The following is a 72,089-nucleotide window of genomic DNA, read 5'->3' as shown; positions in this document are numbered from 1 at the left end:
CTCCCGATGATCTGACTCCTTTTTTATTAGGAAATGTCCCTTGTCATATTCTGCTCTGAAATCCACCTCATCTGATATTAGTAGAGTTAGTGAAGTTTTCTTTTGTGTGGTGTTTGTACGGTGTTTCTTTTCTCGTCCCAGCAGTAAACTGTGGCAATCCTATGGTTTCCCTTGTGGTTTTCCTTCTCTCTGGGACCACTGTGCTCCACTGCCTGATGTCTCACTTCTTGAAGACAATCGTTTCATACATTTTGTCCGACTTTTTAATTGTTTCAGGCATAAGAAGAGATCGAATCCTTATCATTACCTTCTAACCAGGAGTTGACACTTTGTAGCCTCTTTAGGTAAGAGTTTGACGGTTTCTTTTATTTATTTTTTATTTTTTATTAAAAAAATTTTTTTTAACCTTTATTTATTTTTGAGACAGAGAGAGACAGAGCATGAACGGGGGAGGGTCAGAGAGAGGGAGACACAGAATCTGAAACAGGCTCCAGGCTCTGAGCTGTCAGCACAGAGCCTGACGCGGGGCTCGAACTCAGGGCTCGAACTCACAGATTGCGAGATCACGACCTGAGCCGAAGTCAGACGCTTAACCGACTGAGCCACCCAGGCGCCCCAACGGTTTCTTTTAAAGATAAACCTACAATTATCAAATGACTCATCACTCCTGCTCCTGGACATTTAATGGAAATAAAAACCTGTGTTCACGGATAGACCGATATGCAAATATTCGTAACAGCTTCTTCGTTAACTTCAACATTTGGAAATGACCTAATTTTTTTTTTAACCAGGGGACTGATAATAAATAAACTAAGGTACATTAGTGCAACAACCTACTATTCAGTAGTAAGGGAACAACATGAGTGAATCTTGCATGCATTACACTAAGGAAAAGAAGCCAGAATCGTGCAAAAGTTTGCATTCTGTATGATTTTCTTTATATAGCATTCTGGAAAAGGAAAAACTAGGAATGAAAAGTGTATCTCTTGTCTAGGGGTAAAGAAAGAGGTTCACCATAGAAGGGCACTGGGTAATTTTTTTGGTGCACTAAAACAAATCTGTATTCAGATTATGATGGTTATGTTACTATATTCATTTGTTGAAATTCACGGAACAATATGCTAAACATCACGGCATGATTTAAAAGAATGGAAAAATAGCATTACAATACATATATTACAAAATAGAATATAAATAGTGAAATTCTAGGCAAGACAAATTAAAAAACCCAACCTGCATTGTATTAGAGGTCAAGAAGTAAGCGAGCCAGCCCCCAAAAGAATTTGAAGTATTATCAGATATATGTGACCTTAAATGTCTGGCTCCCAAATGAAAAAGTACCTATGAGTTTACCCACACTTATTGGTGATTTATTTCACACTTGCGTGAAACAGTTATTCAAATTATATTTTTGATGTTAGAGAATAATAATTAACATGTTTGTAGCATTAAAGTGGTATATATTCCAAGTATCCCAGGTACTGTCATGTGCTTTACGCTTGGACTATAGAATAATCCTATTAGGTAGGGATTCAGAAATTATAATTATAAACGTCTTGCGGATGAAGAGACGGTAAACTAAGATACCCTAACTGGGTTACTCCATCTAATAAACGGGTAGAAAAAAAATCGGAAAATAACTCCATTTCTTCCAGAAAGAAAACAAATAGATGGCCCTGAGAGCACGTAAGAAGAAAAACATGGCACAAAAAGGAAATAAGAGACAAATTTCACTTATGAATATAAATCAATATTAAAACATCACCAAATACGATTCAAGAGTACACTCACAGATGCAGTCACTAAGGCCATCAATAAGTCGAATAAGAACAGTTGAACGCTCGTTTCAAAACATATTGAAAAGAATTTCCACAAAGTTTAAAACTCACCGTCTATCATCTTAGTAAAAGAAAATGCGCTTCTTTAGTGTAATAAAATATATCGACCTCTAACTGTAGTGTCCATTCTACGTAACTGCAGTGCAACCTAGACCCGGCTGGCAAGAATGGACTCAAAATCAGGGTGTTTATTACCACCATGTTTTAATTCATGTCGATCTGGAGATGCTGACCAATTTGTTAAACAAAAAAAAACAACAACAAACTTAAAAAATTGTCTCACCCATTGGTTTACTCACGACACTTCCAGAAGGAACTTTATTCAAAGGAAATTATCTCAAACTTAGAAACAAAGCTTAGCAAGCAAAAGATATTGGGGTCTGGGGCCCCTTTGATCCAAGGTCATTTGGCCCATTGTATTCAAATGACTCGTCTGAGTATTTGTCTCCCGAGGGCGGGCTCGGTGAGGATAACTGCGTGTGTATTACAAGTGGTGAGCGCTCATATATCACACCTTCCAGCTCTATGTGTTGAGTAAAATTATAAATCCTAAATAATGCAATTTTATTTACCATTGTGAAAAACCGCACGGTGCATGTCCTTCTTGAGATACGGAGGCCCCATTAAGATTACGCTGAAGACGAAATGCTCATCGATAACATATCGTCCTAAGCAGGCGGGCCATAAACTGGAAGAACAAGCACTGAAATGTGAAAAGTGGTCGTAATTAGTCGTTTTCATACAGGCAGCTTGTTTTTTCTGATTCCCTATGCTTTCCAGCTATACTTTGATGAGTACGTTTGCACTGTTTAGATAGGGAAAGAATAGGCATTTAAAAAGAAAAACAGCTATTTCTGTCTTTTTCCTATTTACTCTGTAAATACTGCATATGACAAACAGATTAAAGAAATGGCCTCTGTAATTAAAACACAACATTGTTGGTAGATGTGAACGTCTAAGACGTGGGTAATTTGCTACACTAAGAGGAATTTAACTTGTGTAATTTTGTGCCAGTCACAAAAATAAAATGTGAAATTTTTGTGCATTGTAATGAAGGGACTGGTTATATGCATATAAGAAAGTCAGTGGCCACACAAATGTCAATTTACAAAATGAACGTGAGCTTCCTGTGAAGCTTTAAGAATTGAGTATGTAGGTGGGAAACAGTGAGGTCTAGGTTGTAGTTTTATTTTGATATAATCTAAACTCTCATGGAGTCTTGGGAAAATCCAGAGGATTTATTTATAAGTTATGCTCTTAAAATGCAGGACATGTAAATTTTGTGGAATCATTTTCTGCAGAGTTTCTGTAAAGCAGATTTCTAGTTTTGAAATCCCGAGGTCACGTGCGGCTTTCATAAGAATTTGAAATATGCTCGTCTAGAAAGAATTTTGACCCTAAGACATTATGATATTTTAAAATCAACTTCCAAAATGATCTTCTTGGAAGAACAAAATAGGATTTTCTTCATGTTACCAACTCCAAATACTCTCACAAGATACAAGGTTATTTAATATTTAATATAGTAGCTTTTGAGCATCGAAAGCCCCCAAATCTAACAATTTAAGTGGATCTCGAGCTATTAAAGGGGCTTAAAAGAAATCCAGCTCCTATCTCCTTGGCTCAGAACCCTCTGCGCTGTGCACACAACTTTTCACTTCCTAAATATAGGCACGTGCCTGACATCAATCTTAGCTGATCTCAGGGTGCTTCGAAATGTCTAGAATAGGGAAAAGTGTTTCATTTTCCCTAGCTGTAATGGCACCAGATATCCGCCGTATCCGTGAGCGTGTTGAATCTTGGCTGGATTGGAATCACCTTGTTTTGTCTGATCACTGACTGTGTTAGATGTTTTAACAGAATACAGCATGCACAAAGGCTGTGTCTTTTTATGAGCTTATATTGTTTTGGAAAGAACACAAACCTAGCTCATTAACTCCTAATGGCTGCTTTAACACACAGCTCTCCTCCTAATTGTCCAGTAATAGGTAGTTGGTTACATGAATTATGTATATTTTACAATATGTAGCCATTAAAAAGGACATTTCACGAGAATATTCACTAACATTAAAATTCGCGTATGATCATTTGTAAGATGAAACAATGAAGTCGTTACAAATAGGTATATCATTTTTCTCTTTTTATTTAAAAACATGTATATAAACATGTAGATGGATAAGCAAAAGAAAGAGGCGATCTCTCAGGATGGTAAGATTTATGTGATTTCTAATTTTTCTTCCCTGAGCTTGCTTCATTTTCTAATTTCTACTAAGAATATATGTTCCCAGTGAGAAAAATGTTATTTATTTTATGATTGCTTTTTGTTTTGGAAACGTAATATGTGCTCTTTGAAAAATGTAAAATAAGAAAATATGAGGAAAGGAAAAAACATCTAAAATCACAAAATCATCTAGAGAAAACTTCTGTAACATTCCGATGACCAAACCTTGAACTGCTTCCCTGCGCATTCTCACTAACGTTTTATAAGCGGGTCGTGTAATGATTGCTTTTCCATAACTCTTACTTTTCACCTGACAACAAGCTGTGGAACTCTGCATTTGTCGGTAAAATAATCACCAATTTTATTAGAACCTAGGGCATATTATATGAAGGTATCTCAGTTTTCTATGCTAATTCCTTATTAATGGAAATTCATTTTTCCCTGTTTTTCTCACTTTTTTTAGAGAGAGAGAGAGAGAAAGAGAGAGAGAGGGAGGGAGGGAGAGACCATGCAAGTAGGGGAGGGGCAGAGAGAGAATCTTAAGCAGCCTATGCACTCAGCACAAAGCCTGACACAGGGCTCGATCCTATCGTGAGATCATGACCTGAGCTGAAATCCAGATTTGGATGCTCAATTGACTGAGCGCCCTTGTGTATACATTTAAAACATTGTATCGCACGCTTTACATTTAGAATTGTAAAATTGTGGGGGCGGCTGGGGGGCTGGGTCAGTTAAGCGTCTGACTCCGGCTCAGGTCAGGATCTCACCGCTTGTGAGTTCGAGCACCGCGTCGGGCTCTGTGCTGACAGCTCAGAGCCTGGACCTGCTTCGGATGCTGTGTCTCCCTGTCTCCGTCCCTCCCCTGCTCTCTCTCTCTCTCTCTCTCTCTCTCAAAATAAATAAATGTTTTTTTTAAAAAAAGAGGTAACTCATTCTCATGCTCTCTCCTTCCGCCGTGGCTGTGTTGCAGCTGTGAGCCTGGTGAAATGTTCTATGTGACCGCGCACCTGAGATGGAAAATGAGAACGATTCCCCAAACGGGCTTCAGAGCTGCTCCAAATCTCTTCTGGCCCAGAGCCTGCCCTCTACCTGTGTGCGGAAACGGGGACTCCCCGTGAGGGCAAATTGAAAACTCGGTGTCCCTGACCCGCGGGCTGTCTCTTGGGTCTGGGCTGTCACAGAGATGAAATGGAATGCTTACGTGAATATGTGTTTTTTTTTTTTTTTTTTTTTTTTTTTTTTTACCTAACTTGCTATTTGGATAAATAAGGCGAAATTCGGACGTTAAGTTTTCTTCGCATTCCTTGGTGTCCGCATTGGTCTATCGTTGTTTCGTGTCTGAAATTCACACGGCCAGAGCTGCTTTCTCCGTCCGGTTACCCTAAATCTGTGTGTGTCTCTGTATTTAAAGTGGGTTTCTTGTAGGCAACATATGCTGGTTCTTGTTTTCTATCCACCCTGACCATCTTCGTCTTTTAATCGGGGCGTTTAGACCACTGACATTCAAGGTGGTTATTGACATAGTCAGATTAATAATTACCGTATTTGTCACCATTTTCTCTTCATTTCCCTTGTTCTTTGTTCCTATTTTTTTTTCGTCTTCTACTCTTTTGCTATCTTTTGTGGTTTTGAACTGAGCATTTCATATGATTCTGTTTCTTTCTCGCTTAGTGTACCAACTAACTGGTTTTTTAACCTTTTTTAACTGGCCGCCCTAGAATTTGCAATGTCTATTTCCATCTAATCCAAGTTCACTGTTAAATAGCTCTGACCGCTTCATGGGTGGTGTGAATATCTAATAATGACAAAACAATCCTGATCCTCCTGTCCCTGTGTCATTGCTGCCATTTCTCTCATGTACATGTAAGCCTGCATCCGCACATATATGTACTTATCTATCACACACCTAAGATATATATATGTAAGCATTTGTAATCAAATACATTGTAGTCCTTATTGTTTTGAACAAACTGTTATATGCTAGGTCAAGTAAGAATAAAAAAGTAAAACTTTATTTATCTTACTTGCTCCTTCTTTGGTGCTCTTCCTTCCTTTCTTTCTTTTTTTTTGTAATGTTTATGTATTTTGAGAGAGAATGAGAGAGAGAGAGAGAGAGAGAGAGAGAGGGAATCCCAAGCAGTCTCCATGCTGTCAGCGCAGAGCCAGCCCGATGTGGGGCTCCAACGCATGAACTGTGAGATATGACCTGAGCCAAAATCAAGAGTCAGATGCTCAACCCACTGAGCCACCCAGGTGCCCCGGGCTGATCTTCCTTTCTTTATGTAGATCTAAGTTTCAGACATATTTTCCTTCTCTTCAGAGAACTTCTCTTAACATTTTTTTGCAAGGCAGGGCTACTGGAACAGATTCCCTCAGGACTGTTTGAGAAAGTCTTCTCTTTCACTTTTGAACGATAATTGAGAAGAATTCTAGGTTGGTGATTTTTTTTCCCCCTCACACTGGAAATATTTCAGTCCATTGTCTTCCGGCTTGTGTGGTTTCCGAGGAGAAGTTGAATACGATTCTTACCTTTGTTCCTCCATAAGTAAAGCGTTTTTTTCCCCTCCTGTCTTCTTTTAGGATTTTGTTATTTTTTTCCCCCCTGTACTTTGAAAATGATATATCGAGGTGCAGTTTTGTTTCGTTTGCATTGAACCTGTTTGATGTTCTCCTTGCTTTTTGGATATGTGGTTTGGTGTCTGACGTTAATTTGGGGGACGTTCTCAGTCCTTGTTTCAAATATTCCTTCTGCTGCTTTCTCTCTTCCTTCTCCTTTCCCATTCCCATTCCACACATGTCTACGTATAGCTGTCCCACAGGCCTTGGATCTCCTTTTCTATTTTATTTGGCCTTTGTTCTCTTTGCTTGTCAGCAATGAGGGTTTCTAACGAGACGTTCTCAGAGATTCCTGAGCTCTGTCCAGCCTACTGATGACTGATGCTTCTGTCAAGGGCGTTCTCCATTTCTGTTACCGTGTGTCTGCCGTTGTCTTTTCTCAGAACTTCCAGTCTCTGCTCACGTTGCCCATCTGCTCTCGCGTGCTGTCCACCTCGTCGATTACAGTCCTCAGCTTGCTCATCATGGTTGTTCTAAATTCCTGGTCTGGCGGTTCCAGCATCCCTGCCGTGTCTGGGTCTGATGCTCTGTCTTTCCAAATTGCATTTTTTGTCTGCTAGTATACCTTGTAGTTTTTTTCTTGACAGCCAAACAGGATGTTCCGGTAGAGGACGTGCTGTAAACAGGCCTTTGATGATGTGGTGGTGAGACATGGGGATGGGACAGTGTTCTACGGTCCTGAGGTCAGGCCTCAGTCCTCCAGGGAGGCTGTGCCTCTGGCCTGTGGGCTTCACAAGTGCTTCTCTGGTTTTTCTTTCCCCCGTAGGTGCAACAAGATGGCTGGCTGGAGGGGCTGGAGTTGGGTGTTTCCCTCCTTCAGGCCAGTTGGGCTTTGATCATCACCTCACTCTGTCAGGGGAGGTTCTGCTTAGGTGGATTCCCCCGAGGGCAGGCTTTGCTAAGGACAGAGCGCTGGGGGTGGGGGGTATTTTGGAATGGTTTCTCTCCCCCTTCCCCTGCCAGAAGCACAAGAGGTTTTTCTTCAGTATGTACCGTGAGCACCTGGGGAGCTCCTAGGGGTGAATTTTACAGTGTTATGGAACCACCGTGACTGGGTCCTCTCGGAGTTTTCAACTCTCAGAGTCGTCCACACTGACACTCCAGGAATTCTGCAACTTCACTTTCCCTCCCTGGCACTGGCCGTGGTGCCTGCTGGCAGGTCAGCTCTGGGAAGCCACAGGTCTCTGTATTGACATGTGTCTCTCCAGTCTTGGGGGCAGGAGGACCCGTCTCCTATGGGTCTGACCGGAGTTGTTGATTTTTGGTCTGTTCAGCGTTGTGCTTCGATGTGAGGACAGAGTGGTGATTCCCAAGCTCCCGACACGTGGAAACAGACGTTTTGTAAGAAACGAAGCAAAACACTGGTGCAGCGGCTGCTGGACTAAATCACGACAGGCGGAGCAGGGACTTTCGTATGGACACTGAGTGAAACACGTCTCGCGTTGACGCAGATGTGGAGAGATGTGCAGTGCCCCTTTGTAGAATCGGCCCAACACAGAAGTGGACTCGTGTGGTACAACGTGATTTCAACCCACATTTGTTAGTTTGATTTGTCTCTGTTCAAGAAGAAAAAGTTCTCCACACTGGAGTTCACTTTTTGAGTTTGTGAGAATTGAGGCAGAGTGTTGTGATTCGTGGGTATCGCAGAGCTAATGAAGTGAGGACTACATTTTCTGCCTTTTAACTGAATTACGCTATTTTTTATGTCTCCCGGTGTCTTTGATTTTAGGAGCCGTGATGGTGTAGACCCTGTTTCTGTAGATTTTTTTGTGTCTTCCACATCATTTAGCACAGTCCAAAACATACGGAGTGTATTTGATAAATGCTTGTTGAATTAATGAGTGAATGAGAATCACATTTCCTTTGGTTTGGGAACCTCAAATAGCAAGCTTTAGTAGGGATAACTAAAGGGACTCTGAGTGTGATTAATGAAGATTTCTTATTTCAGAAAGGTACATTTGTATGTGAAAACAACTTTCGTACGAAGTTTAAAAATATTCCTGGGAACATGTTAAGGAACGCGTAGGGGTAATGGATCAGCCTGAAACACTCTGAATGATTCTATTATCTCTGTACAATTCTATAAATTTTGCTTTGATGCTCAAGAATGATACCAAAGGCTGTATGATTCTGAAGGAAGTGGTCACTGATTGTGGGACAAAGCCAGAGTTCATATCAATTCCAAAAAGCGCGTATGGCTTCGGATGTACCTTGAGTCTTTCCTCAGTAAAAAGATTGTGGTCTACTTCATTTCACTGAAGAAAAGGATGAGAACGGATTGATCATAAACTTCTAGAGACAAACTGATTTTTCAAACTAAGGGGAATTGACCTTTACATTGGCAGAGATGGAGGGTGTGTCCACGGTCTCAGGTTGTTTCTGTGGCACATTGGCTTGACAGGCACGATTTCTTTCTTTCATTTAGTAGAAATTTTTGTCTCCTTTTGTCTGGTTCATGACTCTGAAACCACGCACCTGTGAGTGTGCATGAAAATGTGTTTCCACAGTATTTTACGTACCTGCGTCCCTGTCTGCGGCTCTGTACTCTTGGGGTCGAGACCAACGTCCCAAGAGTGCCGTATCTGCACGCCTCCACGTTCCCTTCTGGCCACCAGCCTCACGCCTCTCCTGACGTTCCCTAGCACCCCTTTGCAAAGGGAAGAATCTTATCCTCGGTCCTGCAGAAACCGCAGACGGAAAGAGCAGGGACTGGGAAATTGCACTGGAGGCCATCTAAGAGTCCTACCTGCGGTTGGCTCCTGCTCTGTTCTGGTCCTGTCCTGTCCTGAGACTGTGAGGTGCTGCACAACGGGACCTCAGTTCCGAGAATTACTATAGGTTCCTTTGTGTCTCCACCGCAGCTGCTATAAACAGAATAGCATGGACTGACAGCTTAAATAGCAAAACGCTAATTTCTCAGTTTCTGGAGGCTATAGGTCTGAGACGAAGGTGCCATTTTGGGGAGGTTCTGGGGAAGGCCCTTTTCCTGGTTTCTTCAAAGGGCAGAAAGCAGAGAAAGCAAGCTCTCTCATGTCTCGTAAGAAGACCACTGAGCTCCAGCCTCGGGACCTAATCCCCTCCCGGACACCCCAGCTCCAAATCACCATGACATTGGGGGTTAGGGTTTCAACGCAGGAATTTGGTACACAAACATTCAGTCCACGGCAGCTTATACTCCTTAATCCACGATGAAGCCAATCCACTGAAACAAAGAGTCACAAAGATTGAGTACCTGATACGTTTCAGGCACCACAGTAGGTGCCTTACATACATTATTTAAATGTCAAAAAAGCTGTATAAATTATTATTGCCATCACATGAGAGAAAAGGAAAGTGAATTTTTAGCAAAGAAACGGACTCAGCTTTAAGCTTATTCTAGTCGACAAAATATCTAGCGAAGTCCACACAGACACTATCTATGGTATGCACGGGCTTTTTATGGACCAGGGACCAGAGACGTAATTAAATGTTTTGGAAGATTTACTCTTCAGAAACTGCACTGAATCTCATCCCAGGACTTCCGCGTATGTATGCAGAGCAGCATCCAGGACAGGGTTCACTCTCAGCCTTCGCAGGAAACAGAGCTAATTCGTTGTAGGTCTAGTTTCTTGTGTCGGGTCCTCAGTTTGATCCTAAAATTTCCACCTGTCAGAGGTGATTCCTTACAGAGGCGTCTGTGGACGTTTTTTCGGAGCCGGAACGTACCCCACAGAGCCTCTCTCACTGGGGGTAGCAGATGAGGAAACCGCTCATTGCTGCTGACGATCGGTCTTAGTCATTTTCTGGCAGAACCACAACCACGGTGGCCACAGCCAGGGCAGCAATGCGGTCCTGGCTTTTCTTTCTTTAAGAATAAGGACGCAACCTCACAGTTGCTTTCACGTGTCCTTGAAGAAAACGCAAAGCCCTGATGGCGGTTTTACCTTATACATGAATGACCCTCCGCGTCAAGCCAGCCTCCAACGTCACCTAGAAACGCTCGCGGACTCCTGAGTCCATTCGACCTGTCACTCTCCTGATTCAGAAGGCCGTTTCAACCTCTCTTGTCTCTCCAGAAACCTCTCCCTCCTCTGCTTCTACCCTCAGTCTCAGCAGACGATTTGCTCCCCGACTCACAGAGAAGATGGAAGCAATAGAAAAAAGGTGCACACTTTCCCCCCGGGGTTGCTGCTTCCCAGCGGCCACCTCCCTTCCAGTTGCAGAGCCGCCCCCCCTTCCCTGGCCCAGCCCCTCCCTTCGTGCGTGGAATCCACCTTTTCTACCCTCCTTGAGAACGGTGCACCTGTAAAGGAGTGTTCTGTCTTCTCTGCTTCTCTTCCCCCCTCCTTCCTGCATGACTCCCGTTATCAGCACGGCTGTAACCTTCCGGCTTGAACAAAACAGCAACCATAACAAAGCCAAACCCTCTTCCCATCGGCTTCTGGTGACTGTCCATTTCTCTGTTCTCCTTCCCGACAATCCAAGGGGACAACCGTCTCTATAAATGACTTCTCCCCTGCTAAATTCAACGGTTGATTACCCTTATCTGACTTGGTCCACGAGCAGCATTTGGCACAGTCAACACCAGCTTTCCCTCGTGATTTTTCACTCCAATTCTGGGGCACCCCAGACTCCAGGGTTTCCGGTCATCTCACGGGCACCTTACAGCCATTGTTTAACTAGCTGCTGCGGCTCAGTTTCTGTTTCTTGTTTCTCCTCAAGAGTGACACGTGGCTGGGTGCTGAATTCTCATCAGTTGTACACTCGTTTTCTTAGTGATTTACTTCTCCTCACTTCATAAGTCATAGATGTATAATTAAAAAAAATCATTTCGGGGCACCTGGCGGCTCAGTTGGTTAAGTGTCTGACTTCGGCTCAGGTCATGATCTCGTGGTTTGTGAGTTCGAGCCCCGAGTCGGGCTCTGAGCTGACAGCTCGGAGCCTGGATCCTGCTTCGGATTCTGTGTCTCCCTCTCTCTCAGTCGCTCTCTGACCCTCCCCCGCTAGTGCCCTCTCTCTCTCTCTCTCTTGCTCACAAATAAATAAAAAGATTTACATATTAAAGAAAATCATTTTAATTTTAGACTAATCTTAGTCCTAACCTAATAATCTAGCCTTTTGTTTCAGAAACCTCATTTCAGGGAGCGTCATCTTGCTGGCTCTTGGAGGTTTCTTCCCATCAGCCAGCGCGTTTAGGTAACTAATACTCCACCGATGTTTGAGGCTTCTGGCTCCACACGCTGCATCGTGAGGGAAGCCCCGGGGTGCCCAGCTCAGCGGCCGTCTACGCAGTCTTTGCTCATCACGGGAGGTCAGTGTCACTATATTCATGTCTTTGTGTGTTTCCGATTCTCAGGTTACATGGCTTCTTGTAGCTTTCTCTTACATAGACAATGTAAGGCCTGTTGTGTACCGTCTGTCTTCCCTGTACACATCTTGTAAGTTTCCGAAGCTGGGACAAAATATTGCCCTTTCTCTTCCAGAGATACTTTCAGGAAAAGACCTTTACTTGAATGTGATGAGGGATTGTGGCTTTTGTAGGTAGACCTGGTGGTCAGTCTTACCTGACGTTTTACCAATCCTTACTGCTCTTCCCCTCGATAGCCCACACTGCCCAGTACTACAAGCCAGACGCGTGTGCTAACTCTTTCCAGGATCCACCAATACCACTTTTGTGGCAAAATCTGGAGGTCTCTGAAGCACCAAAAACCTTTCGTGTGAACAAAGTCGTCCTCAGAACAAAGCTCCAGGCACGATGAAACGTGTCTGCGTGTTTATTCCAACAGCAGACAGGTTGCACAAATGATCTGGCTTTCCTAACACATCATAATACACGTTGGGCATCTCCATTAAGGGTGGTCAGCTACTTCCTTATTTATATTACCACGTTGTCTCTTCAGACTCCTTTTTACTCAATACATAGGACTAAACATTTGCTTCGATACCTGGGAAGATTATACTGAGTCCGGATAGCCTGGGCTCTTCACCACTGCTAATCCCTGATCGTGAAGACTCCTGTCCCAGAGACACATCATGAACTTAGTTGGAAAAGTACACACATTGGGTGATGGATGTGGAGAGAAAAAGTGACAGTTTCTCCAAATGGTACGGGTTACATTGTCTTAGTCTTTCCGCTTTCGGCATATACAGAAACTGTTCAAGTGAAGTAACCCTGAACTTTCATCTGGCTTACAATAGGGCATCTTTTAGAACATTTCAAATAATGAACATAGCAAGATTCAACAATTTACTTTCTAGGGGACAAAGGGACCGAGAATCTTTGGTTAAGGATTTGCGTAGATTGCTTTTGCAAGGGCAAATCTGGGGGCATAATTTTTATTGTAATGCTTTCACCCAAATAAAATTAAATAGTCCTACATCCGTCTCCAAATCAGAGTTCAGCCACAGTTACTTGCCACTTAGGTTGTCAAATGTCATTTCTTCTGACCACAAGCTTCCACTGTTTCATTCAGATGTAAGTGATTTAGGAACATCACATCTAATACGTCACCACCCTAAAGCAGATGGGCTAACGTGACAGTACGAAGCTCTAAGTGTGCCCCGAAGCAAATTGTTGCTGGACAGTGTGAAATGCTTAGCAAGTCCCTCCATGCCCAGAACACCACTGAAGGCTCAATATCAGAATTCTTTCTTGATGCATTAATAAGGGATGTGGATACCACAAACATGTCTGAACTGTCCCCACCCAGGCTCAGACGAAGACTTTCTTTTCAAAAATAAATGCCAGGCTTCGTTCCGTAAGAGGTTTGATGTGGCTTAGATCATGACTTAGCAGACAAAGAAGAAGATTCCCTGGATGCTATTTTCTTTGCATCAAAAGGTCACTTGCAAGAGAGACCCTGCCAGGGACTGTGAAGTGAAATCAGATAGACTCACTGCAATTATGGCCCTACAGCCCACGTTTCAACCGGATTACAGAGCATGCACATCATAGTAGACGCTTCCTAAGAAGTAACTACAGCCGCTAAGTACAGAAAATAAAGTAGTTTCCTACAAGGACTCTCTGTTTGTAATATCTTGAAACAAACGAACAAACGAACGGATAGTCCTCTTAATAGGATTGTCGATATGTAGGTTCAGTGCCCAGAAATTATGATTCTGTGGATTTGAAGTAAGCCCAATCCCTCGGAGATCTGAATTAAAAAAAAAAAATTGATGTTTATTTTATTTTTGGAGAGAAAGAGAGAGAAACAGAGTGCAAGTGGGGGAGGGACAGAGAGACAGGGAGACACAGAATCCGAAGCAGGCTCCAGGCTCTGAGCGGTCAGCCCAGAGCCCGACGCGGGGCTCGAACCCACAAAGCGAACCGTGAGATCATGACCTGAGTCGAAGTCGGACGCTCAACCGATTGAGCCACACAGGCGTCCCTCAGAGATCTGAATTTTTAACACTCCTAAAAAAACTGAAGGAGAGTTTTGCTTGTTTTGTTTTGTCGCTGCTTTGTTCTTAAGATTCTTACCGTTCTTCTTTCAGTCTGCTGTAATTTCTTATGCGTTAGACGTCACTGTTCAATACTGTGAGATATCCGATTTAATGTTACATATAACGACGTCTTGACTGTCTTTCCAAATTTTCCATAAAAGTCTATGCATGCCTGATTGCTTGCTCAGAAGCAGAAAATTTAATATAATTTACAACCATGGTTCTGACATCTTTTCTTCCGTTAAGTATTATCATTAAAATAAAAATTAGCAAAATTGAAAGGAAGAAAATTCTACCCCATTTTTACCATTAACCTTGTTTTCTTCAATAGTGAAATTGGACATTTAACATATTTTCCAATTTTCTATTTTTTCTTCTATATCTTACTTGTTAATATATTTTGTCCATTTTTTGATTGGTTTATTTTTCTATTGGCTTATTATTTCTATTGATTTTTCTCATTAAACTATATGGACACTTTAGATACCTACAACTTTTTTCTAGTTTGCTTGCATGCTAAGTTTGTTTCTAATGTTTGCAATTCCCAAATATTTAAAAATTTTATATAGTCAAATCTGTCTAACTTCTATCAAATCTAACCCTATGAGTTAGCTCAGGTTTAGGAAATAGCTTTCCATCTACAGATCAATTAAATATACACATACATTGCCCTTGAACATTTCCTGGTTTGATTTTTTTTACTTATTTTTATTTTTTTAGTAACATTTTTGATTTTATTTTTGAGAGACGGGGAGAGACAGAGCACTAGCGGGGGAGGGGCACAAAGATAGGGAGACACAGAATCCGAAGCAGGCTCCAGGCGCTGAATTGTCAGCCCAGAGCCCGATGTGGAGCTCGACGAGCCATGAGATTACGGCCTGAGCCAAAGTCAGGTTTATCCGAGACACCCAGGTGCCTCCCCCATCCCCCGGTTCATTTTTTAAAATAACTTTTATGTGTTACTAGTTTGGAAATACCTAGGTTTGTCCGTTCTCTGAAAGTTACTTACCTTTTGTTACATTACATAAACACAAGACTTCACTTCCTAGAATAGTGTCTTTGAAAGGACGATTTTGGAGCGCCTGGGTGGCTCAATCTGTTAAGCGTCCGACTTTGGCTCAGATCATGATCTCGCGGGTTCGTGAGCTCGAGCCCTGCGTAGGGCTCTGTGCTGACAGCTCAGAGCCTGGAGCCTGCTTCGGATTCTGTGTCTCCCTCTCTCTCTGACCCTTTCCCTTTCGTGCTCTGTCTCTCTCTGTCTCAAAAATAAATGAAACATTGAAAGGATGATCTGGAAAACCATGAGTATCAAAATACTGAGATGTTTCTTAAAAATGTGCAGTTCTTGTCCTTTCCCATAACTATGGAATTCAGAATTCCATAAATAGGGTCTTGGCATATACATGTTACTACATGCTGTAAGTGACTGTTAAGTGCAGTAAACATGTGAGCGTGTCCGTGGCGGGTGAGTAGGTGGGTGAGTAGTGTTGCTTGGTTGTAAAAGCTCCCTAAGTGAGATGAACTCCTTTGCCGCCAAGAACCAATGAACCACAGGAAAACGCATGATTACCTGGCTGTTTAAAACATAGCCTTATATCATTCTTACACTTACGGTTCTGTCTCAGATGGTGTTGATTTAAATTAATTTTACTATCATGTTTTCCCTTTTAGTTCTTATAATATTTAGATGGTTGTTTCTATCATTACATTAATCTAATCATACTGGCCTACTGAAGGAATAAAAAAATTTAATATTCCTTAGACCCGTGTAACCATTATTCTGGGCGCTAATCAAGAATGTCATTGTTGAAGTGACAGTAAGTTTAAATAGGCTATACGGCATTCCATATGCTCCCACAGCTTTAATTAACTTGGATTCTGTTGTCTTGGAGATGTGCATTGATTTAATTCCATGAACACATAAGTAATTTGACTTTTTCAAGCATATGATGATAAAAAGCTGAAAAAAATTGATGTACTGACTTTTCACTTCTTTCTAATCATACATTCACAACCTTGGTTCAAGACCCAATTAGCTGACGCCTAGATTACAGCCACAGGCTCTGAACTGGTTTGTCACGATTTTTCCCAATTCACCAATACTTCCAGAATAATATCTCTATCGAATTATGTCACTGTCTGAAATCCTTAACTGATAGCTATAGCAGTCGGACCGTAGTCCCAACTCCCCGCCATGACATAAAAAATTCCCCACAGTCTGATTCAGGCTCATTCTTAACCTTCCCTTTTGTACTCTGAGTTTCCATACCATTTGCACATCTCTCAAAATGATCTATGCTTTCTCTCACATCCAGTGTTTTGCAAATGCTACTTCTATCGTTTGGAAGTCCCTCGTGTACAAACCCACAGGCTTAAGCCTCGCTGCCAAACTCATACATACCCTTACCTGACTACGAATTAAACTTTAGAATTTATTTCAATGCCACTTCCTCCAGGAAGCCCTCTTCGGTGGCTAGGTCCATTCCTTCTGGTCACCACAGCAACTTGTTCACCCATTTGTAATGCTAATGTGCTTCCTTCAATAAATTTTAGACTCCTTAAGGTTGAGTTTATTTCCTATTTATCTTAGAGTTTCTGGAGAATTCAAAACCTGGCACACAATTGGCACTCAAAAAAAAAGATTTTTATTGTATTTATTTTATTTTTATTTTATGGTTGTTTCAGAAAAAGATTTTTAAAATAAATATTTTATATGTAAATTCAAATGAACATATAATTATTGAGTAAAAGCATCAAATCTTTATATAAGGGAATTTATTACAGAAGTTTCAGAAACATGCATATTTGCTGGAAGATTATGATGTAATTTATTAAAAGCTATCTATTTTTCCCTCAGTGCAAAATCAAATAATGGGAGAAGCAGGCTTTCTCTTCTGCCCATTACACAGTGGCTTGTATTTATCTAATCTTCCTGCCTAGGTTAGATGAAATACATAGAGTAGTTATTTTGAAATACTAAAGTACAAAGAAAGAAGACTGGGCACAAGGGATCAAATGTCAGAGAGAAATAAACATCCTATAAAATTGCCCACACTCTGTATTTTGTTTTTGTTTTTGTTTTTTTGTTTGTTTGTTTTCACTTGTTAGGACCAGAGATAATTTGCCTTACATGGAATAGAAACAAACTAAAACCATCATCCAGGAGTTGACAGAAGTCTTGCTCAGCTAGGGAGAGTTTTATTCTGGGTTTGTCTAAGAGTTGGAAAGTTGAGGTATAGGTTAAAGAAACAAAGATAAGTGAAGTCAGGTGTGATCTAGATGTACTGATGACTTCAAATCTAGCTATGTACAGAGTAAAACTCATTTAATAAATAACAATAATTGTAACAGTAAAAGCAATATCTGGGGGCATAAGATCATAAACAAAGATTTACAGTCTCTCAATGCTAAGTAGTAAAGTTTGGACTTCAAGGAATGTTATAATGGAGAGGTCTCAATTAACGCTCTAGTCAATCGACTGAAAACCTGAAAATCCTACCGGGGAGAAAGGTATAGCATGGGAGTAAGAGTTCTGCAGAAAACAAACAAACAAACAAACAAATAAACAAAAAAAGACAGTAAACCTGAAGTTCCACCTGTACTGAATCAACGTGATCTGCAAGTTATTTGTCTGTAAAGGATTTTTTTTTCAGAAAAAAGAGCAATATTCAGTGCCTATACAATTTTTCATATAAAGCATCTGAAACTCAGAAAATTAATTACCAGACCCACAAAAAGACAAGACCAAATAACTGAAAACAAAGAGCAAGAACAAGAAAATCAACTAAACAAAAACAGATCCAAGAGTTCTTTAGAAAAAGACTTCAAAGTATAATGGTTGATATATTAAAAAGAGAAAAAATGACAAATGTCACCTGGAAGCTTGAATCTATTGTAAAGAATCAAATGAAAATTCTAGAACTGAAAACTGCATGACCAAAATGAAGAAAACAAAAATTAAGGGACATAAATATCAGCCAGAAGAAATGTCCAGATTGAAGCATACAAGGGGAAAAGTGGTTTTGAAATGCAACAGAATAGGGTAGTGGACCCATGGGGCATGGTGAAAGTTGTAATTTGTGTGTAATTCAAGTTCAGGAAGGAAAGAAGAAGAGGAATAGGGAAGAAGCAATATTTTATAAACTGAAAAAAATGCATTACGTCATAGATTCAAAAAGCTATAGGAACAAAACCAGAATGAATATATTTACATTTGAAAGGCAAAATAATCAAGCTAATAAAAGACAAAAATATTTTCATGACATTGGAATAGGCAACATTTTTTAAACATAACACAAGGAGTACTAATGAGAATTATTGAAATAATGTATTTCATAAAAATGAAAACCTTTTTTAATCAAAAGATTAAATGAGAAGAAGGAAAAGGCAAGTCAGAGAATAGAAGCTATGCAAAATATAATTCCTCAACAAAAGCTTTATTCAAATTATAAGAACATCTAATATCATCCAGAAAATGATAGCCAACCTAGTAATGATGGACAAAAAACAAATAGGCAAAAGTATGTTTATATAAACAAAATTGCATATGTCAATATTCATTACATCATTAATCATCAGAGACAAACCAAATAACAACATGAGATCCTAATATACCCACCACCCAGTAGATGAATACATTAAAAATGAAGAAAGATACCAAAGAAAGAAAAGCACAAAGAAACAGGAAATCTGAAGATAGCACATGTGGATCTGGAACAGTTAGAATACTCCTACGTTGCTGATGGTAGACTAAATTGGTACAAGCATCCCAGAAAACATTTTTTGGTCTTTATTAAGCTGAACACATCCTACCTCCATAATCTGGCAATTCAGTTGGGCATATACTTAACTGCAATGACTAAAAACACGTAAACCAGCAATGTATGCGAATGTTTGCAGCAGCTTTATAAAAGGCCACACTGAAAACAGCCAACGTGTCACCATCAAAATGTATAAACAAATTATGGGATTTCTAAAAATTTTTTTATTTTTTTATTTTTATTTTTTTAATGTTTTTATTTATTTTTGAGAGAGAGACAGAGACAGGGTAAGCACGGGAGGGGCAGAGAGAGAGGGAGACACGGAATCCGAAGCAGGCTTCGAGCTGTCAGCACAGAGCCTGACGCGGGGCTTGAACCCACAAGCTGTGAGATCATGACCTGAACTGAGGTCGGACGCTTAACCGACTGAGCCACCCCGGCGCCCCATGGGATTTTTTTTAAATAAAAAGAACAAACTTCCACATGAACAACATACATGAACTTCACAGTAATAGATTTGAAAGAGCAAACCCAGACATACAAGAATATATGGGATATGATTTCTTTCATGTAAAATTCAAAAGCTAGTAAAATTAATCAGTGGTGATAAAGTTCAGAATAGTAGTTACCTTTGGGAAAGGGATTTGGACTGATAAAAGAAACTTCTGGATTGCTGTAATAGGCCATCTCTTGGTCTCAGTGGTTGGACATGTTTATACAATCATAAAGTATCACCAAATCCAGGCTGCTCTTCAGAAACACACTCCAAAAGTATCCATGCTCTGGAAGGGTCTACAGATACCCATGCGATCTCTTGTCATCGTTCAGAAATGCAATGAGGCTTCGGTCTGGCAGCCACCTCTGCCACAGCCCTCCTTGTCCCTACATGACTCACCCAGGTTAGATAACACGGGTGGTCATAGCTAGAATACAGTATGTGTGCACACACACGCACACACACACACACACACACACACACACACACACGCTTTCTGTAACATTGAGTAACCTTCCCAAATGGAGCAGTGTGTTAACTCCTCAGATCTTTCTGTTTGGATTGATCTTTCTTCTATCAGAGAGAAAGTCTTTCACACTTGAGCCGCTCAGGAGAACACAGTGCGTTCTTCGTCAGCTGGCTTGGTTCCTGAAAGGGGCATTGAGAAGCTTGCTCTCACTCCAGAGCTTTAAAGCCATGCAGAGGCTGTTGTACAAGGCTTGTGTGAGCCCGGGAAAAGGAGAGAATGCCTCAAGAACAGAAATAGGAGTGTCAGGCTAGCTTCCCACTTCTGCTTTTTTCTCTCGTCTCCTTCTTTTCTTCCTTGTTCTTTAATAGACTTCCTGCTTCCCCGTAATGCTTCGGTGTTGAAAGAGATGGTCACCACAGTTCACGTGCCGCCCAGAAGCGAGGCAGACATTTGGGACCAAAGTCTGCCTTATAGGCGACCCTAGGGGCTTTGGGCTTTTACCTGGTGTGTGGTGGTAAGACACAGGAGAGTTCTGGAAATGGGAGTGGAGTGATCTGACTTGTGTTTTATCGAGATCACTCCAGCGGCTGTCACTTTAGGGAAAGAAGGGAGGCCAGAGGAGGAAGCAGCAGCATAATCAGAGCTTTCAGTCACCCGGGGGAGAGACGATGGGGTTTTGGACCAGAATATGGTGATGGTCCAATAACCAATGAAGAAAGGTTGGATTACAGATGAATTTTAAAGGCGGAGGCCAAAATACTTGCTGACGTGTTGGCTAAAAGTGAGTTTTCGATGTGAGCAATTGTTAGAATAGACATTCTGACATAGAAAATTCAAATGGGGAAATAGTTTGAAGGAAGGGATCAAAAGGGCAGCTTATTATTATTATTTTTATTTTTTCAATGTTTATTTATTTTTGAGAGGGACGGAGAGAGCGAGCAGGGGAGGGGCACAGAGAGAGGGAGACACAGAATCCGAGGCAGGCTCCAGGCCCCACGCTGTCAGCACAGAGCCCGACTTGGGGCTTGAACTCACCAACTGTGAGATCATGAGCTGAGCTGATGTCAGATGCTTAACCGACTGAGCCACTCGGGTGCCCCAGGGCAAGTTATTATTTTTTAAAATTTATTTCTTTTTAAAAACTTTCTAGAGGACCGGAAGGAGGATCTGGAAAATATGGAGATAAAGTGGAAGTGACTGTCATCTGCTGTGGGCAGACTGGGTGCCATGTTTTTCCAAATAGGTCATCACATTCTCATGAAAGACACGAGCTCTAGACGCTGTCACTCCAGAGTCACAATATGCCCAACGATAGTGGCGGTTTCTGATGAGACATGGTTCCTTAATTCCTCCTAATGTCATCACATGTTGTTTGCTGCAACCCTCGCAGGACACTGCCCTCCTCCCGTGGCACATGTGAATTCACAACATCAGAGAAGCAACAATTCTCTGCAATTCCTTTAATCAATGAATCTTTTCGTGAGATTCCTTCACGCTGGTCACGCTCGCATTATTGATTTAAACTGAGTGCAGCTTTTTTTAAACAAAAAGAAATGGTGCTGGCTTTCACGTGAATCTGGCCGATCCGCACGAGAAGCAATCGATGACAAAGGTCAAGGGTCTCTGCGTCTGCCTGCAAGGTCAATGCTGCAGTGAGACCGTTGGGGCAGTGTCCAGAGTGGAGAAGTCAAATATTTATTAACATCGAAATAAAGATGGAGCTGATTACACATTGGTCAATTGGGCTCTGGAAACCTCATTGCAATAAAACACAATCGATGCCATCCATCAGCAGCGTTTTCTATTTATTACATTTTTCTCACGAGCTGCACAATTTGTCTTCTTGCTTTCCCTTAGCAGGTGCCAAAGCAACGCTATTAGGAGCTGATCTTGCGCTGTTTATAATAGGTAACCAGAAGCTGTCTTTTTCTTCCTCCAAAATAATTTCTAACATAAAACTAACAAATATTCAGTGGCGTATATCTTGAACACTCAAAATATATGGAGAACTTATGTTTTATTCACCCATGTTTCCATCATGATGAGGGAATTTCTGTTATTTTCTTAGAGCTCTTTCTAGTATTTTTTTTTGTAGACTTTTAAAATTTTATAACTGAATTCAAACTGTTTGGAGCACCTGGGTGGCTCAGTTGGTTAGGTGTCTGACCCTCGACCTCAGCTCAGGTCATGACCTCATGGGTCGTGAGTTCGAGCCCCACATCAGGCTCAGCACTGACAGCGAGGAGCCTGCTTGGGATTCTCTCTCTCTGCCCCTTCCCCCCCCCCCCCAAATAAATAAATAAACTTAAAAAAGCACGTAAAAACTGTTTACACATAAGATTTTTATGTAATTTTATATTATCACCATTTCCTCTAAATATTACGGATGCTTATAAATATGATTTTGAACGATTGCACATGATTCCACCGCATGGCTATGCCATTATTTTTAGTTGTTCTACTTTTAGATGGCATGACATTTTTTTCTTCTTTCCCACTGTGAATAAACTGAGGCGCAATAATTTTTCCTGATCGGTGTTTACGTATCACCTTGTGGAGTTATTTTGCTTTAGAAAACCCAAGGAGTTCTCCATATTATCTGTAAGCTACAAACTCCGAAGTGTATGGGTTTAACCCAAACCTTTTCCCTGAGTCCCAGATTCTCGTGTGTAATTGCTTACCTACTATCTCCGTTTGGAATCCACTAGGGATGCCTAATGGGAATCTGAAACAATATGTCCAAGTCAGAGCATCTTCGAAGACATTCCCAGTTCATACCTGTTCATCTCTCAGTCTTTCCCATCAGTAAATGGTTCCATCATTCAATCATCTAGTTGCTTCTTTTTTTTTCAAGTTGATTTATTTTGAGAGAAACAGAGACAGCATGAGTTGGGGAGGGGGAGACAGAGAGGGGGAGAGAGAGAATCCCAAGCAGGTTCCACACTCGTCAGCACAGAGCCTGATGCAGGGTTTGAACTCATGAAACCGTGAGAACATGACCTCAGCCCAAACCAAGAGTTGCATGCTTCACAAGGCATCCCAACCATCTAGTTGTTTCATCCAAAATTCTGGGTTCCATGCATTTTAATCGACTCAATTTATTCAGCCAACATTTAGTCACTGAAAATTTGTAAGTAGAAGGAATATTGGAATATGTTCTAATTATATGTTCTAATTCTGTAATCTAATTATGTATCGTATTGAATTAGAGCCAATTCCATCCATTTCTGTACCAGAGAGAGACTGGGTGATTTGATACAGAAGCACGACAACAGGGTGTCAGACCCAGGACCTTCACGGGACAACAGCCGGAAGCAGAGACTGTGAGCGTTGCTCACAGCTTTCATGACATCTGATCCGTCATTCAAAAAAAATGTTTTTGATGTTTATTTATTTTTGAGAGAGAGAGAGAGAGAGAACGTGAGTGGGGGAGAGGCAGAGAGAGAGGGAGACACAGAATCCGAAGCGGGCTCCAGGCTCTCAGCCGTCAGCACAGAGCCCGACGCGGGGCTCGGACTCACGAACCACAAGATCACGACCCGAGCCAAAGTCGTCCGCTTAACCGACTGAGCCACCCAGCCGCCTCTGATCCGTCATTCAGTTCTTTCTCTTTCCTTTAAAATATACACCATAGCTTCATACCTTTTGTAACAGACAAGCCACTTCTTTGGACTCCCACGGTGGGTTCCAAACTTGCCGGCTTCCCTTCCGCTCCTGCTGCCATTCATAAGGCGTGTTAGTTCGCCTTTCTGCTGGAGCTTTTCCAGCGGCTTCCTAGGCACTAAGAACGAAGCAAAAGGAAAGTCCTTCTCATGTCCTGTAAGATTCTCGAGGACCTCAGTCTTTCCCCGGAATTACCTCATTCCGCCCTCCCCCTCACCCACCATGTTCCACCACACCGGCCTTCCTTAGGTTTTTGGACTTCGCCCTTGAGGCTCTGCGTTCCATCTCTCCCTTGTCGTCCCGGTGGGGTTTTATCCCAGATGCATCCGACCCTCGTTACCAGTTTCTCCGATGAGCCAAGAACTACCGCTGGGAGTCTCTCCAGCTGGCGCTCCAGGGGGCAGATGGGCATGTGGGTAACTTGTTCTGAACTTGACAGTCTCCACAGGTTGGGCTCGAAAGGCGAGTGACAGTTCTCAAGGCAGGGAAAGACGCCACCCAGTCTGACACAAATGCTTACAGTAATGGTCAGCGACACATATGCGCGGGTTCACTGGACGAAGCTTCTTCTAGGAGCAAAGTGAGCGTCTGAGTAAGGGCATCGAGCCAGTGTGGACAGCTGATCTCAGTCTGAATAGGAGGATCCACCTTCAACGGCTTGAACACAAAGCTTGTAGCAGATGCTACAGTTTTATTTATCGTTTACCTGCATATGAACGATGAGGTGTGTTCTTGGAGAATTAATTCAAATTCCTTAAGTTGGAAGGCCCATTTTGGAAACAGGGCCAATTCCCGAGTCTCCGGAAGTTACCAAAGCGTTTCAATTAGTAACTTGTACGAGGCGAGAGCAACTTTTTGAGAGCAAGGGGACCATGCAGAAATCAAGTCAGAAAGCTGTTATGCTGACCATCCGCAGCTCACTGATGGCTGGTGTTCTTGGTGAGCGCTGAGGTGGGATTTTACTCCTTTATCCTTGTGCATGGGGTTCCTCCTCTGAACTCAGAGGCTTAAGTGTCAGATCATAGGCATCTCGATTTTTATCCGGCTCTGGAAGGGAGACGCCTCACGGACTGAGGGAAAGAAATCACTATTTGAAGCAATTTTCTCTTTCTGATTCTCCCCCAAGAAGGGAAAAGAAGTGCCCCCCCACCCGCCTGCCCAGCACTTGACTGAGCCCACACCGAAGGCAGCCCTGTGGCAATGGCGAGCCGTCTATAACCTGGGCCAACTTGACCACAGCCTGGGACAGCTCTCAGACGCACCAGGTGAGACCCCCTGCTCAGAGTCATTGCACTTCATCTGGATTCTTGTTACTCTCAAGTCCCCTGGGACCAGACTTTCAGCGAAGGTCTCCTTGGCCACCCTTGCCACCTTTTCCTTAGCCCCCTTCTCCTTCACCATTTTGAAGTGTGTATTATTCATCCACATGCGAGGTTCATGGGTTGAGTTTTTTTCAGAATATTTTCTGCTCATTTGTGCATAGAGAGGCATAAATTACAAACCTGGGTTTCTCAAGAGGGAATCAATAACATCATCTACATAAAATACTTATAGTCCCTGACAGAAATGTAAACATTTAATAAATACTAGTGGTTATCCATTGGCATATTAAATAACAGATGGTGAAGAAATTGGGGCTATCTGAAATATCACTGTAAATCCGCTCTCCTGTAAATTTTAATACCATAGATATGCAAAAGTATGGAGTGAGATAATGGACAGTAGGTTTAAATATATGTCATGTTGCTTTAGATCACGCTTTAAAGAAATAAAATGACACAGATACAAATAAAAGATACCTCCATTCCATTTCCTGCCTACCTGAGGTAGTAAATGGAAATATAGTGGAGGTTTTAACACACATTTCTGTACTTCCGCATCACAAGTACGTCTTCGCAAATGATATCTAAGATCGCTTTGTGTTTAAATTTTTTAATGTTTATTTATTTTTGAGACAGAGAGAGACAGAGCATGAGCCGGGGAGGTGCAGAGAGAGACAGGGAGACACAGAATCCGAAGCAGGCTCCAGGCTCTGAGCTGTCGGCACAGAGCCTGACGTGGGGCTCGAACTCGTGAACCAGAGATCGTGACCTGAGCCAAAGTCGGTCACTCAACCAACTGAGCCACCCAGGCGCTCGAGATTGTTTTACGTTTAAAATTTTATATAAATGGTGCTGTTTTTACTTTTAAGTCATTGGGGCTATCTTCTTTTTTACTCAACATAATTTTTAGATTCACCAAATTAACACAAGTAGTTATGGAGTATTTATTTTAACTGCAGTAGAGTCTGTGGTTATATGAACATATTATAATTAGCAATGGGCACATTGGGTGAGTCCATACGAACCTTTCTTGTTTTTAGTGTTTTTCATATATATATCTGTGTTCTCATGAGGAGATTTTCTCTAAAGAATATATTTGAAATAGCTAATCGTTGTCAAAGGCTATGCACATTTTCAAATGTACTAGATACGACCTTGCTCTCCAAGCTTTGTAGCTTCTTTCCTTCATCATTGTGTCGATGTGACCCATGCTGTGGGTGGCGCTGGGTCATTCATTTTCATGTTGTGTGCAACTCCACCATTGAACTACAACATAAAGTATGTATCCATTCTACCGCTAATAAAATATTTGATTTATTTTCCATTTTGCTGCTGTTACAGGTAGTTCTTTTATAAATGTTGGACATGACTTATGTTATATATACATATTTATCTTGGGTGTATATACCTAGGAGTGGGATTGTTCTATCAGAGTGTGTTTTGTTTTATCTTTCATCAATATTTCCAGCTTTGCAAATAATTCCAGTTCAATCAAATTCAACTATTATATTTTTAATTCCGTAATTTCTACTTCTTATAATCTATTTTATGGAACACATTAATCAGAGTTATTTTCAAGCCATATCTGCAAATTCCAGAATCTGGTTCATCTGTATATCTGTTTTCATTGACTTTTTCATTCTTTTGATTCTTTGGTCCTATATCTTGGCATGCTGGCAATTTGTGATTGAATGCTAGACATTGTTATGATATTATCTTTCTTCAATGTGGGTTTACTTTGTCTCTCTCAGAGAGTCAAAGAAGAAGCAGATTCCATTTATCTGACTAGGAACCCAAATTATTCGAAACCAGATTTTAGATTTTATTAGATCTGGCCTCAACTGGAGGATCATAACATTTACCATGGTCCATGATCTTTGGTAGATAATTCTAATTTTTGACTCTCCATTACTACAAAATAGCTAAATGTTCTGCTTTGTATTTTTGCCTATTGGGTGCCTGCCACACACATACTAGCTGCTTTGGTTCTTAAGGCCTTGAGCATAACTGAGCCTTGAGGGGAAAAAACAAGTACATGAGTTCACATTCAGTTCTCTTAATTTAATTTTTTCTTGGAAACATTTCCCTTCATACTTTGACTGCCTTACTAGCTATGATATCCAGTTTTTGTCTCTTCAGTCCTGTGAATCTACCCCAGTCTCTGAGGTTAATTTTCTCTCAACTTCTCAGTCTGTTGTTAGCACTCAGGAAGTGCCTACAGGGGAAAATGATGGACTTCCTACTGTGTGTTTTTCTTTTCTCTGGGAATCTTTTTGTCTCTATATTTCATATCTATATCATGTCATTTAAAAATTATTTACTAATAAAATTAAATTTTAATGTTATTTTAAGTACAATTATTTTTAAATTTTGTTCTAAAATATCACTTTAAAAGCTTTAAACTTTAACCAGAAAATTTAGTGCATTTATATATATTGGAATTATTGATATAGTTGGATCTTTTTCTGTTTTCCAATTTTGTGTTTCTTTGGTCATTTTCTTTTAGCAATATTTTTGTAGTTTGAATTGAATATACATTTTTTATTTTTGCTTTTCTCATCCCATTTTGTGACATTACTCGTTTCGATGTCATGCCTTTTTTCTTTCACTGGTACCCTTGAAATATGGCAAGTGTATTCAACCTTAAAAAAATCTGAAATTTATTAATATGTCATGTTCTCCTGACTTTTGTACTGTTAATTCTGTTGTTAGTATTTTAACAATGTTAAAAAACTTGCACATCATAATTGTGATAATTATTATTTTATTCAAAACATATTTGTTTACACATTTCTTTGTTTGCTATTCTTTTCATACCTCAGACTTCCTGTAAAGTGCATCTTTTAGAAATTCCTTCAGGGAAAGTCTACTGAAGAGTAAATACAATCAGCTTTTATTTATCTGAAAATTATTCTATTTCATCTTGATTCTTGAAAGAGACTTTTGCCATGCGCCTTTATCAGATAGACAAGGTTGCACTTTGAGATCAAGCAACCCTCAAATCTGTGTGGCTTAAAAACACAAAGGTTTAGGGGCACCTGAGTGGCTCAGTCAGTTTAGCATCTGACTCTTGATTTCGGCTCAGGTCACGATCTCACTCCTGCTCTTTCTCTCTAAATAAATAAATAAGCATTAAAAAAAAAATCCAACAAAAATTTACTTTCTACTCCTGGGTCACATCCATGTGGCTTAGCAAGAGGGCTCCAACTCAGCAAAGGCACCCAGGGACCAGCCCCCAAAACCAGTCTCCACCTTTGGAATGTTGACGGCTTTGCCAGAAGTAAAGATAAATGTAGCAAAATATGCAACAAGCTTCTAATGCTTCTGCTCATAACTGGACCAAACCAGTAATACGTCCATACTTAAATTCATTAGGTCTGGAAGTGCAACCTTGTCATGTGTCCTAAGGGGGAGAGAGAGCGGGAATGTTTCTTTCCAGAATCATCTCTGTGACAGTCTTTGAATTTCCTATATCTCTTCAGCTTCTCTTGCATTCAGCCATTTATTATCTTCTGTATTCAGAGTCCTCAGCTACTTTTTTATTGTGCAAGAATGTTAGTTCAAATCTTAGGGTGTTTTGTCTCTTCAGCAATAGAAGATTTGGTAGGTAGCCTAGAGTCTGTTTACCCATAATCAAATGCTTGTGTCGTTAAAATATTGTAGGGTTAGCCTCTGGTCCATTATTGGGAAAGGGGGCGGGTGGATTTATACTATGATTTTACTCTGTGATAATGTATGAATGTTGATTTGAACCTTAACTGCTCGCTTGTGCTTGTGTATAAAGACCACGAGGCTGAAGATTCATGCTTCCCAGATAAGTTTCATTGAATGATTTAATCACCACCATCTAAACTTGGGCCAATTTTCATTCCTTATGTACTGGTGATAATTTTAACATGCCAGTCATCATAGGCTGATTCATCAAAACAGATTCTTTGGTTTCACCAAGCAGCATGCTTTTTAGAAATCTTTACCAATCTGATCTGGTTAAAATAAAGTGTGATGCCCTGACTTATTTTTGTTTCTCAGTCTGAACTCGTTCTGCTGTTATTTGTACCTTCTTACCTGTAAATTCTCAAACATAAATAATATAAATCCATCATCAGATTTAATGACAATGTGCACATATAACAATTTTTTTGCAGTAAAAGTAATCCTTTAATTTGAAAAGCATTAGCATCTTGTAAGTTATATATATATATATATATATTCACTCATACCTTCTCCCTGAGTTGTTTCTTTATTGAAATTTAGTCTTCAGTGTTGCATATCACTTATTATTAAGTTATGTCACCCCTTAAAGCCTTGAAATTTGTACTGAAACACTTTGTAATTTCAGTGGAAATAACCGAATGAGTAATCATGAATTACCTATGGTCTAGAGTTACTGCTTTTCTCTTTGCTGCTTATCCAATCCAAGAGAACTTCAAGCTTCCTTCTCTCCAATTTAAGAAAGCCCTCTCTCTTGAAGTTGTGGAGTAACAGAAAATATATTGAGCTAAAACTCAAAAGAGCAGGGTGATTGTAAAACTCTGTCTGAGGAATCCTCGAAGGTCACTGGGGATGTAGCTCATAAAAGGATATGGTGGGTCAGCTTATGCCCTCAAATTCTCAACTCGAAGTCCTTTATTGGTTTCACACATAATTTAGTGGTTCAGCCTCAGGAATAATTCTCATTTTTTCCCCATCTATTTGAAATATTTTTTCTTGAATTTATTCATGCCTTTAATAGCTGATTTTGTAAAATAAAAACCATTATCAATAAGTTAGGTTGACTGAGCAGTCTCAGTATGCTAGGATTTGTTAAATCGCACTTATGTGGCTGTGGCTTAAAGGAAGAGTAGCTACAATTATGCGTGGAGATCAATGTAAAATGTCAGAGTGGAGCTCCATTTCCTCTTTGAGGGCAAACATATTGGATACGGGATGAACTGTAGACACCGAGTATTGCCCTGCATCTCTATTTACCATAGCAATGAACCACCATGGTTTATGATGTGGTTTAGTGAGTGCTGGTGCTTGGCTTTGTTTCCATGTGTTTGCTCATATTCTCCTTTCTTCCTGTTCTTTAGTAAGACTTGAGTGCTGGTATCCATCAGAAATGCATTTTTAAGGAGTCCCTTACCGTCCTGGGGTCACCTCATGGTGATGTGCTCACCAGGGACTCCATATCCATCGTTGCCTTCAGGTAAAGACTTTCCTCCTTGCTGCTGGCTTGGGTTCTTAGCCCCTTTTCTCACCATTTCTCTTGAAGGTCCCGGCCCAATGTTCACACATTGGCTCTTCTGTAAGATCAGGCAGATCTTCATGATCTTATCCTGTCCTCTCTGATGTTCTTGTTTGGTTCACGTTTTTACTGAGCCATACACAGTTACCTGTCCTCCGGTTTGGTGAAGCAGTAGGTCAGACGTTTGCCACAGTAATGTCTGTCTAAGGGTCTGGCCATTAAACTCCACATTCATCTGAAGACCATTCCCAACAGACATGATTAATTTTGCCATTCTTAGAGTACTTCAGGACAGCCCCTTAACCTTTCTTCTTGAATGTTCATCTTCTTGGGGAGTGCAGTAAGATTTCTTCCTTTTCTGGGGCACCTGGGTGGCACAGTTGATTAAGTGTCGGAATCTCGATTTCAGCTCAGGTCATGATCTCACAGTCTGAGAGATTGAGCCCCGCCTCAGGCTCTGCACTGATAGCGTGGAGCCTACTTGGCATTCTCTCTCTCCCTCTCTCTCTGCCCCTCCCAGCTTGCATGGGCTCTCTCTCTCTCTCTCTCTGTCAAAAATAATAAACTTTAAAATAAAATAAAATAAGATAAGATAAGATAAGATTTCTTCCTTTTCTTAGCTTCATCACAGAGTCTCAACACGGGATGAGTGGAGGGCTTCTCTGGAATGCTGTAGACAGACCAAGTACCACGAACTCCCAGTTGCTTGCCAGCAAAGATCACTCTTTGCTGATGAGCAGAAATTCCTTCCTTACCCTGGAGCTTTGCCTTTACACATTTTTTGTTGCATCTGATGTTTCAGCCTCAAGGATAGTGGTCTTCCCCTGAGGGATTTTAGGAAAGCTTGCATGTCAGAGGTGGTTCCAGGGCAGATGGTGGGTTGGGAAAGTTTCTCCTTGATTTTTAAGATCCATAGAGCAAAATTCAGTGTCAATGAGAGAATTCCATACAAAAAAAATAAATGGCAAAATAAATACCTTGGTGAGGTTATTTGCAACCCTAAAAGGTTTGAGGCATGTAGGTTCCTTTGATGCATGAACGTGTAGCAGGGTTCCAGCCAAATGTCTGGCCTGAGCAGGAGTCCAACACGGGATCTGAAGTCTCACATTCTCCTTTGATTTGTCCTTACTGTGACAATCCACAAGAGAGGTTTGAACTGGTGTCATGATGTTAGACAAATACACATTCAAAATTCTGATATTGCCAAAGATTGGTCTGTGGCTCTGGGCAAGTGATTAACCCTTGCTTGGCATGCTTAATTTTGCATTTCTACCATGGGCGATAATTACAGGATTATTGGGAGAAGTAAATGGATAAAATATGTCTAACATAGTGGGTGGCCTAATGCAAACCTGGGATGATTATTAATTATTGACTTAAAATGTTTCCCTCAAAGTCTCCCCAAACCCGTGTCATTCTCCTTTATATTTGGTCCTGCCATAACTAACAAAGCATTATTTAGAAAGTAAACTTGGTTCTCCATATTTAATGGAGCCCCACATCTTTATCTCCCGATGGTGACGAAGACATTTAGAATAATTGATACTTAGAGAAACGTTTCCTGTGTTCATCTTCTCCCCACATTAACTTTCATGCATGTTTCTGGCAAATGTTGTTTTTGAACACATAGGTTTAAATTTTCTCCAATTTGGGGGCGCCTGGGTGGCTCAGTCAGTTGAGTGTCTGACTTCGGCTCAGGTCATGATCTCATGGTCTGTGAGTTCGAGCCCCGTGTTGGGCTCTGTGCTGACAGCTCAGAGCCTGGAGCTTGTTTCAGATTCTGCGTCTCCCTCTCTCTGACCCTCTCCCGTTCATGCTCTGTCTCTCTCTGTCTCAAAAATAAATAAATGTTAAAAAAGTTTTTTTTTAATTTTCTCCAGTTTGTACCATCCATTATAAAAGCTCTAGGTCTTTGAAAATCAGGAGAAAAAACTGTAGAAACTTTTACAAACTTCAAATTTCCCATATCATTAAATGTGTTTGGCATGTAGAAAAGGTGGATAATTGACTGTAAAATATTAAAATGTTCAACGTAATGACCTGCACAAAAAGTTGGCTGAATTGTTGGAACAGTAGCTAAGTTAATTAATTCTAGAGTACATTGTCAGCTCTACAGAAGGCTTCAGATCAAGAGACATAAATTAGTTTGCTATGATGAATAAGGTTCTTCTGCATATCAAAGGAATTAAGGCTGATTAGATTAGCATTTCTAAGGGTTATCCAAATTTGATACATTATATAAATCAACATAATAAAACTGGCAAGAAAAAGAATCAGAAATAGGTGGAGGAACGTAGAAAGCAGAGGATTATCATTCTTCTAGTCTGTGCTGTGTTTTAAAAGTAGCACCTTGGATTTCATCGTTTTTGTTCCAATTATCGCGAATGCTGATATTTTATAAATGTGGGGGCAAGGTCTTATTTTCTCCGAATATTATATTTTTCATCAAAAGCCCACATTTGATATCCTCAGAGATAGGCTCACATGCCTACCAGCAATTTTTATGTGACGAAGGGCTTGGATTAGTACAGATTTGGGTCTATATTCACTTGCATAAATAGCGTTCCATGAGGTAAATAGGTGATTTTAAAAATGGAAGTTAGGAAAATATAAATCTAAGAGTAGGATCTTTACTTACCAGGGGTTGTTATTTTCACGCCGGGAACTGCCCGGTTTCGCCAAATTTAACAAGGAAGGTATTATTGGAACTGCTCGACTCCCGAGAGGACCAGGGCCAGCACCCGACGGCCTGAGGATAAACTTGGCTCACCACCTGCGTTTGCACATGAAGTTTTATTGGAAGGCGGCAATGCCTGCTCATTTCGGCATGGTGTCTGGCTGTGTTCCTACTTGATCGCAGCGTCGCGTGCTTGCAGTGGAGACCGTATGTCCTGCAAAGCCTAGAACACTGATTGATGCTGACCAAACCCTCGTTGTAGCTCACCAGACTGCTCTCGGCTCTCAGAACGGACCGTCGATTTGGAAGCAGGCACGAGTTGCTCATGCAGTTATCTCTGCTTAAACTCTTTTCTCGAGTTCTCCTTGATAATCTGTCCTCCATTCCCAAGCACGAATGTCTGACAGGTGGTCTTTGTCACTCCGAAGCACGGAGACTCCCCGCCTCCTTGGTGCTGGAGTCACACTTTGACCGGGCTTCACACAAAAACACGTTGGTTGTGCTCCTGCCTGTTTCCTTATTCGTCCTTCGAGCAGGAGACTTGGTGTAATTCATGTTTCTGTCTCCTAGAAACAAACAAACTGACAAAATCTTGTCTATGTTTAGCAGAAAGCCTAGAAAACAGAAGGTGCTCAGAGATTTTTGTTTTAGAAAATGGAAGGAAGAAGGAGGGAAGGAAGGAGAAAACAGTGGAGGGAGAGAGAGAGGAAGGATGGAAGAAACAAAAGATTTGAGGTAAATGATTGAAATAATTTACTGACACAGGCTAGAGAATGTTGTCCCAATAGAATGAGCTGGAGTCCTATTACCTAGGGCATCAGCGTTCAAGTTGGGGTGTTCACAATTACATATTGAGAAAAATAGCAAGAAATACATGTACATATGAAAAAAGCCATACCTATAGTACTTACAATATAATGTATATTAAAATATATATATTTTAAGTATGTATATTGGATAGAGAGAGCAGGGAGGGGCAGAGAGAGAGGGAGACAAAGGATCCGATGCGGGGCTCCAACTCACAAACTGCAACATCATGACCTGAGCTGAAGTCGGACCCTTAACTGACTGAGCCACCCAGGCACCCCACCTTTTTCTTTTCTTTGTGTGTGTGTGTGTGTGTGTGTGTGTATGTAATCGCGTCTACAGCAGAGAAGACAAATTCGGGGCGGTGTTATAAAATGATCTTGTAGTTGCTCTCCCTCATGGAATTTACAGGTGACCAACTGCCAAATGAACAACTGGCTTTTCATTCATTGTCACAAGATAAATTTCCAAAAAAAGCTTTTTTATTCAGGGCCTGAATTTAATTTAATAATTAAAGAGTAATTATAGCTCTCAAAAATAATTTTGTTTCCTATTATGAATGCTAGCATTCAAAGCAATTCTACAAAGAGCAAAATATCATATAACTTAATCTCCATTATTATGCTTTGGAATCATATTTTTAACTCAAACATTTCCTGGCTCAAAAGAGATAATAATTTTACTAAGTTTTATATACTATTACATACACTCTTTAATATATATATGACCTGCCACTCTGTTTTCCTATTTCATTACTTATCCGAACATTTTCAGTGATTGTTTTCTATTGGAAAATTGGCAGCTTTGACTATAGGGAATAAATACTTGGCTCCTCAATAACATACGTATAAAAAAATGCATATATACACATATATATATAGAGAGATTTTAATGTAGAAAGCAAGCAGGGATTTTCACTATAGTTACATCTAAACTGTCTATTTAAACTTTCTCATGCATGTTTTTTAATGTACACACAACATAAATCACTCTTTTGGGTACACGGTGCTCGTTCTGGCCAATGCATGTAGTCACGTGACCAGAACCACACTCAAGGTACAGAACGGGTCTGTCAACACCCCAATTTTCTTGGTGTCTTCCTTTTCACCTCCAACAGTTGTCGACATGCATGTTTTCATGCAGCTAATGTTGCTTTTCCAGAATGTCCTATCAGCGGAATCCTAGATTATTCAGCCTTTTGAGTTCAGCTTCCTTCACTTAGCGGGACTCCTGTGAGAGTCGGCCGTGGCACTGCGTGTGCCGACAATTTGCCGAGCAGCGGGCCACGGACAAATGTGCCCCTGTGGCTCATCTACTGGGGGGATGAAGGACGATCAGGTTGTTTCGAGCTCTTGGAAATTAGAAATAAAGCTGCAATAAACACCCACGTACAGACTTTCGCACAAGTATCCACGACTCTCTGGTTTGCCTTTCCTGCTTTTTAAGAGTGTCTTCATAGAACGAATTTAAAAATTGTGATGACATTCAATTTATACTTTTTTTAAAAATGAACTTAAGAATTGTACTTTGGGTATTGAACCTTCAAACTCCTTGCCTAATCCAACGACACAAATATATTCTTATGTTCCTTCTGTAGTTTGACATTTTATATGAATTTCTGTAGCTGGACATTTTATATCAGGTGTCTGATACCTTTTGAGCCTATTTTTGTCTTTTACTTACTTGCCTTCACGCTTTTGTCCAAAATCAATGGAACACAGGCGTGGAGCTATTTCTTGGCTTTCTGTTCACACAAGGCCAGATTGCTGATCCCTCCGGTCACCACGTGTGTGGTGCTGTGCCCTGCGGTAATGAAAACCTGTAACAGAAATTGGTGAGAATATACTTACCGAAAGTTGTGTGAGACCTTTCCAGGGAAAAATTGTCAAACTCACTGTTATCAAGATAAGGATTTTCACCAAACCTATATACAGTCCAATGCTCTGCCAATCAAAATATGAGCACGTTATTTTTGGCACTTGAAAATAACATTTTAATATTTATGTGGGAGGTCAAAGTGTGAAGCTAGCCATGTTGATTTTAGAGTGAAAGGGGATAGTTCACTTTCATTCTGTTGGTGAGAGTATAAATTGAGGGAATATGTCTAGAAACTCCAAGTCTAATGAGCATTTAGGTTAACCAAAAACTAAGTTTTGAAATATAGCATTCCATTAACACATACACATACTATTGCATAAAAACAATTCCTTATAGATTTTTAAGACAATTATATATAATATAACATAATGTAATTATGTTATATTATGTATTATTACACGCAATATATGTAGTTTATATTGTGTATATTATATATTATTTTAAGACAATAATATATTTTAAGACAATATATTAAAAACAATTATTTAAGACAATATATATGATTGTGTCTAAATATACAGTTTCGTTTTGTTTAAATATACAGTTTGTTGAACAAAACAGGTTGAAACTACCTGAGAGCACTTATAATGCGGATTCTTTTCAATAAACGTATTGGAAAAGTTTTTGGAGATTTGTGACAATTTGAAAAGACTCACAGGCAAACCACATACCCTACTGAAAAAACTTTAAAAATTTAGATATTATTGTAAGAATACAGCATGTAATACATATAGCATACAAAATATGTGTTACTGACTGTTTATATTATCGGTAAGGCTTCCGGTCAACAGTAGGTTATGAGTAGTTAGTGTTGGGGGAGGCAAAAGTTATACACAGATTTTTGACTGTGGGTAGCGTTGGGGCTTCTAAAGCCCACATTATGCAAGGGTCAGCTCTGTGTGTGTGTGTGTGTGTGCGCGCGCACGTGCGTGTGTGTGTGATGCCCTTTCCTTGTGGTATTAAAGGAATTATTTAGCGTTCCCACAAAAAGAGATATCATCCGTCATCACCCATTACTGACCTGGAATAGTGTCCATAGTCTATTTTATGTGAAAAAAAAAGAGTGAAAATGGTATGTGTATTACAATACAAAAATGGATTTTTTTTTTCAAAAAGATGAGGAAATTTTATTTATCGACCGTCTCCTGGGGGAGAGTTTCAGGTATATTTGGGAAAACAATGATTTAGAGGGGTGTCGAATCACCAGAGCCATACTCATGTAGCAAGTGCTTGTCTTCTAAAGACAACAGAGATTACTAAAACACGGCGTTTAGTTCATCAGGATGGGTTTGGACATGTAAATTATGGGCTATTAGCTGAGGGAGAACCCAACTGTTTTGCATAACAAAATGGTGAGATATCTGAGCCATATTTGGGAAGAAGAGGCTGGATATTGGCGAAGGAAGGCGAAGAAGAAGAAAATGTAGGGAGCCGTGTGATCAAGGGTGATCTTGTACTTGAGGGAGAAAAATTGTAATGGAGATTTTAATGTTTTTTTGTTGTTGTGGGATGTGCAATATGAACAATGTCCGTCGCCTCCCCGGCGGAATCTGCGATACGTCGTGTGTAGCTCACCGCTGATTCTCTGCTGTGAAGAGTTTATCTTGGAAGAGCATGAGAGGGAAGAACGTGCTGAATTGTGTACCCAGGACAGACACGGCCACAGAGACTGAAGTGACAGGAAAGGACACAAGTGATGTGTTTGTTACCTGGGTGAAAATTAAAGGGAAATGGGTGGCAGAGCTCCCTGCGAAATACACAAAACTGTCAACGGGGATTGGTTTGTTACTTTCTGTTTCTTCTTTTCACGTTATATACCGCCTCATTTCTAATAACAAACATGTGTTTCTAGGTAGAAAATGTATTATTTTCATTGCAAAATATGTGTGCTAATTGGGTGGTTTGATGTCTGCTCATTTAGGCTTTAATCAATGCCGAATGGGTGTGGGTAACATGGTGGGCTTTCTGTATTTCTTGGTTTTACACTTTTACTGCCTCAAAAACTCCCATAAGCCTGTCCCAGGTTTCCTTAGGACTGTGCAGGAGCACGGGGTCCTCCTTGCTCAGCCCTCCGTCCTTCCTTTCTCTGGACATGCGTCACGACACAAAGGGGTCCCCACCTTCTCCTGCCCCTACGTCCTTCAGAGAGGTTTTCCCCACTGATCTACACTTGTCTGGGTGTCTGCATCTCTGAGGACCCAAGTGACCCTTGTGGCGACAGGAAAGCAATTTACACAAGTCTGACCCTTCTGCGCACCTTGCCCGTGTCTCTGGTGGTGTCTGTCAGGTCACGAAACGTCACGCGGTAATTCAATCCCACCTGGTGCTCAAGCCAGAAAATACTAACTAGAAATAATCGAGCGTGAACCATCTTGAACCAAAACTCGCCTAGAATTCAAAGTATGTAGCTTTTGCTTTCGGCGCTGCTCCCCTTCTCCATGCACAGCATCCTTAGTTAGAATCTCACTGAATCTCCAGGAACCTCGCTATCGGTTGCCCTGTAATACAATTGCCTGTGTCTGAGTTGCCTCATAGGGTCTCCCATCAAAATTTTGAATGAAGCACACAACCAAATATATTCATAAATATCCTGTATGTACCACTCTAATTTGGCAGGTATCGGCCCAAGATTTTCTTATGATATAACGGAAAATAGGTACTTAGTTTTATTTATGTAGTCCTAGCAACAAATGTCAGTCTCACATAATATTTATCCATAGAAAATGCTGGGAGAAAGAGGTAAAAAATATTAAGATTATTGGGTGGTACACTGGTCTTTATTTATTTACAATATATTAAGTTTATTTATTTATTTTTGAGAGAGACAGAGAGAGAGAGAGAGAGAGAGAGACCGAGTGGAGGATGGGCAGAGAGAGAGGAAGAGAGAGAATCCCAAGCAGGGGATCAAACTCATGAACTGTGAGATCATGACCTGAGCTGAAACCCAAGAGTTGGACGCTTAACCGACTGAGCCATCCAGGCGCCCCGATCCATAATTTTTAAAAGAAATTACATAAATTTTATATATTTGGCATACATATCAGTCAGAGACCATTCAAGAGAGAGAGAACACACCAGTGATTTAAACAAAGCATACAGAATTGTTAACCTGATATTTCAGAACCGGAATAGCAAAAGGAAAGTGCGAAGGCATCACGCAGTAGGAACTGTACAAAGCAGCTCCCAAGAGTTCTGGAAACCAAGGAAAGAGATTATAACTTTGAAAACACAGATGCTTGCAGTGGGGTGGGCGGCCGGCCTGTGTGGCTAGAGCAGAGCTCAGCATAGAAAGAGCTGTGCGCTCAGTGTGAGTACTTCTGGAGCTCAGAGGGATCCCAGAGTTGCAACCTTGACCTCTGATCAAGGAATCATTGCTGGTGTACCTTCAGGGTGTGCAGAAATGGGAAGGAGACATCCTGTACCCCTCCTCATGCCATGCCGCTCCCTCTGGTGCTCCCTATGGGCTGCACCAAGGATAGAACTGGAGGCTTAGAGGAGAAATGTGGCTGTCTGAGCCCAACTCCAAATCCCAAAACAGAGAAGAATAGGTTTGAAGCTTAGGACCATAACATAATACTTGGCAGAGAATATTTCACTTCAATTGAAAAATAAGTGCCCTCCCCCCACTTTATTAAAATCAACAGACCATTGAATTCTTGGATGGGAGTCTGCACGCAGTGGAAGATCATTGACAGAAGTCCAAGGTTAGTTGGCCACTAACAAGCTAATTAGAACAAGCAAAATGTGATGTAAAATCTCCTCACACCATGCCTGGTTTATTTAAAAAAAAAAAAAAAAAAAAAGAAGCAACTCAATAGACCTTTGTGGAGTAGGAAATCATTGTGAGATCTAAATTTTAAGACTGAAGTCGAGAAACAGAGCAGAATTTGCTAGTAGCTTTTCCATTTTCAGGGATCAGCTATTTTCTGTTTAAAGCAGAAGTGGCTTTGGGTGAATGTGTCCGTGATCTGATCGGTGTGTCAGTGAATTAATACGCAAACGCACAAGATAACGATCATTGGACTTGCCCAGTCGCATCCATCAAGGTCCAGGCAGGAATTGGATTCCCCGGGATCATTCACATGGAGAGACTTTATTGAAGGGACCGGACAGGGTTATGGACATAAACAAGGGAGCAAGCATGGGTCAGAGAACCCAGAGATGAGCTACTGTAGGAAGCCACTGCCATCGTGGGTGCTGCAGCACTGCAGCGAGGAGGAAGAAGGAGAAATCTCCAAAGTCCCTTCCAACCCAGACATGCTCTGCCCGTGTTCACGTGGGCTGACCTTGACCACTGGACATCTCGTAAGGCAGCCTGGGCTATGCAGATCACAGCAGTGGCCTTTCCGTGTGACGACCAAGGCAAGCCCACAGACAGAGATTAATTTAGAGCAAGGGTGATTGGCAAACAGCCTCAGACAGTTTTCTGGCCCACCGTGATAGCATAACTTGTGCGTGAGTAGATTTCTGGGCACAGGTTGTGACCAGTTCACAAGATAAGAACTGGTTTGGATGGCTGAGAGGTTTAATGCTCTGCTAACAGTTAGGATCCGTCCAGATTTCATAGAATTTTTACCAAAGAAATATTGTATTACCTGTGATAAAATTGTCTATTCATTTAAAAAGAAATTTTTTTTTATGTTTATTTATTTCTGAGAGAGAGAGACAGAGTGTGAGCGGGGTAGGTGCAGACAGAGAGAGGGAGACACAGAATCCCAAGCAGGCTCCAGGCTCTGAGCTGTCAGCACGGAGTCCGACGTGAGCCTCGAACCCACGAACCGTGAGATCGTGACCTGAGCCGAAGTCGGAAGCTCAAGCGACCGAGCCACCCGGGCGCCTTCCATTCATTTTTATTGAATTGCAAGTTGCCTATCACAAATTTGACACATTTCCTGTGAATGGAAACCACCACCTCCCACAATGGGGGGCCCCAAAACAGGATCTTTGAATCTGCCAACAGTGAGTGGTTTAATTGCCAGACGTAAAGGACAATTTGTGGCAAATACAAGCCAAAGGAATAGAAACAAAATGCCAATACAAATATTTTCCTCATATTTAATACAGAGTATTATTTAAAAATGTGTTTGAGGCACGGTCTGAGAAGGACTTTTTAAGATAAATTTCTAGTTAGCAAGTGCAATTGTGACAGCCTTTCTGAATCTCTATCTTCTAGGGACAGGTAAAGATGGCCATTTCCTTGTGCTTTACTCTGGCCAGTAAATGGGGAATGGCAGTGGGGACACCTAAAGACTCTCCTCCGACTGTCATAGTGAGCGCAAGTCTGCAGACGGGCCACTGTGCCGGCTCAGGTCCTTATGAGAATAATCCAAAACAGAACCCCAGGGAATCAGAATCAAAGTAGATGTGCTGTTTGATGTGAGTTTGCTTCACTGCATCGTGGTTCAGCTTGTGCTGTTTGGTACAAAGGCAGCTAGCTGACACTTCGAAAGCCTGGCACCAACGAAGGACATGGTAGTAATGACATGGTCAAGCTCTTCACGATAGAAGCTTCACGACTTGAGAAAATGGCGTCCACCTTCAAGCCTTCTCTTTGCATCACATTTCATAGGACGAAAAGCTGAGGCATGAGAGAGTGTTGATAATGCAAGTTGTTTGTGTGTACAGAGCTCTGTCGGTGTGGTGTGGGGGGATACGCTGCGGTCTGCACTGAACTCAACTTGTATCTCTGTGGTTGACGGGCAAGCCATGGGCTCCAGGATTTATACAAAGGGTGAATTTGGCAAACATTACATGTCAGGAGAGAACATTTTTGACTCCTCATAATGTAAGTACTCTCTGTAACTTTTTACAAGTGTATTTATTTATTTTGAGAGACAGAGAGAAAGAGAGAGAGAGAGAGAGAGAGAGAGAGAGAGCGGGGGTGGAGCAGAGAGAGAGAGGGAGGGAGAGAATCCCGACCAGATTCCACGCTAGTAGATGTGGGGCTCGAACCCGTGAACAGTGAGACCAAGACCTGAGCCGAGACCAAGAGTCGGACACTTAACTGATTGAGCCACCCAGGTGCCCCAACTATCTGTAACTTTCAAAGTTAGCTCGAAGACATTTCCGTTTCCATAAGTTTAGATTCCTAATCAACCTAAAAAAAAGGTTTTGATAAGAGAGCAGAAGATCACTGTATTAGGTGACATGTTCTTCTGAATGAAGGAGAGTAAGGAATGAAAATTATTTACCAATGTCTCTCACTTTCCTCCTTTCATTCGTCCCAAGTTGTACGTGGATCTGGCTACCCGGCTGGAGACTACCACCTTCCAATCTGTGCCTGGGTCTGGAACAATATATGCAACATCAGAATTATGTCTTTAAAGAGGTGAATATGAATTCCCTTGGCCTTTTCTGCATTCCTGCTGGTTTAGATGCAAAATGGAAAAAAAAAAAGAAAGAAACAAATGACAAAACATAATGGGAGTTGAGCTGGAATATTCAGTCTAAAAATGGAGCCAAGTAAACTTCTATGCAGTTTATGTCAATGTAATTTGGAGACTCTTTTTTATAGAGGCTTAGATTGTGCTTCTATTAGACTCATCAAAGCAAACACTATAAGGAAAAAATTCATGCCTATTATTGGTTGTGGCCACTGTTGATTTTATTATTATTATCATTATATTATTATTAGTAGTAAACCTCAGGCCCAGAGGATTGAGTTAATCATTCTCCTCAGTTCACGGTCCTTTGTCATTATTGATCGACTTGTTTTATTTCCTACCTTGTCGTTTGTGTTATCGGGGGCTATTTATTTCCTGTCTCTGTGCGTCCATATTCTCCTTTGTAAAATGAAGATAATAATAGTTCCAATCTCTTAGTGCTGTTCTGAGGATTAAAAAAGTTAATTTGTGCAAAGCACTGTATCCAACATAGAGTCGTTGCTGACTATGGTTTTTATTGGTTATTACTATCTGTTTCTTTGTGTTCTCACTCCTCAAGCCCACTTCCTGGGCTCCCATAGGCAATCTTTCTAACACGGTAATGCGTATCCTTTCGTTCACATCTATTCTTGCAAAGTCTGCATCATCGGTTTACACGCATTATTTTATTTTATTTTTTTAACTTTAATAATTTCTGTTTATATATTTAACTACATCTGTTGTGCACATTATTTAGGTGCTTGAAATTTTAGATAAAAACAAAACCACAAAACAAGACCCAAGATTTGTAGGCGATCACAAGTACAATCAAAGCGACTCAGTGTTTCTGGAACGTTCGTGATAATACGTGCATTATTTTAAATTTGTGTACATGTCATTGTGCTGCAGAAATCGGCAGCAAAGTCGTAAGATCCACTCACATCGCTACGAGCACGTCTGGCGTGTTTTTCTGAGCTGGTGCCTACGACTGCGTGGTCTGTACCCACGTTTGTCTCCTACCCGGCTCCCCCAGCGACAGAGGCCCAGCCTGTCCCCGGTTCCTTCCGCCACAACCAACAGCGTCACACATATCTGTGAAAAGGTCCATTTTGGATCTGTTGGAGAATTTAGTTCCACGCATAAGCATAAGCAGGAAGGGCTCTTTGCAGTGACAGACTGTGCTTCTGCCCAGGTTGACCAGGTACCACGAGATCGCTGGTGGGAATGCCCCTGCAGTGAGTGCTCCCGCCAGCGGTGGCCCCTCCGTCCCCTCATGCCACAAACACTTTGCACTACCCCGCTCTTGAGTCGCTGATACTCCAGTGGTGCTCCTGCTGGGAAGGAGAAAGCCACAGAACATCCCTTGCGCCAAACCAGGAGACAAAGCCAGATTAGTCACAGAACCCCAGCACTTTGTTTGAACCCTTTAGAAAACTGAGGTCACAAGGCACACGAAGGCGCTGCGTCGCAAGAGTGTCAAGGCTTCCGAGGAGGAAATGGACCCGCCACCTGTCCCTTCCACAGCCGGCGGTGGGAGAGACAGGGAGGTAGCCGCGGATGAAGTGCGTGCATGAGGACAGCCGTGGGACACGTCAGTGCTCGTCGTCAACGCATCGGGTCTCAGTTCCAAGTCTGCCCTCTGTCCCTGCTCTGGGAGGTGGGTCTGGACCCTGTGACTATTGTCCTCTGCACACCCGCACCGCGCGGGGCTCTGCCAGGACAGGGCGACGGAGGGACATTGGGCAGAAGGGACTTTCTCTTCCCGGAGCCCAAGTGCTCTCTTGCAAGGCTCCTGCGGCACCCCGCCGGGGCTCTGCTGCGTGCCACGGCCCTGTGGCAGCACCCGCGGTCAGCACGTTCCTCCAGCATCCTCTGGGTCACTTTGCACCGGGCTTCCGGGCTTGGCCCTCTCTGCGCACGGCCTCTCCAGGCATCCAAGGCAAAGAAAACGGAAAAGTGCTTTTATGCCAGAAAAATCAAATCAAAAAGAAAAGAGCTTAAAACTGAAACCATGTTTAGAATTATGCAAAGAAAACATTATCAAATAAACTGTGACACAATGTCCAGATCATATATCCTAGGGATATATATATATATATATGTTTATTTTTGAGAGAGGGAAAGAAAGAGGGGGGGTGCAGACAGAGAGAGAGAGAGAGACAGGATCTGAAGCGGGCTCTGCGCGGACAGCAGTGAATCGGATGCAGGGCTCGAACTCATAAACAGTGAGATCATGACCGGAACCGAAGTGAACCGACGAGCCAACCAGGTGTCCCACAGGGATATATTCTTAAGAACTATGTAACTTCATGCAGTAGGTTTTTTGTTAGCAATAACATTGCTTTAGAAATTTCAAAATCTTATGTATATATATATATATACACACACACATATGTAATTGTATGTAACATAATTATAGACTTATAAATATATTGCATCATACTTATGTATAATATTTATGTAATAATGATTATATGTGGTATAAATCATATTGTATATGATTATAAATACATTATATAATTATAGTATAATTATGAATACATACTCACCCTACATTAATGTTCTAGGAGCCACGACTTTTTAGTGGAAGGGACTCTGGGTGCAGATTGAGGGGGAGCACTCTCTAAGGTGAAATTTGTGTGGGAACAACAATATCCGTTCACGAGGGTGTTGTGTTTTCGCGCTGTAATTACTCCTCGGGCTGCAGGCAGGGACCCCTCTGTGGCAGGGAGCAAGTGCCCAGATCTTAGATTCTAAATCTCATTCTTCACAAATAGGCGTTAATCCCCTCAGAGAAATGGCTGACTTTAGCTCCAGGGCGGGGAACACACAAAGTACTTTTGAGGCACCCTTTCTGAGCCAGCGAGCACAGGAGTCTTAAATATTAAGGGGGTCATGTCAGAGCGATGCAAGAACCATTGTAAGAGGCTTCCACTGCAAATTCAGTGGGACAATTTGAACATCCAAAATAGTACGTGTAGGGTTTTCCCATGAGCAAGTGAAAACCCAATAATTTGCTGTGAAACTCACAAACGGAACGCAAAAATGACAAAAAACGAACAAGTGACACTTGAAAAAAAATTTTTTTTAACGTTTGTTCATCTTTGAGAGACAGAGACAGACAGAGCACAAGTCAGGGAGGGGCAGAGAGAGAGGGAGACACAGAATCTGAAGCGGGCTCCGGGCTCTGAGCTGTCAGCACACGGCCAGACTCAGGGCTTGAACTCATGAAGTGTGAGATCATGACCCGGGCCAAAGTCGGACGTTTAACCAACCGAACCACCCAGGCCCCAGTAACACTTCTTGTTACACCAGAATGTTATCTAAAAAAAAAATGTAAAAGTCCTGGGTCGCCTGGGTGGCTCTCGGGAGACTCTCAGTTTTGGCTCTGGTCATGACCTCTAGGTTTCGTGAGTTCAAGACCCACATCGGGTTCTGTGTTGACAGCAAGGAGCCTGCTGGGCTTGGGATTCTCTCTCTCTCTCCCTCTTTCTCTCTCTATCCCTTCCGCGCTCACGCTGTCTCTATCTCTCTTAAATAAATAAACTTAAAAAATTTTAAAAAATTAAAAAACATGTAAAAAAGTGCTAATACTGGATTCAGGCAAAAATCATCAATGAAAAATCTTTGGCCACAGAATTTGGGCAAGGGTGATTTGGGGTCCAAGTATTTCCTAGCAGTTCCTTAGAAACTGTAAAGACACAGGTGCAGTTCTCTAGAGGAGACATGAGAGCAAGACCGAGCATGATTACACGAAGGTGGGCAGCCGTCACGAACCCCGCCCGATCCCACGCACTAGCAGGTGCCCGTGTCAGCTCTGTGGTATTCGCCCCCAGTGTGTTTAGTGTGCCCCTAATCGGACTTCTGGACCGGGGATCAGCAAACTTACCCTGGGAGAGGAGCAGAAAATAAATATCTGGGGCTTTGCGGACCATATACTCTCTCTTACTACTCGATTCCGTCAACCCAAAAGCAGTCACAGACAATATGTAATCACCTGGGTATGACTGCGCTTCAATAACACTTTATTCACAAAAACAGGTTGGGGATCAGACTGGGCCCGTGGCCATAGTGTGCTGTTGACCCCAGTACGAGACTTAACCTCCTGTGTAAAGACACCACAGGAGATCGAAGAACAAGTTAAATGACACCAGGAGGAAACAGTCGTGGAGCACCGAGGGCTGGGGCATTCCACAAGGTCGCCGCAAGGTCACTGGCCACCTTCCAGTGCAATGCCATTCAAATGAAACAAAGGAACGCAAGAGAGAAGCCTGTTCCGTAACAAAAGAGATTAAAGAGGGACAGCAGCTGAATCCTAGCAGAAAACTTAATTGAATTGCCGTTCAAAAAAAAGAACAAGAACAAGAGAAAAACTAAGAGGGATCGAAGGCATTTCTGTCCAAATTAAAGAAATGTACACACAGGTTGGATACCTTGTGATTCCTGAATTCTGTTATTATTGTTGTTTTTCTTGTTAGATTTGAAGGGTTGTGTGTTTGTGGGAGAGAATATCCTTTTTCTTAGGAGGAACACACCAAATTTTGTGGGACTGAAGGATCCTGATGTCTGCTACTATTTTATTTTTAAATTTTTTAACATTTATTTTTGAGAGAGACAGAGAGACAGAGTGTGAGCGGGGAGGGGCAGAGAGAGAGGGAGACACAGAATCCGAAGTAGGCTCCAGGCTCTGAGCTGTCAGCAGAGAGGCCGACTCGGGGCTCGAACCCATGAACCGTGAGATCATGACCTGAGCTGAAGTCGGACGCTTAATCCACTGAGCTGCCCGGGCGGCCCTGTCTGCTGCTATTTCAAATGGTTCGGGGGAAAATATACATGTACGAATATGTACATTTGAGGAAATGTAAACCAGTTTCTGATATAGGCTTAAGATATAAATATAGAGAGGTCATTTTCTCTCTACTTTTCTATATGTTTAAAATTTTTTTCCAAGTAAACGCTTAGGAAAAGCACCTACAAAGAAAAATAAATCACTTTTATTCTATAATCCCAGAGTCTTCTTTAACTTGTTTTTTTTCCCAGAAGCCTCAGCACACCTTGAAGCTATAGGATCCAGACTGGTCTCCCCAGTATTTTGGTTTTCAAGATGCTTATACAAGCACCCCCCATCCCCAGGTCCCCCAAGAGACAGTTTTTTTACCAACAAAATAAATTCAGAGGCTTACCGAAGCCAGAGAAATGAAAATCCATATCCTCTTAATATCCCACATTATCAGGGAAACGTGTGAATGTTTTTCCTGGGGAGGGAAAGAAGAGAGGATTAACTATCTTGGAAGCCAGTCGGAAGTGTCAGGCATAACAGACAAAGCCAGTCAGAAATTAAGCATTTGCTTTTCTTAATCACCAAAATATGCTGCCGGAAATCTTTGAACCTAACCTGAATCCCAGCTGCTTCACGAAAGCTCCCGAATTCTCTCATGACCCACTGAGGAAAGGGGCAGCGTCTCGGCCCCACTAATTTTGATTCCGCACAGAGAAGCAGAAGGATGGATCTTTTCCTTTTTCTTTTTCTTTTTTTTTCTTTTTTCCTCCTTTCTGCTTGTCAATGCTAATCCAGCGTGGAATTTCAGAGACAGGCAGGCACTATCTTTTTGTAGACAAGACGTACCTTACAGGAAAAATCATGCAAAAGGGAAGAAAAGTGATGTGGGTTAGTCGCCCGCTGCATGCAAGACAGTGTGCTGGGAACGCTTCTGTCTTGTCTTTCCATCCACGGCAGTCCCAGATGCGTGCAGTGCCCCCGTCCTGCCTCCCCCAGGGGCCACCGTTCTGCTTTCTTGTTCTTTCCAGGCAGAGGCCCACCTCCCGCTGGACCCGTCGGTAGAGCTTCCTGGGGGTTCTGTCCGGCCACGTGTATGTGGTAACCAGCCCTTGTCACAACCAGACAGCGGAGGGGCACCCGGTGGCAGACGCAGAGGCTGGAGTGCTTCTGTGGTTCGGTCCGTGGTTAAGCCGGCTCGGGATTTGAGAGAGGGCTGCTCTTAGGGAAGGATGAGGGCCAAGCCTGTCCCGGAAGCCTTATGCCTGTTCTACCTGCGCGGGTAACCGGAGGCCAAGGGCACCACGTAGGCACCCTCGGGCCCAGCTCCGTCTGATTCCGTTAGCGACGTGACCCTGGACCAGGCACTCAGGCCCCGGGAGCCCCAGTGACGTACCCTCTGTGGCTTCGGTCTCGGGCTCACGCTGCTCCGTGTGGCATGGCGAGTCTGCCCTGAGCGTTGGCTCATTCGTGCACATCTCTGTTCCCTGAGTGTGTGTGTGGACGATCGTGCCGGAAAAATACAAGGTTTCACGTCTTCTTCCCCTTTTTCAGAGACGGAGCCAGCGCAGCGAAGATGAACTATTTTTTCTTCCCTCTTTAGAAAGAAAGGACCTGATTTATAAAAATTGGAAAAATGAGAGCCGAATGCTTCTCGGATTAGAATCTTTCCAACCGTATGTGATCGTGTCCCATGTACCAGTTCTGTGTGGGATATATAATTATAAGATGTCCCGCCAGCCCGAAGTCATGGTGTGGTCATTCTCTCTCTTCTGTGTATGTAATAGAAAATATATGTCGACTTCAGGCGTACCTTCTAATTTCCATACATATTATGTGCACATACGTATTACACACTGTCATATCTCTCATTCTGTCTCATGTATATTTTATGTATATACTTAACGTATTTATTTCACCTATGTGTTCTAACACACCTACGTGTGTATACGCCTGTGAAATTTACAGTATGGAGATCAGAAGGCCTAAAAGGAACGAATTGAAACAAGTTTTGCAGGGCGGTCTGTGGCTGAATAGACATTCGAACTCTGTGCTGGGTTCTGCTATACACACTACAATTACGAGCTCATTCTCTCATGGTTCTGCTTTATATTTCACCGAAACAGTGGCTCTTTGCCGGTCCTCGTCAGAAGTTGGTTGCCAAGGAATCTCCCAGTCGCGTGTTCCGTGCAGGAAACGAGTAGCTGATGTGAGCCACATTCTTTGGAAGACAACCAAGTGCGACTCTGTGACTACCTGGCATCTAACGCTTCGCTCATCATTCACTTCCGCGGCTGTTTTGTTGTTCTTGTTTTCGCTACTGATTCTGATACGGAAATAACGGATCCCCTTTGCTGCAGACAGGCCCTCAGCCATGCTTGTCTGAAAATCGGAGTGCACCTTGCTTTTTCCAAGTTTACTTGAACGCATCCACTTAGAATTTTGGAACGAATGCCCCTTGCAGCCCAGGTCGTTTCTTTAAAAAAATATTGTTTAAAAAAAAAACACCACAAACCAAAAACCCAACCCAATAATAGACAGTTGCAGACAAAAAGACACTGGCATGGTTTGTTTGCTGGCCAAACAGTGGGTTTACTTTAGGAAATTAACACAAAGCAATGCGGGTTGCCAAATCTTAGCCGCAAGAAAAAAACGCAGACAACACTGTTACTTTTCTCCCCCAGAGTAGCCTGAATGGAAAATGCACTTAAGTCTCAATTTATTAACAATTTGCTGTAATGATGCATTTTTTCATTAATAGCGCTTATATTCAGTACGACATTAAGCTTATTAATAGCGGGTTTTTTTTTGTATGTGAGAATATAAACCGGTCTTTGACATTTTATTTCCAGTGTAATAAAGGCAATAAAAATTACCTTAAAAGGTTTTTATTCTTGATAAAACGATTCAGGAGACGATGCTACAGTCATAATGTTGCTTCCTGTTTTCCAGTTCTGATTTCTTGCATAGTTTTGGCAACTGGTCAATAAGCATTAGATTTAAATTACTTTATATCGGGGCACCTGGGTGGCTCAGTCGGTTAAGCGTCTGACTTCGGCTCAGGTCATGATCTCGCGGTCTGTGAGTTCGAGCCCCGCGTCGGGCTCTGTGCTGACAGCTCAGAGCCTGGAGCCTGTTTCAGATTCTGTGTCTCCCTCTCTCTGACCCTTCCCCGTTCATGCTCTGTCTCTCTCTGTCTCAAAAATAAATAAAAACGTTAAAAAAAAAATTAAATTACTTTATATAATAAAATCACATTTTTAACTTATTTCAATTTACTCTACCTAATGAATGAATAAGCTATATGAATTGTGACCTCAGAGGTGGGAATGGCTAACTAAATTATTGCAGTATCTTTGCATTTTTTCCCCCTTTTTAAAACCGACAAGGGAAACACATTTGTGATATGGTTGGCTAGGGCCAGGGCAGATTTTAAGGTCAAGGAACGTGGTTGCTTTTTGTGTGAGTTAACGGATTTGTGGGTGACGCAAACACACTCCAGCCCCGGCTTGGTGGATCCATACTCACAGAACTGCCCATAAAAATGTCCAACCGGGCAGAAAGAGCCAGCATCCATATTTCTCGCGATTTGGAGACCTATCGCAACCTGACGTATCTACGGTGTAGGCGTGCGTCATATATTACATAGGTGGTTTTTAAAAATGGGACTTAATGATATATTTAAAAGTCAATGTAAAAATATTTTAAGATAAGGTATTCACTGGAGAGGTTAAAAAGTCATATAAAAAATGTTGAAAAGGTTAAAACAGTACAGTCCCTTGTTTTCAGCTTGGTTTATTTGCTTCTATAATGAACTGGTATTGGAACTGAATTTTACATGTTAAATTGGAATTACTGGGATGAATTTTCTTTTCTATTTATTTTTCTTAAAAGTTCCAAATGATAGATAAAAAGTTCCATGAAGTATTTAGAAACACGTGTCTCTCAACTCTTGGCCATGTCGTGCGGTAATCATTCCAAGGTCAAAATGTCTGGGTTTACACCCAAACTCCACCTCTTCTTACCTCTAATGACCTTGAGCGAGATTTAAAAACTCTCTATGTGTGAGTCTCCATGTACAGAAGGAAGATTCTAATAGAGTATTAAATGTCTTGTAGAGTTCGGGGGATGGGAAGAAGTAACGTGTAGGTTCTAGGACAGCGTTTGACAAAGAGTAGGGGCTATATACAGATACCCCCTTCGTTACAATCGTATTATTATCGTATTATCAGGAAGACCCCTTTCTCCTCCTCTATGAGATTATATTTAAAAACTTTAGGGATTCTTGAAGCATAGCCTACCTTATCTAGAAAGTCGATCTGTGTTTGGGATGTGGTAAGTGATAAGATAGGACTTGGACTTTGGTACCTTGGTCTTATGGGGCCTGTGTTTCCAGATGAACTCCAGATGTGCAGGCAGGACACCGGACAGTGGCATCGAGCACCTGCCGGAAAGTCATTTTCTGTCCAGACCGTGCTTCTTTTACTCAGTCCAGGGAAGGTCACTTCTCATGACCTTGTGGATGCCGCTGCTTTCAGATGGAATCACCAATGGTGTGTAAGTTCATGAGTTCATTCCCTCCCTCTATACACGTTTGAACCAGCCACTTTATGGAAGCTCCAAAGGTGTAAAGATGATTAAGACAAGGCACCTGCCTTTGAAAGCTCACTGTCCAAGCAGGAAGAAAGAAAACGCACAACCATTGTGCAACGTGAAAGTATAATGATAAAAAGAACAGACTCTTTGGGGCTCCAGGGAAGGTGGTAGTAAAAAGCCAGATTCGTAGGATATTCTGGATACCACCTTTTACTCTCATAGCCAACCCCCACCCTCCCACCGCCTCCCGCCCCGGGTATGGCCTCCTTATGGATGGTTGTTCTTAGAAACCAGAGATCATCACCTAAGAATCATTGTTTGCCCTTCTGATGTGACCACCAGACACCCTGAATCCCCTCACACGTGGTAGGTACTTAGCAAGTTACTAGTTGTTGAACCGGCCAAGCTTAAAAGCTGTCCAACGCTGGTTTGTTTATGTAGTCGCCATTGTGACAACTGGCTGGGTCCTGCGGCCATTCTGTTATTTAAAGGAAGCTTGCCTAGCCCAAAGGTGTGCATATTTCTTCCATTTTGAGAAGAGAATGGTTAAAAAGTCACCGGCAGTTTTGAGTGGCCTCATAGAAAAGGCAGGTTTCTTCAAAATTTAGAGTGCAATGGGTTTAGCACGTCAGATAAAAATACACTAAAATCTCGGCGTGTCCACCTTGTAGAAACTTCCCTAACCAGAGAAATATGCGCGGTACTGGCGATGCTTCTTGAGAGACGATACAGAGCGGTGTGCACGCTTCAGCTGACGGGCTCCAAGGCCCGAGACCACAAGCAGGACCGACGCTGGCCTTGGAGAATCCACAAAGATGCACCGATAGGCCCTCGAAAGGGAGGATTTCTCAGAGATGGAGAGGTGTGCCAGAGATGTGGGGGGCGGCCTTTCCACATTCCAAAAAAGCATGTGGAGGATGTAATTGAATGGCCCATCTGGCCTCCTTGGGATACGAGTGCTGTTGAACAGCCACCAGCTCATTAAACTCCGGTTGGCCATGCTTCCAGACTCCCCACCAAGACTGGGTTGGTAGCAAAAATTAATAACATGTGTTGACATTAACTTGCTGAAGTTTAAAAAAAAAAGTAAATTTTTGTTGGACATTTGCGCTTCACGGGCACGGGCAAAAAGCTTCTGTTTAAAAGAAAATGTAAAATACTCCTTCTTCTTCTTTTTCTTTTCTTTTTTTTTTTTTTTTAACCAAGCCTTGGTTATCCGTGGAGCGTGTTGCTGAGGCCATGAATGCCTCAGTAACTGGTGTTTTCCAGATGTCTGCCTTTAATTATTTTTAAGAGGCTGGTCATTTCAAATGCTGACTTGGATTTTCATGGGGAAGGACTTGGTAACTAAAATAACTCAACTTGATTTACCACCCTTGGAGGCTCTTTGCCCCATTCCTAAAGAAAACAGAATTAAGCTCACTGTTTGCATAGCTGCATAAAACTGAATTGGTGAATTCACGGGGTGTTTGCTAACAAAACGTAGCTTTACTAGAACGGCTGGAGGAAATCGGGGTGGGAGAGTGGGGAGCCAGGTCTAGCCTGGATTTTGTATAAATTTGGCACAAGTGTTCGCCCTCTGCAGCTGTGAAGTGCAGGCTGTGACTCAGTTTCCCTTCTTTCCTTCTTTTTTAATGTTCACTTATTTTTTGAGAGAGAGAGAGAGACAGAGAAACAGAACATGAGCGGGGTGGGGGGTGGGGCAGAGAGAGAGGGAGACACAGAATTCAAAGCAGGCTCCAGGCTCTGAGCCGTCAGCACAGAGGCTCGAACTCTCGCACTATGAGATCATGACCTGAGCTGAAGTCAGATGCTTAAGGGACTGAGCCACCGGGTGCCCCGGGTCCCTTCTTTCATATGCGATTTGAGATTTCAGTGTGACAAGTGCTTTGTGGCACAAGGTGTTACCGTCCCCTGATCGGGCTCCTAGGCCACATGGAGGTCCTCTTGGAGGAGGGAGTGCGGAAGCCAAGATTCTTGCATGCTCCTCGCCACACCGGCCAGCCCTGACTACACACAGTTCACTGGCTTAGGAGACGGTTCAGGAAGAGTCTGCTCTGTCAGCAGCGGGAGGTCGGGACGGAGATCCGAGTGTCTCCTGAGCCTCTATGGGACACCAGCCCGTTACTCTCGGCCTGCCGTTACGCACCCCTCTTCACTGGATGCTCCGGCAGCTCTTGGAAATTGCCGAGGTTGTGTTTGCTTTCCAGACAAGGGGGTGAAGTCAAAATATCAGAGAACTGGTGGGAGGCCGGCCCTCAGTGAGTGCCCCGATGACCGTTGCATACAGCCAGGCTGTGTGGCTCCGCTGGAGGGCGGATGGCTCACTTTCACCAACCCTCCCCCCCCCCCCCCCCCCCCCCCGCCCCCCCCCCCGGGTCCTTAGCCCCGACCTTTGTCTCGGACCAGGCTTTGATTTTCAACGTGAAAAACTGTCCTCCGGTGAGAAGGTTACAAGTGTCTGCAGGTACAGGGCGGGGTCAGCGATTGTGAGGGAAGCTGGGGAGAAGGATGGATGAGAAGAGATCGAAGGTAGGAGGAGCATCCCAGACGGGATGTTTAAAAGGCGGGGTGGCGAGGCGCCAACTTGACGTTTCGGGTGGCGTCGAAGAAACTATCGCTCACTCCGCTGTCTCTTTAGTTGAGTCACTGCTCCTGTCTGTAGACATAAAAATACACAGTCCGTGAAGCAGGTGCGCTGTCAGAGCAGGCTGGGGACCACCTGTGGGAACAGGGCGATGCTGGCCACCCCTCTGGGCACTGGGGCTGAAAGGAAGGGGTCTCACAGGACCCAGGGACGGGGTCTTTAGGAACTTCGTCACCCCATCCAGGCTTCTGTAGCCATATTTTTCTGCCGTAAAATAGGGCACTAGGAGATTCTGTAGGCAAAGGAATTACTCGGGCGCCGGGGTGAATCTCGTACCCTATAGGAACTTTCAAACCACTGTGTGTGCAAACGTGCTTCAACAAATATTTCTGGCGAGCCATTTTTATCGGCGAAGCATCTCGGGAACCAGTCCTGTCCTTCATCACATACAACACCGGGACCACCTTGAAATCTAGACGCGCCGTGTGATACGTTAACCGATGCAGTCTGTTCTCCGGAGTGGGCCTTGCGTGGCCATGCACACAGCGAGTGGGTTTTCAACAAACATCCCTGTTTTCTACTCAGGAGCTTGGTGTCAGACCCTGGGGCTCCCTTCTGTCAGGCAGACAACCCCAGGGGTGTCTATGGTTCCCCCTCCTCCCAGGGGCTTCTATGGTGACAAGACATCAAAGAAGCGGCTTCTCTGGTGCTCAGGGGTCTGTCCACACAGGTGGGGTTTGAGTCCTTTCTGTCACCACCCCCTGGGCATGTCAGCTCGGGGCAGCGCTCTATCGCCGCGTGTCTTACTTTGAGCCTGGGTGTCTCTCTGGAGCTGGAGAATGTTGCGGGGTCAATGACCTTGGGCAGCAGGTAAAATACTTCCCTGCCCAGGTCTCGTCGCATCTGGGGCAGCACTTGTGGACAGCAGCAGGTAGGTTTTAACCGCCCTGGGTCACACATGTGTCTCTGGACCCTCGTCTTCTCTTCCCTCCTAGCCCAAGGCACCTGCTGGTGTGGTGCAGTGTGGGACAGCCTGCTTTTCCCAGGCAAGTTTTAAACACAATACGGTCTTCCGTCCCTCAGGTTTAAGATTCCGGCGAGCAGAAGCCAGGAACGCTTGCATTCTAACTTCGTTCTGTCCCAGGACTTGTGTCCCAGAGGCGAAAAGCACAAAGCTGACACGCAGGGTGAATGGGGACGAGGGAACAGGAGAGCTACAGGAAGGAGGGGAACAAGGTTTTGTGCCCCAAATGTAATCTCTCCCACGTCCTCCCCAGGAAATTCTAGCAAAACATTACACATCCACCTGCCTGTTCTGCTCACCGTCACTGAGTCAGCCCTGCCCCCGGAGAGGATGGGCACCAGACACCTGTGCCTGCCACCTGCTAGGTGGCCCATGGGACCCTCACCTCGTGGTGTCCATACCCTTGTATATTTCCCTTCTACGTTAAATAGGCTGAGCTGTGCGCCCGGGAACATTCTGTGGGAACAGTGGCTCGTGGCTCTCAAGACTTGGTTCATCAAAGGCAACTTTCGGCTTGCTGTCCCTTGGGTCACTTACTTAGGGAAGCCAGCTGCTGCCTCATGAAGATTCCTGTGCTGCCTGTGGAGGGTTCCTGTGTTGGGAACTGAGGACCCCCCACCCCCGCCCCAGGGCCGGCACAATTTGCTGGTTATGTGGATGATTTGTGTGAAAGTGGATCTTAAAACCCCGGGCGAGCCTTCTGATTGTGTTCTGAGCCAAGATCTTTACTGCAGTTTAGGAGGTAATCTGAGCCCGGAGCAGCAAACCTATCTGCTGCAGAGTGCTGAGCCACCGGAATCACGTAAGAGAGTAATGGTTTATTGTTCGTTAAGCCACCAGGTTGTGGGGAAATGTGCTCTGTGGTGGTAGATAATCAATGTGGATTTGGGTCCCTGGAGGTGGAGTTCTGAGACAGTGAAAGCCTACAGTGTAGGAAAAACTTTCGAACAGCGGGTGGCCCTTGAGAAGACTGATGTAAGTTTCAGTGAAAGCCCCAAGGTGACTGAGGAGACCCCCCGGCAGCTGTGGGCTTGCTCCCTGGCTTTGCTTCTCTACATGTGTCTCCTCTGTCCTCCAACTTGCCGTGGCCTATTCCCAACCTAACGCCAAAGGGTAATAGAGCCTTTCGTGTGATCCACCCCAGAGAGGATCCTGGGACAGAAGCCAGGATGGAACGAGGTGGGGAAGGATCCATAACAGATCAAAAAAAAAAAAAAAAAAAAAAAACAAACCAAAAAAACAAGTGGAAGATAGCCAGCACGAAATCCCTGCTTTATTTTGTCTTTTCTTTTCCACATTTGATAATAAACCAGGATTTATGTCTTGTTCAAGGCAACATAGCCCACTGCTAGCCCTGTGTATGGCACAGAGTGGAACCATCCACCCACAGTGAGTCATAGTTTCTGCCGCCATTACACAGGAAAATAAGACCTCAGCCATGGTTAATTAAAGATGACACTTAAAAATGATATGGAAATTTTTGATCAGTAACCACATGTACACAAATCCTTTTGCTATTAACAAAACTAAATTTTAGAATCATCCCATAAATAGTTATTTGTTCACTTATATTTCCATTACTTTGCGAGGTATTACAAAGATATAAAGATTTGTAGAACATAGCTTTTTAGACATAGAGTTTAAATTTTTACTTGGAAGACACAAACCAGCATTAGGCTAATAGCCAAGAGCTGTGGTGTAGATAGAGAGTGTATGAGAATTCAGTAAGGGAGAAAGTGCTGTAGGTGGTAGTAATGTATAAGGGGTTTGAACTGTTCATCTTCCTTTCTGCCTTGCTTCCTTCCTTCCATCCACCCTCTTTCCTTCTTTCTTTCCATCCACCATCCATCCATCCATCCATCCACCACCCACCCATCCATCCATCCATCCATCCACCATTCATACATCCATCCATCCATTCATCCACCATCCATCCACCATCCATCTATCCATCCATCCACCACCCATCCATCCATCCATTCATCCACCATCCATCCATCCATCCATCCACCATTCATCCATCCACCATCCGTCCATCCACCACCCATCCATCCATCCATCCATCCACCACCCATCCACCACCCATCCATCCATCCATCCATTCATCCACCATTCATCCATCCATCTATCCATCTACCCATCCATCCATCCATCCACCATCCATCCATCCATCCATCCACTCATCCTTCTCCCTCCCTTCCTTCCTTTCTTCCTTGTTTCCTTTCTTCCTTCTTTCTTTCATCCATTCATCTGCCTTCCTCCCTTCTATTCACCCATTCATTCATCCAAGCAGCCAAAATTTTATAGATTTGTGCTGGGAAAAATTCTATTCTTTGTCCTGAGCCTATAGATGTGAATAAGAGGCAGTTGCTGTCCCAGTGCAATAGGGGCAAAAGACAGCGAAGAAGCAAATGAAGAACAGAGAAAACACTTGCAGAATGGGAAACAAAATGCATATGTGATCATTAATTTTATTTGTCAACTTGTCTGAGTTACGGGGCTCAGTTGTCTAGTCAAATATTAGTCTAGATTTTTCTGGTACATGGGATTGACATTTACAATCAGTTGACTTTAAGTAAAAGAGATTATCCTTGGTCATGTGGATGAACCTTATTCACTCAGTTGAGGATCTTAAGAACAAAAATGGAAGTTTCCAGGAGAAGAAGTTGCTTCAAAACCATTACGTTATAGTTCCAAATTCCCAGCCTGCTCTTCAGGGCATGGGCCCAGGACCACAACTTGAGCTCTCACCTGAGTTTGCAGACTGTGGGCCGGCTGCATTATTGGACTTGTCAGGCCCAAGTCACGTGAGTCTATTCCTTAAATTAAATCATTGCTTCATATGCACTATAATAATATAATTTATTTTAGAAATATGTATTCAGGGAGAGAGAGGGACACAAACACAAGTTTATACCTAGGCCTGCGATGTTACAAAAACATCAATGAGAATCAACAGCCATATCTAGCAGGGAGGGCACAGTGCTGGATGTGTGTTAATTTCTTTCGGAGACCACCTCTTGGAAGGCAGTGATTTGCTTCATGGGAGATGTGCTCCCTTTATTCCTGATTTGCTGAAGGCTTGTTTTTATGTTAAAGCTTTACATTTCAGATCTGCCTTTGCTTGCCCTAGTGGTAGAGATCCCAGAGTATGGGAATATACTGATAAATGATGTCACTTACAGGATGATTTGAAACGCTAATTTCCTCCTGCTGTGAACCAGTAAAGCCCTGAGTCGTGCAGATACCTTCTTGTTGACAACGAGAGACTTAGACCCGGGAAGGCGTAAAGATTTTAAAAAATTCTCTTAAAGCGTATTTTGTTTTTCTTAACGTTGTTAAAACCTTACATTATTATTATAGAAAATATGGGAATATCGGAAAACAGGAAGCAGAAAAGGGTAGTAATGCTATCGTCCAATCATCACAGCTAATAGCACTTGGTTGATACGTCCTCGAATACTTTGCATAAATATTTACACGGATCCACCTCAGTATGTGATTTGACTTTAGTTTTTTCACTTAGTGTCGTATTCCACCCATTGCTCATCTGATCACTCATTCATTCATTCATTCATTCACTGCCTGCCACCTGGATTTCTACCCTGTGCTGGACCGTCAGAAATAGGCCAGCGAGGATTTACTCATGCCTTAAAATTTGCTGGAACATCATTTTTAATGCTTGATTAATAATCATTTGTGCATTTTCGTGATAATTTTCTCAGCCGTTTCCCACACTTAGGGTATAGGCTCAATATTGACTGAGTGGGGAGAGGTGCTCAGAGACTGAAGACCAAATGTTCTGGGTGTCCGGATGGATACCTTTTACACTTTCTTCGAACCTAACCTAACTTTCTTCTAACTAATCCTGCAGGAGAGAACAGGGTCACCGCCACAGAGGGGGGGTCTACTTATAATGAAGGCAGGTCCCTGAGCCGGTCTCGCGGTCCCTGTCTGCCTCTCACCCCTCGGAAGCCATCCCAGGCTCAATCTGTTGTGTTCAATGCTTGCTTCTCCTTCCAGTCATGGACCCTCCAGGTCCCAACTGCCACTGTCGCTTACACCCTCCCGCCCCTTCTGGGCGTGTGGCAGCAGCCGTCCCATGCTAACAGCACGTGGAGCGCCCCCCTCAGGTGTCCTCCTGACCCCGATGGCCAGCGAGAGCCCACTCCTGAGGTCAGGAATCCCAGCCCCGTCTCAGGTCGGGCGGTCTCTAGGAACAAGAGACCGCTCTGCTCTGGCGGGGCTGGCCTCTTTCCAGTTCGCCAAGGGGCTGCCTTTCGCGTAATCGCTTGGCATTGTGGCAGCATAATCGGGTTGACAAAAGTGGACAAGATTTTTGGAGGCGATCAAGCACGCTAATTCATTTCAAAATGCTGAACAGGTGCACTGGGACACATGGAAGGTGGTTATTAGGCAAAAGTCGCTCAGAGGAAGGCGGGGCCGACATCTGCGCCTATTATTAGAGGCACAATGGAGCGGGCCTCCCTGGAAGGAAGGGGAGCGCGCTCCTCCCCGGATGGGGCAGCCCTCTGCGCGAACCTCCTGATTTAGGACTTTCGCGGCTCGGGGTCATTAGCATTTGAAGGAGGAGGATGCTGAATTCATCTTTTCTTTTCTCTTTCGTCCTGGGGGTGGGTAAACGTGGAGGCTGATTTAATTAAGAAAGGCAGCAACTTCAGGCGCCCACCTAATCAACTGTGAGCTACCCTGAACGGAGCAGTCTAATGAGGTCTTTGTGATTTCAACCCGCCTCAGAGCGGTCGCCTCCTAGTCTCTTGGGTCCCAGGAGCTCTCCTTTGTTCTCCAATTTTTTGCTCCTTTAAACTGTCCCCATCCTACAGACTAGCTTCTCCTGGGGACACTTACTTGCCTTGGAGCCCACCGGGATTGTAAGGAAGCCTGAGCCAGCCGCTCGGGTTCTGATGGGAAGACAGTGGACACGGGGAGACTGGGAGATCGGGGAGCTCCACACCAGTGGGAGGGGCTTGGAAGGCGGCACTGCTGGACCCCTAAGTGAAAAAAAAAAACGCTGATTTTTTTTTCCTGATTGAATGGGTGTCCCAGACATATTCTTTCAAAGATGGAATGGTGCAGAAGGAAAAAGCAATGCTGTGATTTTTGGAATGAATCGGTTGTAGACTCAAGTCCCAGTCTTAGTGCTGGTGTGTAAGGTCCCTCGCCGAGTCTCGGGTGATGGATGTCCTGTCCCTTCAGGTGGCTCTGCTCCAGCAGGGGGGGAGGCGGAGGAGGAAAGGGGAAATGGTCGCGTTCGGGCAGTAGGAGGGGCTGCCTGGGGGTGGTGGAGGGGGCTGGGGGGGGAGCCAGGGTCAGCTCTTCCTGACCCATGTCCTGGGGAGGGAGCCCCAAACATGCCAGGTACTTCTGAGTGCTCCCAAGCCTTTGCTGCGCGACTGAGTGAGTAAATGCCAGTGTATAACATGGGACAGCACACTTAGAATTCTACCGGATGCCTTCCGTCCCCAAATCATTGCTCCAAGTCAGTTAAAGAGGTTCTGGAACAATATCTCAACCCTCCCTACAGACATATTTTGAATTACGATAAATATATTTTCATTAAAAAAAATAAACCCTTTAATTTTTAATTCATTATGTGAAGATTTCTTCATTTATTCAAAATATTTCTTGCTTGTTATAATTTCAAGACAACCGAGTATATGTACCGAGCGGGTGATTCAGGAGCGAGATAGAGCTGGAGAGAGCATCAGGGAGGAAGCCACACTCTTTCTGTGATATGATTTTGGAGGTGACATGCCATCGCCTCTGCCGAGGCCACACAGATCGACTCTGGCACCGTGCGGAGGGGACCACACACGGGTGTGCATTTCAGGAAGTGGAACTCACACGGGTGTGCATTCTGGGAGGTGGACCTCAAACGGGTGTGCGTTCCAGGAAGTGGACCATCGCTGGGGACCATCTTGGAAGCTGGCTACAGCACCGTCGATGTTACTTGCTTTCGTCCGGAGTATTCCAGCCATAGCACAAAAACCTAGGGATCTTGCATGAATTATATCGCGATGAGATTGATTCCATAACATCTGGGCATTTCGCCGCTCTGAAAGTCACATGACGTCTTGCTCCTCAGGGTGGGTGGGCAGAGGTGAATAAAGCAGACCAAATATGGCATGGTACGTACCCCCCCCCCCCCCCACCCCCCCCCCGCCGAGAGAGCTCAGCCTCACTTCCGCTTTCAAATGTCAAGTAGGAGTGAAGATAAGTGATGGGACATTAGACAACAGTGCTGTTTGCAGACTCACGTCCCCAGTGCAAACAAAACAAAACAGTGGAATCTGTTGTGCATAAAATGATGCTTCTTAAAACACAGCCCCCAGCCAGAAACGTACATTTAGACGTTTTTGAAATTAAAGATAGTATTTTAAGAATACTTAATGTGTTAAGATGATTCAAAAATCAAAACCATATAAGAATATATAATGAGAGCCTCGTTCCACACTTGTTGGGAATGGCTCTATTCTCTCTCGCTACCCTTGACGTTTTTATTAGCATCTCGCATAATCCAGTGTTTCTTAATATAATTTATCTCTTTTTTTTTTTAATTTTTTTAATATTTATTTATTTTTGAGAGACAGAGTGAGACAAAGTGAGACTGGGGGAGGGGCAGAGAGAGAGGGAGACACAGGATTGGAAACAGGCTCCAGGCTCTGAGCTGTCAGCACAGATCCCGACGCGGGGCTCGAACCCACAGACCGTGAGATCATGACCTGAGCTGAAGTCGGACGCTCAACTGACTGAGCCACCCAGGCGCCCCTATCTCTTTTTTTTAACGTTTATTTATTTTTGAGACAGAGAGAGACACAGAGCATGAACAGGGGAGGGGCAGAGAGAGAGGGAGACACAGAATCGGAAACAGGCTCCAGGCTCTGAGCCATCAGCCCAGAGCCCGACGCGGGGCTTGAACCCATAGACCGCTAGATCGTGACCTGAGCTGAAAGTCGGACGCTTAACCGACTGAGCCACCCAGGCGCCCCAATTTATCTCTTTTTTTAATGTTTACTTATTTTTGAGAGAGAGACAGAGCATGAGTGGGGGAGGGGCAGAGGGAGAGGGAGACACAGAATGGGAAGCAGGATCCAGGCTCTGAGCTGTCAGCGCAGAGCCTGATGCAGGGCTCGAACTTGGGGGCGGCGAGATCATCACCTGAGCTCAAGTAGGACGCTTAACCGACGCAGCCACCCAGGTGCCCCTGATCCAGTGTTTCTTAACGAAAGTATGAAAAAACGCGCCATTAATTCAACCTCTCTCTTATGCCAAAGCAGTATACTTTAACCCTTATTCTACTCCTTGATTTGAAAATATTTCGAGGACGTGTAATGTACGTAAGTGTGCAAACCTTCAGGATACAAATGAATGAATTTTATACAATTGTACCTATTTAGCCACCATACAGACTGGTTGTAGAGAATTTCTAACATTTCAAAGGCTCCTCTGTGCCTACTTGTGGAGAAGATTTGACAAAAGCAATGCGTGCGTATAGATCAGGAACATGTGACTAAGGGAAGCTTGGTATGTCTCAGGCCCCATGCTTGTTGAGGTTTATTTTATTTTGTCTTTGGCAGACGTAGCCGAGACCAGATTGCGATAATACTGATTACGCTCCTTACTACGTGCCAGCCGCTACTTTACCTGTTTTCTGCATCGTAACTGACTTATCCCTTACAGAAGTACCAAGACGTAATCCTATCAGTCTCCCAATTTTATCAGTAAGGAGGTCGATGGACTGAAAGATTAATTCCGTCGTCCCAGCTTAGTAGACTGTGGACTGGTGTGCAAATGCGGGCACCCCAGCTCCATCCCAGGGTGCTTGGTGCACGAGTGGTCTTTCTAGGACGCAGCCTGGCTCGGATTGGTCACCGCTGCTGTAACGGCTGCGGGCCAAACACTGTGCTGTGCCCGGAGTTTCACGGTTTCCTTTTCTCTGTTTTTATCTGCTTATTTATTACGGATTTATTTGTTTGCCATTATTTATTTATTCCTATGCAGGGAGAATAGCTGTGTTGTTTCTCCTTATATTGCTGAGCTTTTCCAACGTAATACTTTCTTTCATCGATGGCTTGAGGATTTATTCAGAATTTTAAGAGGCGACGGGATTATTTCATTATTACATACAGCACACTGGAGCCTATATGGCCCTTTTCTAGAAGAAAGCTCACTTATCGTCGTGGCACATCTATGAATTACGTATACCATTGAGGTTTTATGGATGAAATATTGAGTGTCTGGAATGAATAAGTCGTCCAAGAGGACAGTCACGGCGTGAGCACAGGGCACCCGGCGGTAAGCCCAGTGTTGACTGATCTGGCTACGAAGGGGCTTTCTGGTTTTGAAGTTGACAGGATTCTCTTTCACTGAATATTTCTAGACTTAAGGCACAGAAATCATGTGAGTTCTTCCCCCCGCACTAATAGGGCTTCCTTTCCTACCCATGTTCCAGAGACACTTTCTCTTTGGTTTAGATGTATAAACGTTCATTTCTCATAAAATGTATGACTCAAAATTATAAATGATGACTATTTCAGTGTAATGTAGGCAGGAAGTAGAAAGGAAGAGGGAATTTTTATGATATAATTACATTTCTGATAAATGTAGATTTCAGTAATCATGCTATGAATCTGAAAGCATCACCTCTTTTCTGCTTGAATTATTCATTCCCTTTGACGTCATCTTCCACACTGTAAGTGACCAGCCTCTCCAGTGACAAATGCATGCGGACCTGAGCAGGAAACAGTATTTAATAATGCATTTCCTCGCCGTGAACACCTCATTCAATGATCACACACCTGCAGCTGAAAAGCAGCTTGTTCCTCTGGCCAGCTGCTGACGGGCTCGCGGAAACTTCCACATCACCCGCGCTCACTTCCCACGTAAAATCACAAAGCATTACTGCCGACGGGGCCTTACGTGTTCCCGGGTTCAAACTGTCCATTTTCTTGGTGCCGCCCCAAGCCGAGAGAGGCTCTTGACTCTGGACCTTCGAGAAGCTCATTCACTGAGAGTCACAAAGGAGGTCAGGGACCCTGGCTGTCCCTCCACCCCCACCCCGACCACCTTTAGTACCGACTTGGAGTCACTTAACCTCTCGACTTAGTTTTTCTCCTAGAAAATAAGAACTGGTCTAACGTGGTCTTCCTTAGAATGGGAGGTGAGGCATAGCAGTCCCGAGGTGGGGGAAGGGCTCCAAGGCCATGCCACCCCTCCCCCCCAAGGTGTCAGAAAGAGAAGATATAGGGCCTCCTGGGGGCTTCGGTGGTTAAGCTAGACTTCACTCAGGTCATGATCTCACGGTTCGTGGGTTCGAGCCCCAGGTCGGGCTCTGCTGACAGCTCAGAGCCTGGAGCCTGCTTCGGATTCTGTGTCTCCTTCTCTCTCTGCCCCTCCCCTGCTTGTGCTCTGTCTCTCTGTCTCTGTCTCTGTCTCTCTCTCAAAAAGAAATAAACATTAAAACAAATAAAAAAAAAGAGAGAAAATGTATAACTGCCAAAATCAGCCAAAAAAAAAAAAATCAAACAGCCAAAAATAAATTTATTGTAGGGGCACCTGGGTGGCTCAGTCGGTTAAGTGTCTGATTCTCAGTTTCAGCTCAGGTCATGATCTCACAGTTTCGTGGGATTGAACCCCTCATCGGGCTCGGCATTGACAGTGCGGAGCCTGTTTGGGATTCTCGCTGTCTCTGTCTCTCTCTCTCTCTCTCTCTCCCTTTCTCTCTGCCCCTCCCCCCTTGTGCTGTGTCTGTCTCTCTCTCTCAAAATAAATAGATAAATTAATTAAAAAAACTATAAAAAATAGATCTATCGTAAAACCCCGAACTCATCTTAAAATGTCACCTGATGGATGTGACTTCCTTAGCAACATCCCCCTGATGACACTGGTCACGTCTGCCCCAGCCGGCCACCACCGACACTGAAAATGCCATGTGTGACAAGCTGAGCCCCAGAGCAATGCTGGCATTAAAGGGTGTGTGTTCCCTGGGAGGCAAAATATGAAAGATCACTGTTGTTTTTTTGGATTTTTCTTAATGTTTGTTTATTTTTGAGAGAAAGACAGAGAGAGAGAGAGAGAAAGAGAGAGAGAGAAGGACACAGAGAGAGGGAGACAGAATCTGAAGCAAGATCCAGGCTCCCAGCTGTCAGCACAGAGTTGACGGAGGGCTCGAACCCATGAACCATGAGATCATGACCTGAGCCAAAGTCGGACGCTCGACTGACTCAGCCACCCAGGTGCCCTAAAAGATCAATATTTAAAATCTTTTTTCAAAAAGGCTGATTGTCCTAAATAGAATGGCACTGGTGGGGAGGTGGAGTCAGAGCGCGATCTTTGCCCCGGGGTTCCCTCTGTTAACCGTGACAGCCGGGACACGTTACCGAGCATCCGAGTGTCCTACGTCTCCTGGTAGAACAGAGACCCTGTAAGCAACGATGTCTCAGCGTCTATTAAGGACCACGGTCTTAGACATGTGCTTGGTACACAACAGTCCTCAATATTATCGTAATGCTTGTCGATAGCCTTGTGGACGGTCATCCATGAAGGTTGGTTGGGACGTTATTTTGTGAGCCCGTCTCTCACCACCCTGGTAAGTGACGTTGAATGTTTTTCGGGGCCCACCACAGAGTTCTAGGCACACGTGGCTTCAAGAGTCCAGTGCCTTGTTTGTCTTCTCTGTTCCCACAATGAACCTGCCGCCCACAGTGGTGCCGACTTCTGTTCAACCGCCTTGAACAAATATTTCTTTAAACCTTGGCGTGCGGTATTCCAACATGACCCCCCTAGAAACAGGTATCAGAAGCCCCCGCGGCAGGTCTGAGCTGTCTGTCTTCAAGGGGATCAGCCCTGAGATTGCAGGCCATTGACTTTTTGTGCGGGGAGTCTGGGGTTGGGTCTGCACACGACACCCTCTAACAGCCACTTTTACTCTAGGCTGTACCATGACTCAAGAAGAGAAACACACGAGCTCCCTTTAATTTTGATGAATTTCACTTTTTAAAATATTTTATTTATTTTTGAGAGGGAGAGAGAGAGGAACAGAATGTGAGCGGGGGAGGGGCAGAGAGAGAGGGAGACACAGAATCCAAAGCGGGCTCTAGTCCCTGAGCCGTCAGCACAGAGCCCGACGGGGCCTTGAACACACTGACTGTGAGGTCATGACCTGAGCCAAAGTCGGACACTTAACCGACCGAGCCCAGGTGCCCTGGTGGGCCAGACTTGATAATCAAGTGACAGATGGGGCTCTTCCGAGCAAGAGAGATTTGAAGGGTGAGTGGAGTTCGACACGTGGGACGGTCTCTGGATGGTGGTAGATAATATGGTGGGGATGCTGGACAGCTCAAGTTGTTGAGAGGGAACCCAAGAGGACAGTGACAGATCAGATCTCTAACCACAGAGGTAGGAATTTGGCCAACAAATTAAATTAGGTTGAGGTGGATTCTTCCTTAGTCAAGACGGCAGACGAAAACACCATCTGGTCGACACCTTGATTTCAGCCCAGGGCAGAGAAACATGCCATTCGGTGGTGGGAAGTCTGAGCCACAAAACTGAAAGCCAATAAATGGATATTGTTTGAAGCTCTAAATGTGGGTTTATTACTCAATGATAGAAGGTAAGAATCAATTTTCCAGAAATCTGTGGAATTCAGGTGTTGCTCCTGAACAGATAACAAGTTATCACCCCAGATGCTTTTGTCCGTCAGTCTTTATGGAGCTTGAGTTCTTCTCCTACGACAGGGCGCAGAAGCGAGGAGGCTTCATCTTGATTTTGGAGTTAAGAGATTTTTGGAATAGAGAGGTAAAGAAATTCTTTTGACATTACCAAGATGTCAGTGATTGTCTAGAAATCAATTCTTCTTTCTCTTTAGCAATTTTTTTTTGTAAGAGGGCAGATTCCTGGGGGTGCCTGGGTGGCTCAGTCGGTTGTGCGTCCGGCTTCGGCTCAGGTCATGATCTCATAGCCCGTGGGTTCGAGCCCCGCGTCGGGCTCTGTGCTGACAGCTCGGAGCCTGGAGCCTGCTTCAGATTCTGTGTCTCCCTCTCTCTGTGCCCCTCCCCTGCTTGCAGTCTCTGTCTCTCTGTCTCTGTCTCTCTCTCTCTCAAAAATAAATAAACATTAAAAAATTTCAAAAAGAAAAAAGAGTTCTTTGTGTATTTTGGATCGTAGTCCTTTATCAGCTGTGGTTTTTGCAAGTACTTTCCCCGGCTTCTATTTTCATGCTCATGACACGTGTTTTGTAGAACGGAGGTTGTCAGTTTTAATGAAGTCCGGTTCACCAGTTTGTCTTTCTGTCCATCTCTGAAAAAGGAGCCTTCAGAGCTCCAACAGGGGAAGGGTGGTGGACTCATCTGTTTCTCCTTGCGGCTCTGTTGGCGTTTGCCTCATGCGGTGCAACGCTCTGTTGGTAGGTCCGCGAAGGATGTTATGTCTCCTTGGAGAATTGACGCTCTGTCATGATGCAATAGTCTCCTTGATCCCGATAACTTTCCTTACTTTGAAGTGTGCTCGGCCAGAAGTTAATGTAGCTGCCACTGCTCCTTACAAATTAGTGTTAGTGTAGCTGTGTCCATCCATTTCCGTTTTATGTATCTTTGTATTCAAAGTGTGTTTCTCGTACGGGACATACGGCTGGGTCTTGTTTTTTGATCCACTTTGACAATCTCTGTCTTTCAATGGGTCCTTTTAGGCCATTGATGTTCAAAGTGACGACTAAGAGAGTTGGATTAAGATCTACTGGGTTTGCTTCATCTCCCTTGTTTTTTGCTCCTATTTCTGTCTTCTACTCTCATCCTATCCTTTGCGGTTGTAACCGAAGCATTTTATACGATTCCGTTTTCTCTCCTTTCTTATATGTCAGTTATATTTTTTCCCTTTTTTTAGTGGTTGTCCTGGAATTTGTAACATACGCTCACTCCGAATCCAAGTCTGCCTTTAAATATCGTTGGCCACTTTACAGGTGGCATGAATAGCTTACGACAACAAAACCACCCCGCGCTCTCTCTCCCTTCCTTGTGTCACCGCTGCCCTTCCCGTCACTGACACGTGGGTGTACATATCTGCACACGCGTAGGTAATTAACACCTTGTTGCCATTATTATCTTGACAAGCTGTTATTTGTCAGGTAATGATAAGCGGGAAAACAAAAAGTTGTTATTTTACTTTCGCGTATCCCTGCTCCCGCGCTCTCAGAGGAGGCAATGGGTTCTGACGTTCACGGTCATGATTTGGTGGAACTCGCGGGGGGCAGGACGGACGACATCCACACCCTTACGCCCGCGTCCCCTGGGGTGTCTCGCCCTGCAGGTGGCCCACGCCGACGTCCGGCCGTTTGCCAATCACAGTTCAGGTGTTCTCACCCGACGCGGATTCTGTGCACGTTTCCCCTCGCTGCGTTCTTCTCACGTAAATTGTGACTCTCCGTGTCCGCCTCTCTGTCTCTAACTTCGGGGCCATGATCCGCCCTGTGGCCTCACTTCTCTGATGACTCTAGGAAGAGTCGTTGATTTTGCAGTTTGTTCATATTTTTGCTTGTTAGGACAGAGCCGTTACTTCTAAGCTCCTGGCATGATAGGCTGGAAACCGGACGTACATGTTATTTTTGACATAAGAAGAAAGCAAATATCGACAATACAAACTGGGGAGAAAGTTGGCCTGGTCTTTTGTTGATGGGCTCCCTTCCCTCACCTGTCCCTTCCTCTTGTCCCAGCGCTCTCGTGTAGCCTCTTCTGAAATCTTTCAGTTACCTTGTCATCCTTGACCGGGGTCATGCCTGAAGCACCTCCTGGGTCACTATTTTGGCTTGGTTTTCTTTGACCCTTTGCAAGCCTGTGAGTGTGAATGACCCTTGCTGCTGAATGGCTGGTTTGTGTCTCCTTTTCTAAATTTAAGCATTCAAGTAGAAACTTCATCCCGCAAGATTGGGGAGCACCGCAGGAGCTGGAAGCCTTGTTCAGAGCCCCACTGGCAACCAACGAGCACAGTGAAACCCACTGTTCATTGGTTTCTGCCAACAGCCTCCATGGCGATGCCTGATGACTAGAGCTCTTGGTTCTCAGAGCGGAAGCTCCCAATTACTCGGTGCCTTTGCTGGGACACATGAGTGTTTCGTACTAAAGTCAGGGAATATATTACCTATTTGATGATCACCCTGATGTAGATGATGTGTTTCCTTTACTGCTAATGTACCATGACTCATGTCAGAGACCAAATAAGCCTTATCATGCCAGGATTCTGTGAAACGGCCGCTTCCTTTATTTTACCATCCTTATATGGATAATCATTACATACTTTAGTTCATTTGTATATTACAAACAGCTTTGTTCCTTTCCTAAAGGAGGGACATGCCCACAGTAAAGAACCCCCCGGATCAGAACCATAGAAAGAAAACAAGAATCATCTGATAGCACAGGAAAACCACAGTAAACATTTTAATGAGCCTCTTTCCGTCCATATTTCTATATTTTTATAGACATCTAGATTATATGTGTATTATTTTTATAAGTAGATTCAGGCTCTGTGGGCTGTTTTAGAATCTACTGCCTCACTGAACAGTATCGGGGAAGTGTTTTCCATTTCAATAGATAGAGAACTTCATTATTGATTTTAATAACAGCACCGTGTGGGTAATTTATATTTTACTTAATCAATTTCCTATTAATAGACATTTCTTTTTTTCTTATTTTTCGCCATTGTAAAGAATGATTTAATGCCTGTATTTTTTTTTTTGCGCATATAATGTCGTTCTTGTATTGACACAACATGGAAACTGTGTTCGTTAAGTGAAACTTATCGCAGGTTTGTGTCTGCGATAATCAAATATTAGAAATATAAGAAAGCGATTTGTTGAAAATGTCTGAACCTGCATGATGCCACGGGAATCTAAACATTTTATCCTCGCTTGACTTAAGCATGAGTCTTTGCAGGAGCTGTGAAGTAGGGACAGAGGCTTTAATGCAAATTCTCAGGCTCCCGCCCTGGAGCGTGTCCTTACGTGCTAGAAAAGGAACTACTCCGCACTCTGGTAGAATCTGGTCTTCTCTAGGTTGTTTTCTACACTTGCCATCAGATTTCCCTGCACACTGGCAAGTGGAACTTGATTGACCCAAACAGTAATCTCTGCAACGGTTTCCACTGCACTGAAGTCATGATCTCACAACGTTCACATCCGCTCATCCGTTCTGCACACTTCCTTTCGTGCCTAATCTCAGCGTGTTTTTCTCTCTCTTTTCATGCCCCATAATATGCCTATTTCCATAGTACAAAGAGACCCACCCCCACTCCAACTCCGGATCCCCCCGACAACCTTAGCTTTTTGTGTTTTTTGTTGTTGTTAATTCTAACAGTGCTTTTGAATTTATTCGGGGCGAAAAACCTCTCACAGACACACTTGATATATGCACGGTTATGCATTGTTACGATGAGTTATTTTCTGGTGAATGAATTGTAACTCTAAGTTATTTTTTCTTCTTGTTTGGCAATGTATGCCTGCTGCCTCTTTGAAATGTTAGTTCTTACGGAGATCCGCAACATGAAAATCTCCAGAGCTTCCACTGTTTGGGACGATTACCTTGATGTTTCTTTGTTTATATCTCATCCAGGTCATGTCTTTTGTGTGACCTTACCTCTCCGCCTTCCTTCCTCCTCTCTAAAATGAGGATGAGTGGGGCACCTGGGTGGCTCAGTCGGTTGAGCGGCCGACTTCGGCTCAGGTCACGATCTCGCGGTCCATGAGTTCAAGCCCCGCGTCAGGCTCTGTGCTGACAGCTCGGAGTCTGGAGCCTGTTTCGGATTCTGTGTCTCCCTCTCTCTCTGACCCTCCCCCGTTCATGCTCTGTCTCTCTCTGTCTCAAAAATAAATAAACATTTAAAAAAAATTAAAAAAAATAAAATAAAATGAAGACGAATAATAGTCAGCTCGCCAGGCGGCTGTGGGAAGCCAATGAGATGACATACGTAAAATGCAGGTGCCTGGTTGGTGCTCGCTAAATGGTAACTCAGTGACTCATCTTGGTTGCATTTATCACATTTGCATTTGTTTGTATTTATCAAGATTTCATTTTTGATAACAGCCATCCTCCTCCCTTGGATGGTAAGAAATAAAGTTCATAAATTCCTCCTTTTGCTTAAAAAAATCTTCAGCGACTTCTTAGGGGCGCCTGGGTGGCTCTGTCGGTTGAGCGTCCGACTTCGGCTCAGGTCATGATCTCATGGTCCGTGAGTTCGAGCCCCACGTCGGGCTCTGTGCTGGCACCTCTGCCCCTCCCCCACTTGGACTCTGTCTCTCTCTGTCTCTCAAAAATGAATAAACGTTAAAAAAAAACTAAAAAAATCTTCAGTGACTTCTATAAGACATGATCTTTTGCCTGTCAACTAGCACTTTCTTCTTTTTTCTTGAGGAAACTCTGAATGTGTGCAGAGGAGTTGAGCCTTCCCTCTCACTAGGAGAAACCCAGTAATCACGTAAGCCAATCACACTAATGTGGCTAATAAGGGGAGGGGGACTTCATTCAGTCTGAGTTCATGGGACACAGGGAGGTGTGTCAGCGTAGATTCTGAGAAGGACCTATTTCCCCGAAAACAGTGATCTCCTTCCTCCTGCTTTAAATGCACAGGTGTCGGGACTCCGTGCTGGGACCATGGCAGCCATGTTGCCTACATGAGGCACCAAGGGGTTAAAAAGCCAACACGACTGTAGATGTCAGGGTGGAGAGAATTCCAGGTCCCTGATGAAATTCTCACGTTTCTGCAGGAGACCCGGAAGTGACTACCTCAGATTTCTTAGCATGTGATGTAAACATCCTGTGGCAGCTGTTTTTGGGGGGTGTTACGTGTGTGTGATTTGTAGCTGAGCACATTGTAACTGGGAGTTTCCTCTCCCACCGGGGATAACGGTCAGGTTTCTGGTTTGCCAGCCGGCTGCCTCCAAGTCCTCATTCATGAGATGCAGCCTCCCTCACCTCCTTTCACCCACTCGAATTCCCCCACTTAGAGCTTTGCTGTGTGTAAACCCCATGGAGATATTCGTGTCCCTGTCTCTGTAAGTCTGGTTGCCTTTGTCTGGAATTCTCTCATGCTCCTTTAATAGAACATGGATTTATCCGCCCTCTACAGCCACTAACCTACATTCCATAGATGCACAGACACACAGGATGGTGTCACCCAGCACTTCTCAAGACTTGACCCCCTGAACAATGACAAGTATTTTTTGTAACATTTATTTATTTTTGAGAGAGAGACAGAGACAGAGACAGAGCATGAGGGGGGGAGGGGCAGAGAGAGGGGGAGACTCAGAATCTGCCGCGGGCCCAGGCTCCGAGCTGCCAGCACA

The 72,089-nt window shown here is 43.4% G+C and overlaps 1 pseudogene; it reads right to left on the bottom strand.

Annotated features, from left to right (window-relative positions):
* Positions 1 to 30,178: 30,178 nt before the first annotated feature.
* On the bottom strand, positions 30,179 to 68,529 carry LOC125937362 (ubiquitin-40S ribosomal protein S27a-like; annotated as a pseudogene).
* Positions 68,530 to 72,089: the final 3,560 nt, after the last annotated feature.

Source organism: Panthera uncia (assembly GCF_023721935.1).
Source record: "Panthera uncia isolate 11264 chromosome A3 unlocalized genomic scaffold, Puncia_PCG_1.0 HiC_scaffold_12, whole genome shotgun sequence".
NCBI lineage: Eukaryota > Metazoa > Chordata > Mammalia > Carnivora > Felidae > Panthera > Panthera uncia.
Note: the sequence above shows the minus strand (reverse complement) of the source record. Positions and strands in the feature narration are given on the sequence as shown.